Here is a 72,089-nt window from a genome sequence, read left to right on the forward strand (position 1 = left end):
GTGTCTGTCTCATACATTCGGCACAATATACCCCATGCTTCTTTCGGTGTATCTGCATCTTGGATGTGAATAAGCAAGGCATCTGTTACACATATTAAAAAATAATGCAACACTTTCGAAGACCGCTCTACCCATTGCTTGTGAGCCAGTAACTGAGCATTATTTGGTTGAGGAGGTAGGTATGGCTCCGGGTATTCCTCCAAGACAAGACTCCATAAACCTTTGCCTTTCAAAAAACTCTTCATTCGAAACTTCCACACTTGAAAGTTAGTGCGGTCAAGCTTCTCTCCAACAATCTGTATCGGACCATCTCCCATTGTTGCAAAAATATAGTAGATGTACCCCTTTGACAAGTTGTATACCGGACCTGTAAAGCTTCAAATCTCTCCACAATGCACATCAAATGCTTGAAAATTGTGTGCATTAACATCCCACAATGATTCACCAACAATGTACACTCGATCAAAGTTGAAACCAAATGATACTTCTTCACAAAAAAATTTCTGGTTTTTTTCCTCGCCAGTAATTTCTCACCAGTAAACCAGTCAAGATTATGCTCTAAATCCTTCAAATCTTGTCCAAATTCAATGATTCAACTTGCATTGGCTTCCTAACACATTGCTCCAACATATCCTAGAAGGGTTTGATCAAATTCTTCAAGGTGAATGAGAACCACCAATTTTTGTAGCTCCTTGGTTTGCTTTTTTCTGCATCTGTCAGGTACCACCTCTCACTAAAAGTGCTCTATCTCCTTCAAATCTTATCCAAATCCAAAACTTTTTGAATCAAAAGTTTAGCAACTCATAGGACTCTACTTGTACCAAAGGAATTAGGCCAATTTGATATAGACAAGGATTAATGCCTTGATTAAAAATGCTCTGTTTCTGGACAGACTTTCTGTAAACCTGCACACCCCTGATAAATTACTTCAATGAGCTCCAAATACATCAAATGAGCTGCAACCAAGCATATCACAAGACCTTAGCAATGTCTTTGCTAAACTCCCCAAGCTTTGAATGGCATCAAATGGATTAGAAATGAGTGAATGGCTTGATATCAAATGAGACTATCCAGAATTCTGCCAGAGAGATGCGCCGCCTGCTCCTGGAGCTCTAGGAGAGAGGGTTTTTCACAATTGAATTGATAGGATGCTTAGCAATGACCTAATCTACCTTGTGCTTGAAGGGTTTGGCTCAATTCTTCCTCTAGCTCCTGCAATCAATCCTCCACGGAGGGTATGTCCACTGTTTTTGTGAAAAACTAGAACCTTTTGCATAAATTCACTTCCACTTGATTTTGTTCAAATCTGTATGCATCAATCTGCTTCAAGATTCTGTATGTTGCTTGTGCCCACTTTGCTAATACATGTGCAAGCTCAAATACACGTGCCTTTGTGTATACATTTGCCAAGAGTATATTCACTTCAAGCTTTCCATGAAAGCTTAGAGAAAAACCAAAAATTTTCTGCTTGCTTTATGCACTTCAATCTTCACTGAACCTGCTCTTTGGCACCTGCAATCCGCTCAAGGGAGTTTTGCTACTCTTACCAGTTAGGCCAAGCTTCAGATCCGAGGTGAGCTCCACAGCTTCTCCTTTGCTCCAAGCTCCAATGGCTTCCTTCACAGCTTTTTCTTCTTCTTCCCTCTTATCTCACTCACTCTCACAACACAGCTAATGAGCTCTAGGCTCTGATACCATGATAAAAAACAGAAACAGGAGGGAACACACACAAGAGAAGCAAACCCTAATCCATATCCATCAATCATAAAGAAGGAGAGAAGCCATAGTCATCATCACTCTCTCACACACAAAGGAGAACACAACATAGTGTTATGTCCACACTACAAAGTAAACCTAATGTAATGTCCACACCACACATGACCAGCTGGACGCGGTCATAAACACACCACACGATATCTACCTACCATACTGTCACTCTGTCTCAGCACCCATGTGCTAGCTGTATACGAGATTGACATTTCAACACCAGCAACTCCATCTTAGCTGCTTGCAACCTCTGTCTCATGGCCGTGACAATAGGAGTGACCTTCGCATTTTTTGCATTCAAAGCCCTAGCAAGTTCCAGGCCCTCTTGCACTTTGTTTAGATTCTGTTTCTCATAATGTAGCCGTGTTTTCATTTGAAGGACAGCTGCCTTCATGCACTGCCATTCCTCCAACCCATAAAATGAAGAAGCTTCCATCTCCTGTCGACTATCTTGATGAGGCTAAAGTGTGGCCTTGGTAGATTTGGTAGTACTCTTTCCTACCAATGCCATGTTTTCCTCGCAGATGTCAGTAGACTCATCCTCAATTTCTGAAGCTGGAAGCTGAAGATTGCGTAGTCTCCACTTGTTAACATGGCCCTCATAATAGCCTTTCTCTCAAATATCCTGTAAGTACTACATTGTAAACTCGGCCCAATTGAACCTAATGGCTGTCCCGCTTGCAATCACGGCAGGATTGAATTCTTTCACGAAACCCTTTGCAAATGCAGAGGAAATTTCCATGTTGGTTGGGGCCTTCTGGTATACATTGTAGTGCAGTTTCATCATCGACTCATACATTTCGGTGTGGATGGTGCACATTTGATGCGGTACTAGAATCCTTTGTTTGTTTGAACACACTGAACCATTCAGCATCAGTGACCTGCTCCCACCTAACCATTTTGGGATCTAAACCCTCCATGGAAAGGCCATAAGCAGCATTGAACTCTACCAAAGTTGTACAGAATTTTTCCTGCATGGGGATCACGACCTTCAGAGTTTTCCATCGGCCTGCACACATCAAAGGGAAATGTGCTCAACTGTAAAGGGAAATGTGCTCAACTATATTGCATGGAAATGTGCTCAACTGTATTACATGGAGCTTCTTGTGGTACTGAAGCTGAAACTAGAAGAGAAAACACACAGAACCCGCACAAGAGAGAGAGAGAGAGAGAGAGAGAGAGAGAGAGAGAGAGAGAGAGAGAGATACCCGAGAGGGACATTGGGGAACCTTGAGATCGCTTTACGCTTTTGCAGGGAGATGGAGAAGCAGAAGGGGCTCTGCGTTTTTTGTGTATAGCAGAAGGCGACGTGGCTCTGCGTTTTTTGTGTATAGGAGAATGCAAATGCGCCGCCTTGCTTGCAGGCACCATGGTGCTCGGGCCTTTGCACTTCATCACCCCACCACTCCGCTGTAACGCCCGTGCTAACTAGCTTCAAAGACTAGCTCGTAATTCAATATACCACAACTTTCATTGATTACTCTCTTTTTTTTGAAGTGCTCATTTGAGCTTTTTGTAGTAGCAGCCAGAAGTTTTAAATATGATTACTAATATAGTGACTTACATGCCTAAACTTATGCTAACTTAGGAATGCTTGTTCACACATGTGAACTAGCATAAAAAGCGTAGCACGTTAACATGCTTCTACCCATAGGCAAAAAAACCTTGTTTACCTTAGCGCCAATAGAGTTTTGGATTGATACACTCAATGCAGTAAAGACCGAGCTATGCATGTGCAACTTACAATGGAGGCACGACATGCAGTCAGTCTCGCGTAGTGGCACATCCACATCAAGTAACAATCATACATTTTATTCTTGATTTTATGGTTTTTCCATGTTTCTTGTTGAATGCTTTTTAAAATGGTATGTGCTATTTTTGGGTGCTACATAGTGATAATAGTTGGACACCTTACTATGCTTACACCCGACAACCTCGGAGAGACGAATAAAGGATATAACTTTAGATGAGCCAAGTATTGTGCTTCTAGATAAAATAAAGCTAAAGGAGGTAAGGGATGTGGCCATTAACCAACATCTGTACCCTAGACAGGAGTTGGTATAGTGTTCAATATGCTAAAAAAATTGCATGATCACTGAGTGTCCTCAATTGTTAAGGTCTCACTCCTTGATGTACTACATGCATTGTATGCAACTTGGGAACCATGATACCAACCTGTGTAGGTACACACATTAGTAAATAACAACCACAAGTACCTTAGCTACCTCAGGTGTCTCCTACATGACAATCATTAGCTTTACTAGCACCACTTCGGCATGCACATGCTCTAGGGGAAAATTTGTTAAATGTGCGAAACCAAATGGGGGGAATGTATAGAGTACTTGAAGCGCCTATATCTCCACCAGACCTATCCTACCACCACAACCACTGGAACCTAGAATAATGCCAATGAATTAAATGATCATTGAAGAGGTGCCAAAAGAAGGAGAATATGTGTGGGAACCTCGATAAACCATGGAGGAGTTAGATGACACTTGGGAGGTAACACCGCATATTTTCCAATGCAAGGGAACGTGCTTGTACCATTGTTCTAGGCTACAGCACAATGGAAGGGCAAGGATATTAATGCCACAACAAGGAGAGCCCTCTTGCAATATTATCACTACCACTAAGGACCTCATTGTGTGGATGACTTGTTCTAGGCTACAGCACAATGGAAGGGCAAGGATATTAATGCCACAACAAGGAGAGCCCTCTTGCAATATTATCACTACCACTAAGGACCTCATTGTGTGGCTGACTTGTGAGTGTCCTCACAAGGTGAATACAACGAACCCGTAGACTACCGAAGTTAAGGATTGAGTTATGTGAAATGTAAAATTGACCACCGAATCAAGGACTATCTTTATAGAAATGCAAAATTGACCACCAAATCAAGGAATATCTTTATAGAAGCACATGAGAGACTTTCTAAAAAGGAAGTGGTGACATAAAAAAATTCAAACCAACCATTGAACCCAAAACACCTAGAGGGGTGGGTGAGTACCCAAATGCCCAAAAGGAAATAGAGAAACTGGAGGTCGCATAGGCCCTAGTCGAGGAAAGCCAAAAGAGGTTTAAGGCATGGTTGCAAGTCGGTCAGGCTACTGAAATGGTCTATCATAAACAAAATATGGGAATCAAAAGAGTTGAATGTGATACACCCTGTGCTAGAACATAGTGAGGGTGAGAAGGAGAGAAGAACGATTTGTTCTCAAGGATGTTTGCGGAATTACAAGACTATCCTCTGTATGACTCAATAAATCCCAACCTAGAATCATATAATAATGATGTTGGTTGAGTCTAAACTCCTAGAGATATAGTAGGGCCAACAACATTTCCCTCTGCAGAAAAAATGCCAATTGGAACCTAGTTGAAAGGAAACCCCCGACTTTGGAGTAATTTAAAAGACAGCAATGTCAGTATCAAATTAAAAATATTGGGCCTCTAATTTACTAGGTTCCCATGCATTAAAACAAAATAAGCCTAATGTGTGTAAAGTTTATTTATTTAGGAAAATCTACTTCCTTAGTTGGCTGATGTGGAAATTTGTTGCTTTTGGACACACATAGCTATATCTTATCTTTATTTAATAGTCAATCTTGCAAAAAATTATATTATCTTTATTTAATAGTTGATCTTGCAAAAAATCAAAATAGAGGTATTGAGACATTTCATCACTCCACTTGTTGATTTTAAATAAGCACCTATCCTCGAGATCATCATCGATTCCTATGGTAGCAGGCTAGCCATTAGGAATTCATGACAAATGATTACCTTACATCTTATGTTAGCCATTAGGAATTCATGACAAATGATTACCTAGTATATCTTATGTTCCTTTTCTTATAGTGACCATAAAGTCAAACATCGATTCCTATGGTGGCAGGCTAGCCATTAGGAATTCATGACAAATGATTACCTAGTACATCTTATGTTAGCCATTAGGAATTCATGACAAATGATTACCTAGTACATCTTATGTTCCTTTTCTTATAGTGACCATAAAGTCAAACTCTAAGGGTAGGAGTTACCATCTTGTAATACCTCCCATAGTGTACATGGCTTATTAACAAGATATAACTGCAAGGCTGAGTGATCCACAAAAATATAAATTTCTTGGCCAAAATATTGTGTCTCCACTTTTTCATGGTATAGATCATGGCCAACCCTTCTCTATCTCTGGTGGTGTAATTCATTTTTGCCTCATTTTGCCTTGGAAAAATAAATAGGGAGTCCAATTTGTACTCCCTTAGTTGCACCCAATGGCAAATTTTGAAAGACTATGTCCCAATTAGGGGATAAAATACTATGAACCTTCTATAGTACCCCTGACATGTCGCATAAACCTTTGTACTCTCTTGAAATTTGTGTGGGTGCTAAAAGTTCTAGAATCAACTTGACATTACTTTCATCTATGAAAATACCATGTTAACACATAATTTCTCCCAATATAACACCATGCTTGACCCAAAATAATCGACATCATTATTAGAATGGACACCTTTGAAATACTTTTATCAAGTGGGATAGGTGGTCTTTCCACTTGGAGTGAGCACAAAAATTGTCAATAAAAGTTATGCACTTTTGCAGATAGTTTTTTAAAGTTATGCACATTAGTTATTTGTTGGAATGTATAAGCAAGGGCATTGGATAGTCTTTAAAAGTTAGTTACTCATTGGAATATAAAAGGGGAATTGGTTAGTCCAAAGGGAATAATTGGATAGGCAAACATGTCTCCCATCATCTCATAAATGTGGTCTTCTGTTGATCCTCAGGTGTGCGATAGACACTCGGTTATAGCCAGGGAAGCCATCTAAGAATATATAAGGTTCTTTGCTATAGCTAATCCTTCTAACACATGTTCACTATACAACAATGGGTAGCGATCTTTTATTTCATGGCCGCTTTAACCTTTTTTAGGTCTACACACTTGCATAGCTTTTCATTATTTTTCAATACAATGACAATGGGTGATACCTAGTCAGTGTAGTTATTACACAATACCTAAATACTTAGGGTTCATTTTCTAAAACCTTTGCCAGGTTGGTCTTGATCCCTCAACGATAAGACCATGTGCTCTATCACTTCTGTGGTACTCCTTTCATATCTGTGTACTTCTATGCAAAGCAATCCTTAAATTATTTTAATAATTTATCAAATTTCCTTTTTCTTCAGGGGTTATGTCCTTAGGTCCTTAGCAATGAACATTGGTTTAGGATCCTCCCCAAGTTTAGCTAAGTAGACCTCTCCAACTTCAGTGGGTCCGTCTTAAGATAGTCTCTCTTTCCCCTCCTTAGATCGTTAAGATCTAAGGTAGACAATTGTCCATTCACCCCCACGATATATGTTTTATCATAATGGTCAAGGACTAGCCACATAAGTTCACTACATCATCTTCCTTGGCCTCTTTTTGGGCTAATATCTTCTTGGCTTTTTTTCTCTTACACTGTTCTGACTTAAAAAGTCATGCTTCAACTTTTTCTAGGACCTAGGGTTCCTCTTGTGCCTTACAAAGGGAGTAATCTTTCTCAGGGGCCTAGGGTTCCTCTAGTGCCTTACCAAAGATAGTAATCTTTTCTAGCTCTTCGCCCTAGTTCTTTGAGAATTCTTCAAACATTTTTGTAACCTTGACATATCTTAACCACTGCACATATGCCTACTAGCTCCATAACATGTTGTTACATCTAGCTTGGTAGCACTTTTGCCCTTAACCATCTTCTTACATACTTTTGGTGATTCTTTGCCTACAGTAGTGAGAGTTTGTTGTCAACTTTGTTTCTATGATTTGATAGTCCCAACTCTCATCATCATGATGAAAGTTGAGGGTCTATGCGTTAATGCATAGACCCTCAACATCGTGAGATGAAAGTTGAGGGTCTATGTGCTAATGCATCCCTCGGGGGTGCACTTCTAAAAAATCATATGTATCACGTGTGTTCAAGGGGCATTTAAAAAACCCCTTAACTAAAATTTTTCCCCAATAAAACCACCCCTCTTTACTTATGAACTAACAGATTTTTTTTTGAAGTTAAATTAAAATACCCCTCATGTTATTGTAATCCTGATAAAATTTTGCCAAAATTTGAATTAAAATAGCCCTCCTTTTGATCGCACATGGTACACTAACTTTTTTTGAGGTGAACCCCCAAGTCCATGAACTTGGTTCTTGGTTCCGTGAGAGTAGGGAATACATCAATTGTTGACAATACGTGCATCTAGTTTTCACTAAAACCTTGAGGTGGTAGTGATGCATACATCAATTCCTCCTCCTTAACCTTGTTTGGCATAATCCAAATCATTGGAGGATACATAATGCCTTCCATGTCAGCCTATTAAAATAGGATTACCCCCAAAGGAGCCTGTATATTAGAGGATCCACAAGAGGTGAAAGAACAAGAAAATTTTTGCAAACGGAACAGATTGTATTCCATTCCGTGAGAAAAAGAGGAAAGACAATGGTTAGAAAGTTCCTCTTGAAGTTTAAGAATTACTCGCCTTTGGATGCGAAATGGATGCTAGCAAAGTACTTTGAGCTTATGAGGAAGCGGTTGGTCTAAATATATTTGAAGTGCAGGCATAGACATCTTGTGAACTAGACAAATTTAAGAGGGAGGGATTGTACCTCTAGCCCTCTTCTTTGTATATGTAATGGTTAACTGCACATGCTCTAGTTTTGGGTGGCAAAACGATGCTCGATAGCCCAAGGAGCAAGATTTGTATATGGGAGGCAACGATTCTAGATGACCCAACAAACGGCAACAATGCCAGATATCCTAGACTGTTCGGCCACCTCCTTAGCCACGTCCACGACCTCCTCTACCTCGTCCTCTTCCTGAACTTGTGTAGAAGGCCTGTTGCTCTGAACTGTTTTTGTTTTGTGAAGACTGTTGGTCTTCACCCAAGATTTTCTTTTCCATAATCAACATAGACACCAAATCTGTGAAATTGGGAATGTTTTCCTGAGTCTGAATAGACGTCTGAAAACGCCTTGTATTGTGGCCCGAGACAACGTAGACAAACTTCCACCTTATCATCATCATCTACTGAAACACTAATAGATGCAAGGGATTCCACAATACCCTTGATCTTTAATGCATAGTCATTCATAGGCATACTCTTTCTCCACAGTATGAAGTTCATTCTTCAACTATATCTTTCATGCCTTGGTATTCGTTTCATAGAGTTTTACCAAGGTGTCCCATGCCTCCTTGGGGGACTTGGCATCCTGTATATGCCCAATCATGGTGTCTTGTATACTGATAGAGAGCCAATACATAACTTTTCTGGCTCCTTGGTTCCAATCCTTGAACTCTTTCACATCTACAGCAATTCGAATTGATCTCTGGTATCTCCAGTGCCTCTTCATGCTCACCTTCTATGTAGTCCCAGTAACCCTTTCCCATCAGGAAATTTGTCAACCTGAACCTCCAAGCATGGAAGTTGTTCTTGTCAAGCTTCTTAGCAACAATCTAGTTTATGTCATCATTTGACATCTTGCCAGACACACAAATTTACCAGAAACAACACTGGTTGTCCTGCACAAACTGCTGTATTTTTTGTAGCGGTACTGTACTACACTCAAATGTCACAACCAGTGATCTCAATGTGCATACATACACCCAATGGCAATTGTTTGGCCTCCTTTTGCAGCACACACAATGTCTGCACAACCAAGCTGTCTTCTTGTAGTTCTTAAAATAGAGTTTTGCATACAATTGATGACTTACCCACCGCAATGCTCGAAATCGCTTGCTTTTTGAAAAAACGGAGGTCCTAACGTGCCCGAAATATGATTCAGTCCGGAAATTTAGTCTAAAGGGACAGTATAGTTGTCCTATAGCTTTATTCCTGCGAATAAATCTCCTCGATCAAAGATCATTTGCCGGTGCCTCCCGTAGAGCTCCCGACAAGGGTGTAGTCGCCAACACAAATAGGGAAGAGTAGATGAAGCTCTTACCCTCGTACCGCTTCCTATGCTTCTCTTGCTTTCCCTTAGCATGAACCAGGCTCTGATACCATGAAAAGATGTAGGGGAGAAGAGAGCTTGAGCTCTTGCAAGCATACACACACACTCACAAAACCCTAAAAGAGAACACACACTCACAAAACCCTAAAAGAGAACACACACTCACAAAACCCTAAAAGAGAACACACACACTCACAAAACCCTAAAAGAGAACACACAAGGTGAGAGGCTAAAAATCTTATTCTTCTTCACACAACATTCAACACACCATATACAAAGATAAGAGTACACACAATATGAAAAGGTACTCAACCAAATACATACTAGGGTTTTCAATAGTGTGAAGCCAACTAAATGAGTTGGTGCTATAACTATGCCAGTCTCTAGAATGGCTGTCACACAGCCTGTCATTCCACTAGCCACATATCACCCATGATCTCACCAACCATGCCAGTGGTGTAGGTGTGGGGCCTATCCCCCAAACGGGTCATTAGTGTCCACCGCCTTACTAGATGAGCTGGATATCTCAACACTTCTTCCCCTCCCCTTCTTGGATGGAACTCTATGTGATACTCATCTTTACCTGAGTTTGTGGGAAGGATGGGATTTCAACATTTAGTGTTTCTTCCCTTAGGAAAATCTATATTGCCCTTGCAATGTCTATATGTGTAAGCGAGGAACTTAAGATTGGTTATCATCTTGTTAATATCTTCCTTAGTGTAGTCGTCATGGGGTGCTATAGTGTTATGATGTTAGATTGTAACAGTGTGGTAGTGTTATAGTGGTATAATGTTGAATGTTGCATCTAAGATGCTCTAAGTGGACAGTCAAGTAGATACTCTAAGTGGACAGTCAAGTAGATACTCTAAGATGCACCACTCCAAGGCATTTAAGGTACTACACCAAAGAAAGGAGATATGTGCCTCTACACCTACACGCATCTAGCACCTTCCAAAGATAAGAGATGCTCACAAACGATCACTAATGGCATCTTCATGACTCTCCAGAGTTAGAAGGAATTCTACCCCATTCTAAGGGGATATAGGCTATCCTTGACCATTGTAAGGCTACTCTATGCTATCCTCTAGTTCCACCTTGTCCGTTGCGAGGCTACTCTATGATATTCCACTATACTTGAGTTTTTTTCATCATTGTGTCATTCTATCCCCTAAGCAAAGTGTGTTATCCCTCACTATGACTAACTAAGTGTGCACAATGTAGTGAGTGGTGTTTGTAACTATTGGTTTATAGTAATAAAAGTGGAGTACATTATTCTTATGCACTATTCATTACCTATTCCTTGCTTGTCTAGTTTAATTAAGTATTGCTAAACTAAATGTATTATGCCATTGTTTCTTCCTACTGTTTTATCATGTGACTCTCCTGGACATCATACTATCGAAGAGTGAACCACCATATCCTCTTAGAAGATGTAGTTTCCCTTCACTTCCCTACAACTTTGGAATGTCTAGAGTGGTACCACATTGCTCTATTTGAGCTCTCTTCATTCTCCATGCACAGTCCATTGCACTCCTATGACTCCCTCATGAACATACCCGACACAAGTACGTGCATACTTCCTTTCTTGATCTACCCTTACTAGCTTTTCTATACGGACTTACTGTGTAGGACTAACTCTGTAGGACTAACATAGAACTAGCCTCTACCTTCCTACTCCCCTACACTCCCCAATAGGACCACCAAAAGTGTTAGTGTGTCCAATCAAGACCGGTCACTTACATGGTTCCGAACCACCTAGTCGGTTCCTGAAGAGTGATGACAAATGCAATTGTGGCAAATACAATAAACCAACACCGGAATTATGAGCTACCCATCTGCGTAATCTAGGGGAGTTAATCATGATTGCAAGTAGGTTAGTTCCTAGTCCCATCGTGATTCGGGACAAGAGTTCACGTCCAAACAAGAATTCACTTAACATGGAATGGAATAGATAGAACTATGCAGAGCAGAATAGAGACAAGTTAAAGACCAACCCCTATAACATTATTCAGTATTAGCTTGAACAATACAATGTACTACATTGAAAAAATCTGGGCTCATCAATTGTGTACTTAACTATCCCCTCAATTCTTTATCCTCTAATCCACACAATCCCCCTCAAGCTCAACTCGAGCTCATGGACTCCAAGCATATCTCAAAATATCTAGAGCTTCTCAGCTCCCAAGGCCTTCTTGAAGAGGTTAGCGACCTGATCATGTGTGCTGACATAGGCCAAGTCAATGTCACCTGCCAAGACTCTCTCCTCGATGAAGTAGTAATGTACCTTAATGTGTTTCGTCCGTGCATGGAAAACTGGGTTCTTGGCCAACTATATACTACTAGGATTGTTACAATATATGACAACCTTTCTCTCCACATATAACCCAACTCAGCCAAGTAGCTTGCGTAACCAAGCTACTTCATACGCTGCCACTACAACTACTATGTACTTTGCCTTTGTACTCAACAAGGCAACTATGGACTGCTTCTTGCTACTCCATGTCATAGCAGCACTCCCCAATGAAAACATAAATCCACTGGTAGATCTCATATCTGAGATGATACCTGCCCAATCTGCATCTGTGTACCCATATAGCTCTAATGTTACCTGCCCAATCTGCATCTGTGTACCCATATAGCTCTAATGGTACCTGCCCAATCTGCATCTGTGTACCCATATAGCTCTAATGGTACACCTTTTGCATAAAACAATGCATAATCAATAGTGGCCCTCAAATACCGAAGTGTGCATTGAACATTTTCAAGATGTGGTTTGCATGGACCTACATAAACTGGCTCTCTAAGCTAACAATGTAACTCAAATCTAGCCTGTTGATTGTGACATAGATCAAACTCCCCACAATATTAAACACATAACTTATATCTACAAAACAAGATTGCCATTTTGATCTACCGGCATTGAGATTGGCTTACAACCCAACCATCACATACTTGGACAACATGTCCAATACATACTGTCTTTGTGACAGCCAAATACCATTAGGTGTGCGACGCGAATGACCTCAATGCCCAAAAAGTAGCGCATATCTCCCAAATCCTTCATGTCTGACTTTCTTTTGAGAAGACTTTTCACATGCTCAATCTCTTCTAAGTTGTCACCCCTAATAATAAGATCATCTACATAGATGGTGATCACAATACCCTTATCACTCTTGCGCAAATACAAAGAGTGATTTGCATCTGCCATATGAGAGCCAATAGTGACAAGATAGTAAAAGCAATCTTGTCATGCCATGCCTGTGGAGCTTGCTTCAGTGCATACACGGCCTTACGAAGCTTACATACATACTCTGGGGGGTGACTTGTATCCTCAAAACCAAGTGGTTGATCCATGTACACTTCTTCTTGTAAGTCAAGTCCATTCAAGAACAAATTTTTTACATCCATCTGATGTAAAAACCATCCTTTAGCTATAGCCACCGTAATCACAGGTCTCACAGTTACCATCTTTGCAATCGGGGAAAACGTCTCCTCATAATCAATTCCATGTGTTTGTGCATATCCTTTGGCCACCAATCTAGCCTTGTACCTGCTTATGCTACCATCACTGTTATGTTTCACCTTATACACCCACTTACAGCAGCAGCTAATAGCTTTCTTGCCTTCAAGCAATGGCACCAAATTCCAAGTCTCATTTCTATACAATGCATCCATCTCTTGCACAACTTTTGCCATGTAAGCATAGTGATGTGCCACATAACCATCGTAAGTCAACCTCTGCATAGGGTTTTTGACTCTTCGAGATCTTTATAACTTTGTATTCATGGTTTCCAAAGCCTTCTTTACACCAGGTGTCTGAATCCCAAGCTCCTCATTAAGTCTCATCTCTGAGCCACTAGACTCTCCATCAACAAGAGAATGCCTTGCAGAAATATCAAGCATACCAAGGAGCTCAACCACTTTCTCTTTGGCTTTATGTGATGTACCAACTACATTTCCAAGACTGGTATTATGACGTAGCCTACCACTCCATGGTCTATCAATAGAACCACTACATGATGACTCTCGAGGTCCACTCAATAACTGTGAGTGATTGCTAACTTGGATTATGTGCAACCACATTTCCACTTACATTAGCCCCAATAGCATCCTTTTCAGTAGCATACCAGCTACTCATCTCATCAAATACAACATCCTTTCTTACCCTCAATTCATGTGTAGTAGGATTATAACATCTATATCCCTTTTGCTCAAGGGAATACCCTATAAACACACATTTTTCTACCTTGGGATCCAGCTTAGTACGCAACTCATCTGGCACATGCACATATGTAATACATCCAAAAACTTTCGAGTGAGACAAATGAGGTTTCTTGCCAGTAAACTTCTCCTCTGGCGTTACATCATGCATGTTTGCAATAGGAGTCCTATTCATGATATAAACTATTGTAGACATAGCCTCAGTCCAATAGCTATGCGGCATATTCTTCTTTGCCCATCAATGCTCGTGCTATCTCTATAACATGCCCGTTTTTCCACTCACAGCAACTCCATTTTACTGTGGAGTGTATCTACATGTAAACTATCTCTAAATGCCATTCTTCTACAAGAAATTAGAGAACTCATTGGAGAAGTATTCTCCCCCTCTATTTGACCTTAGGCACTTCACATGCTTTTGTCTCTACTTTTTAGCACCATCGCCTCAGAAATTCTGAAAATGAGTGAAAACTTCACTCTTCTCCTTCATGAAATACACCCACATTTTCCTCGTGTGGTCATCAATGAATGTTACATAGTACCTACAGCCACCCATATACATAGTCTTTGTAGAACTCCATACATCTAAAAGCACAGCATCTAGTACATTCTTGCTCACATTTCTCTCATATAGAAATATATGCTTTGTTTGCTTTCCAAATTGACATGATTCACATACTTTCTGCATACCTTCAACCTTAAACTTAGGCAGCCCTGTCAAAATTTCTTTAGTCTGCATAGACTTCATTCTTTGCACATTTACATGCCTAATTCTCTTATGCCAAATGTCTATATCTGTAACAACTCCTGAATCATTTGCAAACATTGCAACACTCACTTCATGCATATTTACATTCAGTGTAAATACTCTTCCCACTCTGTTCCCTTTTGCAACCAACCTACACTTATCTTTAAAGTCTTCTACATAACAACTATCACGTTAAACAGCACCTGCAAACCCTGCTCAATTATCTAGCCAATAGAAACTAGATTTCTTTGTAATGTTTAGAACATGAAGTAAATCCACACAAGAAGGTACTTTACCTTACCATCGTGGATATACAATGGCACATCTCCAAGATGGGCAATCAAATGAGCAGTGTCATCCCCTGTTTCAACAAAACTTGGTCTTTCAAGACTCTTCATTTCCTTGAACCACTCACCATGACTTGTCATGTGGTTTGAAGCACCTGAATCAACATACCATACATCCTTACATACAGCTACATCATTTCTAGACATAACATTGACTACATGTTTCATAATAAACAACCTCATCATCCTCATTATTTCTACTAGAGGATGCATAGTTATTTTGCTACACTTTTCTATTTCACATTTCATTATGCTTCTTATAGCAATTTGCCTGCACATGTCCAGGGTTACCATAGTAAAAACAACTTCGTGTATCATTATGTTGCCTTTGCCAATTACCACAACCTCTTTGACTCCCCCCTGCCTCTAAATTAGCCTCTTCCACGTGTGTGTTGTTGTTGTGATTCATGGGATTGTTGCTGCTAACCATAATTCTAATAACCTATTCAGCCACCACCTTGGCCATGTCCACAACCTCTACCTCATCCTCTACCTGAGAGCTTGTGTAGAAGGCCTTGCTGCTCTAAATTGTTTTTGTATTGTGAAGATTGTTGATCTTCACCCAAATTCTTCTCTTCAATGATCATCACATTGACACCAAATCTATAAAGTTGGGAATGTTTTCCCGAGTCTAAAGAATAGACATCTTGAATGCCTTGTATTGTGGCCCGAGACCATGTAGACATACTCCCACCTTATCATCATCTCATCAACAGAAACACCAATAGATCCAAGGGATTCTACAATATCCTTGATCTTCAAGGAATAATCATTCACAGATATGTTTCTTTTCTTCACAATATGAAGCTCATTCTTCAACTGAATCTTCTATGCCTTGGTGTTAGTTTCATACAGCTTCACCAAGGTGTCCCATGCCTCCTTGGGTGACTTGGCATCTTGTATATGCCCAATCATAGTGTCCTATATGCTAATATAAAGCCAATACATGACTTTCCTTGCTTCTTTATTCCATTCCTTGTATTGTTTTACATCTTCAGTAGTTGGATTAATCTCTCGTATCTCTGGTGCCTCCTCATGTTCATCTTCAATGCGGTCCCAATAGTCTTTTCCAATTAAGAAATTTGTTAATCTAAACCTCCAAGCATGGAAGTTGTTCTTGTCAAGATTTTCTTCAATAATCTAGTTAATTCCATCATTCAATATCTTGTTTACAGCACAAACTCACCAAAAACAACACTCTTGTTTGACCTGCACAAATTGTTGTATTCTACGGTACTATGCTACACCCAAACTGTCACAACTGGTGACCACAATTCGCATGCATACACCCAATAGCACCTGTAAGACCTCTTTGCAGTACACACAGTGTCTGCACAATCAATCACCCTTCCTTTAGTACCAAAAATAGAATTCTACAAAGAATCGAAACTTACCCCACAGTGCTCGTGAGACGCTTGTTGGTGGCGAACTGAAAAACGAAGGTCCAAACACGCTCGAAACATATTTTCAGCGCGAAAAGATTTGTCCAAAGGATCTTATAATTTCCCTTAAGCTCCACTCCTGTGAAAAAATCTCCTCAATTGGAGTTCATTTGCTAGTGCCTCCCGAAGAGCTCCCGACAAGGGTGTAGTAGCCAAGAAAAAGGGGAAAGAGTAGATGAAGCTCTTACCCTCGTACGTCTTCTTGTGCTTCTCTTTCTTGCCGCTTAGCTCTTAGCATAAACTTGGACTATGAGAAGAAGGCCCGAAGCACAATCAATAACATGTGTGCCCTGAATCATAAACAACACGGAATGCTAGTGAACACCACAGCTAAGCCAAAGATTTAGAGAGAAAATCACAGATGATGGCACAACAAAACGAGGAGATGCAAAAAGAGATTGCCATGGCAGAAAGGGCCCTAGTACAACAAAAGGAGCTGAGTGAGTGCTCACAATTCTTGTTCTCACAGACATCGCGGCGGAGGGAAGGAGGATGCTTCTTGAAAGATCCATGAGGGGCTGGGTTAGCTCACATTTCGATGTACTTAGTTGATGTTTTTATCATTATGAGTTTTTTCATTATTGAGGATGATTGCATTTTAGTTGATGTTCATGGATTTTAGTTGATGTTCATGGATTTTGGATTTTTTTAACACTTTGGCTATCATGTTGTTTGTTGAAAATCCCCATGCCATCATACCCAAACATGCTTCCCGATGTGGTGATCAAACTTTGAGAGCATGTGGGGGAGACCCGTTCCCACATGCTCGCAAAAGTTTGATTCCCATTGGAGCATGTTTGGGTTAGCAATTTATTTAGCGACCAGTGCGGATTTTTCAAGTCTCTTGGTGCTTGAGAGGCCATGGAAAATCCCGCTCTTTCCTATACCATCGTACCCAAACATTCTCCGATGGTGATGAAACTTTGCAAGCATGTGGGGGGGGGCCACCTCCACATGCTTGCTATAAGACTCCTACCCTGTAAAGGACTATCCGAGATTTACTTCATCTATCGTAACATTACAGAATTGAGTCTCATTTTAGGAATCCATTAGTCTAGCCTAAATCCATCCAGTCCCATGGGTTAGCCAACCGCCAAACCATTATAGTGATAGGATATCCATTTAGGAATTTGGTTATGTTTTGTCCCGGGTACTAGGGAAAAGAGTTCCCAAGCGCCCTAGCCGGCGCTTCAAAGCAAACTTCAAGATAGTCACACCACTTACACACCCAATATGAAATTGCATGTTTCACAAATTCAGCTGTCTTTGAAATAATCTTTTAATGAAACCATAGTATCATTGATCATAATCCTCCAAAATATCCAGGTTGAATTCTAATTTCTAATCATTCTTTCATCAATGTAACTCTATGGCATCATTGTTGGCAACCAGAACGCTCACCACGTATTCACTTAAGGACCTTTTCAATAGTTCCTAGCTCATAGTACCCGGAAATATACACTTATAAAAATCCAGATGGACTCTCCCTTGAAGATCAGCAAGATCAACCAACAAATCCATATAAAAGAGCCATGGACTCATCCGTTTTGAGGACCAGCAAGGACAATCAACGAGATCCATGCCCAAGTTCAAAAAACAACTCTAGCTCCTTATTCCATTTTCTTCCTCGACGCACGTGTAAGTACCTTCGACGACCCAGAGCTGACCCAGAGCCCGATCACCGTATGGTTAGCACCCTCTAGGCTCCTTCGTAGGTCACCTAATGCTTCAATCCAATTGGCCCATTAGAACCTTAATTGGACCATTGGAACCTTAATTGGCCAATTGGAACCTTAATTAAGGTTCCAATTGGCCCATTGAAAACTTAATTGGACCATAATCCAAAAATTTCTGAACATGTAGACTATTAGGCTAAGGTCCTTTATACACATTTTCAATTAATTCCAAATGCACATTGGAAAATTCTTTTTGAATTTTTGTTTCAAGGGAATCCATTTTAGACACTAGGAATATTTTTTATCCAAAGATATATTAATTTAGGATTATCTCTCTCTAGACTTTTTCTTCCTCTATTCCAAAACAGGGTAAAACAAAATCTTCTATTTCAAAGAGGGTAATAATTACAAGAACAGAAGGGAAGGTTCTTACAACTTTACACCTCAAAAGCTAGAGGGAGGAATCTTACACTTCTGCCTAGAATGTAACCACCTACAAGTATCAATGTCTGGAAGTGGGCAGTAGAGACCCGGACGTGAAAAAGGTATAAAGATCACCTTTAGATGATCCATCAGAATATGAAGAAGCTGTACATGTCAAGTGGAGGCCCATACCAATGGCGAAAAACAAAATCCTAGGGCAGAATCCACTCATATTGGTGGTAAAAGTTTTTGGTCAGAAGACACCATAGACCGACAAACAGGGGGTCTGGGTTGCTTAGAAGAACAGGTAGAAAAATTAAAGAGGATGCAAAAGCAACTCGGATGATGTATACATCCCAGACCATACTCCCCCAAAAATGTTTATTATATTCAAAGAGAAATTTGTTAGGGAAACTAGTTGAGGAGAAAAAGCTCAAGCACCGGGCGTGCCAGCAGCTTAGTGTGGCAGCAGAAGGTGTAGGCAACCCACTCCACACATGATGAGTACCATCATCGTATCGCATGTGTGGAGATAACTTGTCTCTAACTTGTCTCTATTCTACTCTGTATAGTTCTGTCTATTCCATTCCATGTTAAGTGAATTCTTGTTTGGACGTGAACTCTTGTCCCGAATCACGATGGGACTAGGAACTAACCTGCTTGCAATCATGATTAACTCCCCTAGATTACACAAATGGGTAGCTCAAAATTCTGGTGTTGGCTTATTACATTTGCCACAATTGCATTTGTCGTCGCTCTTCAGGAACCGACTAGGTGGTCCGGAACCATGTAAGTGACCGGTCTTGATTGGACACACTCACACTTTTGGTGGTCCTGTTGGGGAGTGTAGGGGAGTAGGAAGATAGAGGCTAGTTCTAGGTTAGTCCTACACAGGAAGTCCGTATAGAAAATCTAGTTAGGGTAGATCAAGAAAGGAAGTGCGCACGTACTTGTGTCAGGTCTGTTCATGAGGGAGTCATAGGAGTGCAATGGACTGTGCATGGAGAATGAAGAGAGCTCATATAGAGCAATTTGGTACTCCATACATTCCAAAGTTGTAGGGAAGTGAAGGGAAACTACATCTTCTAAGAAGACATCTAGAAGAGATTCCGTGCCAACAAGAATGACAAAATTAGGACCTACAAAGGAACCAAGAAGGAGAGCACCAAGAGCTTTAAAATAGGAGGTAGGAAGATCAAGAAGAAGAAGAAGAACCGATAGATGTGGAAAGGATGTCTCTCATGAAAAGATGTAGAGGAGAAGGGAGCTTGAGCTCTTTTGCAAGCACACACACACTCATACAAACCGTAAAAAAGAACACACAAGATGAGAGGCTCAAAATCATTCTTCTTCTTCTCCAACAAAAGAGGTCTACAAAGGAGATAAAGTGACTAACACCCGTACTAGAGTATATACAAGTGGTCCATAATGTGAACATGCTAAAGTAGAGTGGGTAGATATGGACTAGATAGTGTAGTCTAGCTATAGAATTTTTGGTGAAGATATGTCGGTGCCAACTACCAAGCCCGCCAGTCATGTAAATGTTGAACGGTCATGTAAGCGCCTTATGAGTGTCAGCTCATGTTGAGCTTGACATCTCAACACTCCCCCTCAAGCTCAACTCGAGCTCATAAACTCTAAGCATATCTCAAAATATCTGGAGCTTCTCAGCTCCCAAGGCCTTCGTTGAAGATGTCAGTGACCTGATCCTGTGTGCTGAGTCGATGTCGCCCTACCTCAATGTGTTTCGTCTGCACATGGAAAACTGGGTTCCTAGCCAATTGTATACTGCTAAGATTGTTACAATATATGACAACCTTTCTCTCCACATATAACCCCAAGTCAGCAAAGTAGCTTGCGAAACCAAGCTACTTCATACGCTGCCACTACAACTACTCTGTACTCTGCCTTTGTACTCAACAAGGCAGCTATGGGCTGCTTCTTGCTGCTCCATGTCATAGCAGCACTCCCCACCAATAAAAACATAAATCCACTTGTAGATCTCATATCTGAGATGATACCTGCCTAATCTACATCTATGTACCCATATAGCTCTAATGGTACACCATCTGCATAAAACAATGCATAATCAACAGTGGCCCTCAAATACCGGTGTGTGTTGAACACTTTCAAGATGTGGTTTGCGTGGAACCTACATAAAGTGGCTCTCTAAGCCAACAATGTAACTCAAATCTATCATGTTGATTGTGACATAGATCAAACTCCTCACAATATTAAACACATAACTTACATCTACAAAAGAGATTGCCATTTTGATCTACTGGCACCGAGATTGGCAACCATCACATACTTGGACAGCATGTCCAACACATACTGTCTTTGTGATAGCCAAATACCATCAGGTGTGCGACGAGTGACCTCAATGCCCAAAAAGTAGCGCATATCTCCCAAATCCTTCATGTCAGACTTTCTTTTGAGAAGACTTTTCACATGCTCAATCTCTTCCAAGTTGTTGTTGAAATATACAAGTGAATAGGGTGTGTGTGTGGGAACAAGCCCTTGGTGGTTAGAGGCTGTAAAAGAGAATGTGTAAATGTGAAAGAACCTGTGAAAAGGTGAAAAGAATCTATTGGGAGAGAATAAAGGGTAGCAAAGTGTGGAGATATTCTGGGAGATATTCTAGGAAAAGTGAAGAGGTGGAGAGAATCAAGCAAAAGAGGTGGAGTGAATCAAGGAGAAATTAGTGGGATTTGATGCTTGGATATAAACTCTATAAATTGAGGCATTCATCTAATGAGAATTTGCTGGTTTTTGATTATCCATGCCTACATTAAGCTATTTGTTAATTACTCACTAATCACATCTTAATTATTAACTAATCACTTTGTTAATGATGTTGATTCTAGTATTTGATCCACCATAGCTCATCACATTGCTGTAATTTCAACATGGTATCAGAGCCAAGCCTAGAATTCATCAAGTTTATGAGCCCATTATCTAATTAATTAGGATTAGTAGATAATTATAAATTAATCAAATTTTTAGTTATTTTTTTAACTCACCTCTGTACCCCAAGCTGGTGGAGGAGCTCTAGATTCTTATACACATCAAATTAGGCCCATTGCTTCTAGCCATAGATAGCCAACACCCTTGTACTCCAGCCAGTCAAAACAACGTAGCAAATCGTCGCCGGATGTAGGAGAAATTGCGATTTTAGTAGGCACCTTTTTTTGGAGGAAATCTGCATTTTCTACTTCATGAAATCAAATTGCTCTAATTCCTCATAGCTCTAGGGGTTTTCAAGCATGCTCTACAAGCTGGTGAAGTCAGAAATTTATTTGATCAAGTCTATAGTGAGATCCAAGCTCTTCATCAAATCTGCAGGTGACTTTGGTAAAACAGAGAGAGCATTCAATATTTGGTCAAATCTTGTGTTTATTGGCTTAATCCTCTACTAGACTCATTGCTACTGATGGCCTTGAAGGCATTTGAGCTCATTTGGAGTCTAAGGCACCAGATCTGGACTCCTCGCATACTTTGTTTTTTGCACATAAAACAGGAGATTAATTTACTAATCAATGATTAATCAATGCTAATCATTATATTTTGGTACAATTGAGGGTTCAAATTAACCATTAGTATCTGATATAGATCCCTATAACTTCATATTACAATTCGGAGTTGGTTTGATACTCCAACCATTCTGTACAAATTGGTTACCCTTGATTTAATGTAATTTCTGGGTAAAATTATACTGATAAAATTGTGGTAATCATCATTTTGCATTTAACCCTTGGTTAATGCCTATAAATCTCACTCAAATTCAAGATTATTCACAACCAAAGTTGCATTTGGGAATGTGCATAAGAATGAATGCTATATGCATTATGTATTGGGCACATTGCATCAGTGTAAAAATGGGATCAGACACTGTCCTTGTCCAGAATAAGGCAAGAGGTAAGACCTCCCGCATAGATTTGGGTTTGCATTACATAATGACATAAGATAAACATCAAAAGCCCAAAAGAACTATAAAAAAAACATTTAAACATGTTGCTCACATCATGGAGCAAGAAGACCTGAGACGGACAAGCTCATGGCCCCAGCCATGAAAGAAGAAGAACATCTCTTTCCAAGAAGAAGATCCACACCAAGAATATCTAGAGGAAGCATTGAAGGAAGACATGGACGCATGAAGAGAAGCTGCTACAAGAAGACTGAAAGAAGAGGAAGACATGGACGCGTGAAGAGAAGCTACCACACGACAAGAAGACTGAAGACAAGAGAAGATGTGACGCTCCAAAGAGAGAGAAGCCATGTGAAAATATCTGAGAGAGAGAGAGAGAGAGACCCCACAACCCAATGTAACCTACCCCAACAAAGTAAAACCACCTCTGAGCCACCGATGATGTAGGCCACGTGGTAGGTAGATGTATGTGTGAGCACTTTAGTCAAAGTCGCGGGGCGGACACTTGTAGTAAGCCTTGGGCACATAGAGAGAGAGAGTGTCAAGGACTATGAGTTTAGGGACTTGAGGCACTGGTCGCGGGCTATCAAGTGAGAGAGAAACTTGGTACAGGGTCCAGGTGTGCTAAGTTAACTTGAGGGGAGGTGTGCTAGACACTGGTCACACGGACTATCAAGCAAGAGGGAAACTTGGTATAGGTTCCAGGTGTTTTAGGAGTATTCACTTGAGGGGAGGTGCTGAAATATACAAGTGAATAGGGTGTGTGCGGGAACAAGCCCTTGGTTAGAGGCTGTAAAAGAGAATGTGTAAATGTGAAAGAACCTGTGAAAAGGTGAGAAGAATCTACTGGGAGAGAATAAAGGGTAGCATGAGAAGATTTAGGAAGTGTGGAGATATTCTGGGAAAAGTGAAGAGGTGGAGAGAATCAAGCAAAAGAGGTGGAGTGAATCAAGGAGAAATCAGTGGGATTTGATGCTTGGATGTAAACTCTATAAATTGAGGCATTGGCCTAATGAGAATTTGCTGGTTTTTTATTATCCATGCCTACATTAAGCTATTTGTTAATTACTCACTAATCACATCTTAATTATTTGCTAACTAATCACTTTGTTAATGATGTTGATTCTAGTATTTGATCCACCATAGCTCATCACATTGCTATAATTTCAACAGTTGCCACCCCTAATAATAAGATCATCTACATAGATGGTGATGATCACAATACCCTTATCACTCTTGCGCAAATACAAAGAGTGATCTGCATCTGCCATATGAGAACCAATAGTGACAAGATAGTAAGTAATCTTGTCATGCCATGCCTATGGAGCTTGCTTCAGTGCATACAAAGCCTTACAAAGCTTACATACATACTCTGGGTGACTTGTATCCTCAAAACCAAGTGGTGGTGGATCCATGTACACTTCTTCTTGTAAGTCAAGTCCATTCAAGAACGAATTTTTTACATCCATCTGATGTAAAAACCAAGTGGTGGTGGATCCATGTACACTTCTTCTTGTAAGTCAAGTCCATTCAAGAACGAATTTTTTACATCCATCTGATGTAAAAACCAGCCTTTAGCTATAGCCACCGTAATCACAGGTCTCAGCGTTACCATCTTTGCAATCGGGGAAAACGTCTCCTCATAATCAATTCCATGTGTTTGTGCATATCCTTTGGACACCAATCTAGCCTTGTACCTGCTTATGCTACCATCACTGTTATGTTTCACCTTATTCACCCACTTACAGCTAATAGCTTTCTTGCCTTCAAGCAATGGCACCAAATCCCAAGTCTCATTTCTATACAATGCATCCATCTCTTGCACAACTTTTACCATGTAAGCGCATAGTGATGTCCCACATAACCATCATAAGTCAACCTCTGCACAGGGCTTTTAACTCTTCGAGATCTTCGTAACTTTGCATTCATGGCTTCCAAAGCCTTCTTTACACCAGGTTTCTGAATCCCAAGCTCCATTAAGGTTCATCTCTGAGCCACTCTCCATCAACAAGAGAATGCCTCAATGCAGAAATATCAGGCATACCAACAAGGAGCTCAACCACTTTCTCTTTGCCTTTATGTGATGTACCAATTACATTTCCAAGACTGGTATTATGACACAACCTGCCACTCCATGGCCTATCAATAGAACCACTGCATGATGACTCTCGTGGTCCACTCAATAACTCTGAGTGATTGTTGCTAACTTGGATTATGTGCAACCACATTTCCACTTGCATCAGCCCCAATAGCATCTTTTTCAGCAGCATACCAGCTACTCATCACATCAAATACAATATTCCTGCTTACCCTTAATTCATGTGTAGTAGGATTATAGCATCTATATCCCTTTTTCTCAAGGGAATACCCAATAAATACACATTTTTCTACCTTTGGATCTATCTTAGTACACAACTCATCTGGCACATGCACATATGTAATACATCCAAAAACTTTCAAGTGAGACAAATGAGATTTCTTGCCAGGTAAACTTCTCCTTTGGTGTTACATCATGCATGGTTACAGTAGGAATCCTGTTCATGATATAAACTATTGTAGGCATAGCCTCAGCTTTACAGCATATTCTTCTTTGCCCACCATCAATGCATGTGCTATCTCTATAATGTGCCTGCTTTTCCACTCAGCAACTCCATTTTACTGTGGAGTATATCAGCAACTTCATTTTACTGTGGAGTGTATCTACATGTAAACTATCTCTGAATGCCATTCTTCTACCAGAAATTAGAGGTCATTAGAGAAGTATTCTCCCCCTCCATTTGACCTTAGGCACTTCACATGCTTTCCTATCTGCCGCTTCAGTACCATCGCTCAGAAATTCTGAAAATGAGTGAAAACTTCACTCTTCTCCTTCATGAAATACACCCACACTTTCCTCGCGTGGTCATCAATGAATATGTTACATAGTATCTACAACCACCCATAGACATAGTCTTCGTAGGACTCCATGCATCTGAATGCACAACATCCAGTACATTCCTACTCACATTTCTATCATGTGGAAATAAATGCTTTGTTTGCTTTCCAAATTGACATGATTCACATACTTTCTGCATACCTTCAACCTTAAACTTAGGCAGCCCTGTCAAAATTTCTTTAGTCTACATAGACTTCATTCTTTGCACATTTACATGCCTAATTCTCTTATGCCAAATGTCTGTATCTGTAACAACTCCTGAACCATTTGCAAACATTGCAACACTAAATTCAGGCATATTTACATTCAGTGTAATCATTCTTCCCACTCTGTTCCCTTTTGCAACCAACCTACACTTATCTTTAAAGTCTTCTACATAACAACCATCACGGTTAAACTGCACTTGCAAACCCTGCTCAATTATCTAGCTAACAGAAACTAGATTCTTTGTAATGTGTTCAGAACAACATGAAGTACATCCACAAGAAGGTACCTTACCTTACCATCGTGCAACATGAAGTACATCCACAAGAAGGTAACTTACCTTACCATCGTGCAAATACAATGGCACATCTCCAACATGGGAAATCGGATGAGCAGTTCATCCCCTATTTCAACAAAACTTGGTCTTTCAAGACTCTTCATTTTCTTGAACCACTCACCATGACTTGTCATGTGGTTAATAAACAACCTCTCATTATCCTCATTATTTCTACTAGAGGACGCATAGTTATTTTGCTACACTTTTCCATTTCACATGTCATTATGCTTCTTTTTCTACACATGTCCAGGGTTACCACAATAAAAACAACCTCGTGTATCATTATGCTGCCTTTGCTAATTACCACGACCTCTTTGACTCCCCTTGCCTCTAAATTAGCCTCTTCCACCTGTGTGTTGTCGTCGTGATTCATGGGATTGTTGTTGTCGCTATACTGACCATAATTTTGATTACCTATTCAGCCACCACGTTGGCCACATCCACAACCTCTACCTCATCCTCTACCTGAGCTTGTATAGTAGAAGGCCTTACTGCTCTAAATTGTTTTTGTTTTGTGAAGATTGTTGATCTTCACCCAAATTCTTCTCTTCAATGATCATTATTAACACCAAATCTATAAAGTTGGGAATGTTTTCCCGAGTTTGAATAGACATCTTGAATGCCTTGTATTGTGGCCCGAGACCTCGTCGGTAGACATACTTCCACCTTATCATCATTAACAAAAACATCAATAGATCCAAGGCATTCAAGATGTCTGAATAGACATCTTGAATGCCTTGTATTGTGGCCCAAGACCACGTCGTAGACATACTTCCACCTTATCATCATCAACAAAAACACCAATAGATCCAAGGGATTCTACAATGTCCTTGATCTTCAAGCCATAATCATTCACAGACATGTTTCTTTTCTACATAGTATGAAGTTCATTCTTTAACTGAATCTTCCGTGCCTGTGTTAGTTTCATACAGCTTCACCAAGTTGTCCCATGCCTCCTTGGGTGACTTGGCATCCTGTATATGCCCAATCATAGTGTCTTGTATGCTAATATAAAGCCAATACATGACTTTCCTTGCTCCTTTATTCCATTCCTTGTATTCTTTTACATCTGTAGTAGTTGGATTCATCTCTCTATCTCTAGTGCCTCCTCATGCTCATCTTCAATGTAGTCCCAATAGTCTTTTTCCATTAAGAAATTTGTTAATATGAACCTCTAAGCATGGAAGTTATTCTTATCAAGATTTTCTACAATAATCTGGTTAATTCCATCATTCAATATCATGCTTCTAGCACAAACTCACCAAAAAACATCACTCTTGTTTGACCTGCACAAACTGTTTGTATTCTGTGGTACTATACTACACCCAACTGTCACAACCACCAGTGACCACAATTTGCATACATACACCCAATAGCACCTGTAAGACCTCTTTGCAGTACACACAGTGTCTACACAATCAATCACCCTTCCATTAGAACCAAAAATAGAATTCTACAAAGAATCAAAACTTACCCTCCACAGTGCTTATGAACGCTTGTGCAAACTGAAAAACGAAGATCCACACATGCCTGAAACACATTTTCGGCCCGAAAAATTTTGTCCAAAGGATCTTATAGTTTCCCTTAAGCTCCACTCCCATGAAGAAATCTCCTCAATTGGAGTTCATTTGCCAGTGCTTCTCCCGAAGAGCTCCCAACAAGGATGTAGTAGCCAAGAAAAAGGGGGAAGAGTAGATGAAGCTCTTACCCTCGTACGTCTTCTTGTGCTTCTCTTACTTGCCACTTAGCTCTTAGCATGAACTTGGACTATGAGAAGAAGGCATAGAGCACAATCAATAACATGTGTGCCCTGAATCATAAACAGCACGGAATGCTAATGAACACCACAGCTAAAGCCAAAGATTTAGAGAGCAAATCACAGATGATGGCACAACAAAATGAGGAGATGCAAAAAAATATTGCCATGGCAGAAATGGCCGTAGTACAACAAAAGGAGCTAAATGAGTGAGGGGAAGATTAGAGCCCTCATCAGCAAAGCGAAAGACACATGCTCCAAGCTCAGGTGGAAGGGCTCCGTGCAGAATTAGCAGAAGCAAAAAAGTCAGCAAAGGTATGGGCCGACACCATCTAAGGAGACTGAAGGATGAAGTGCTGGACAACACAACGGCATTGGCAATCGCTTAGTCAGAAGCCCAAGCCATGAAAAACCAAGAAGAGGAAGAAGTTATGTGCCTACCACTAGATGCCAAAGTAGGAGTGATAAAAACAGTAAGGCTAGACTTAGCAAGGTCTGGGATTGGGCACTATGAGCCCTAATAAAAATTCATGAACAAATGACTTGCAAACCGCAACAGGTCAATCATGGCCTAGAGAAAGACGATAATGTAGACAACAAGCCTCAGCACAACAACAACAACAGTCACAACAGCAACATCAACAACAACAACAACAACAACAGCCACCCAATAGGCCAGGAGTCCCTCAGCAACCAACAACAACAACAACAGAACACTAGGAAAAGGAGGCAAAAAAGTTAGCTGAAAGAAATAAGGCATTGCAATAGGAATTGAGGGATGCCACACCCTCCAAAGAATATGCAGATATATTGAGAGGCGCTCTCCAAGATGGAGACAAGGCCAAAGAGCAGGCAAAGGACTACAAACAAAAGCTTGAGAGGAGCACTGAATTTGAAATGGATGCCATCAATGAGCTGTGACCGCACTTGAGTTGGAGATAAGCCAATAAAGTATTTACAGATTTAACATTAAATATAATTGCAACATTAATGAACATTGAAATGATCATCACATAGATTACATAACATTATAATACTCAAATAGAATTCCAAAACAAAGATACATAACTAACTCTATGTTTCCTTCTTCTGCATGATTATACATCAGTGCTTAGTGCATAAATAATCATCCGGATCGAGAAAAAAAGTTTTATCTCTGATCTGACTTGCTTGTTGAGATCTTCCGTACATGAACCATAGCCAAGAGCTCTAAATCATGGGTAGGATAATTCATCTCAAGTAGTTGAAGCTTTCAAGATTCATAGGATATATGATGTGCCCTACATCAAGATAACACCAATGGCAATACCACTAGCATCAGTTTTACCACCTCAAAAGGTTCATTAAAGTCAAGGAACTTTGATATAGGTTAACATGCAATTGCCACTTTAAGCTTCTCAAAGCTACTTTGACATTAGGTGAACATTAGGTGACCACTAGAAAGATAGCTCCTTTTTACATTTTAGGTAACCACTAGAAAGATAGCTCCTTCTTAACCTAAGAAGTAAGTGGTGTGGCTATCTTAGCATAATACTTTATAAAGATTCAACATAGGATTACGCTAATTAACCATAGCTTGGATCTTAGTAGGATCCGAAATCAACCCTTCCTTTAAAACTACATGACTAAGATATTCAATTTTATCTATAAAGAAGGTACATTTTATCTTTCTTGCATATACCTTGTGCTAACTCAAATTGTCAAGAACCTTCCTCACATGCCATTTCATGTTCTTGCTCATACATTAAATATACCAAGATATCATCAAAGAACATGATCACAAATTCATCCAACTACTCTTGAAAGATGTTAGACATCAATCTATTAAAAGTAGTTAGACCATTAGTTAACCCAAAAGGCATCACCTTGAATTTATAATGACCATAAAGTGGGAATTGAAAGTAGTTTTTGGAATATTGTGTGCACGAATCCTGATTTGATAGTACCCAAGTCTATTATTGTGAAGAACTCAGCCCCATGCAACCTATCAAAAAGCTCATCAATGCAAGGAATAGAGTGTTTCTCAAGGGTTGCATAATGAAGAAATCCTATGTATCACTTGCGTTCAAGGAGTATTTAAAAAACCCCTTACACTTATATACTTTTGTGAATGTAATTCTATAACTTTTTTGAATTATTATACCCCTCCTAATAATGAACTCACGTGCTACACTTACATATTTTTTAGGTGAAGCTCTTTTCTTTTGGAAGCCTGGGTTCTCCCCAAGGTAATACATTAGCTTGAAGAAACCCTTGATTAATTAACTAAGAAAGTTTCTCCTTTAATTCAATTTCCTGTGGGATTGACATTTTATAAGCCCTTCTAACCACCATAGGCCGAGAGCCAAGCTCTAGCTCTAAGACCTCATGATCAACTTCCACAAGGTAGTAACTCGGTAAGCTCCTCTAGGAATAGGCCTACATATTCACTAATCCATTACAATTCTCATTCTTGGGACTTTTCTTCAGCTTTATTTAATTTTATAGCATACATTGGCATATTCCTTTTTAAAGACCTTTGACTAAATGGGTAGCTTCAATAACTACATGTAATATGGCCTTACAATGAACCCCATTTTCTTATATTCTATTGGATGATGCATCAAGGAAAGACACATGTCCATATTTACAATGAATGTCAATATCATTTCTAGTAAGCCAATCCATACCCAAAATAGCATGAAAGATTGAAAGCTAGGATGGCTATCAAGAAGAAATGGAATCTCATATGTCTATGACTTAGAGAACTCTAGGTGACCAATTGGCCATTTCCACATTCAATGATTTCTTAGCCTCCTTAGCCTTAATACCAAGCATCTTCAGACATTAAGGAGAGAAAAATGAATGTGAATTGCCTAAATCAATCAAAAGGTGAAAATTTATACCCTCGAAATCTTGATGATAGAATATTGCCTATTTGGCCCTCGGGACTCCACATTGCATGAACACCGGTCTCTTCTTCTTCTTGATCTTCAAGAGTGACATCATGAGCTACACTCCCACTAGATCAATTATTCCAAGAGTTGGGGCAAGAGGTTCTAAACACCGATTTGTTGTAGAATGGGGAGGCGAAGTCAAGGGTCTCCCACATTCACAAGCTTGGTGGTTCTTATCAAAACACTTATAGCACCGATTCCCCTCCTTGGTCCTTCGAAGGAGTTAAGAGTTAGATTCGAAATGAGGGGCAGGTACTCTGCATCTCAAGTCGAGGGGCCTTGAAACCTTGGCCAGCATTGGATTGCCCACATCTAGGAGGAGGAGAAGGATGCTTTCTATTCAAAGGGTAAGGTTAGCATGAGGCTTAATTGGCCCCAACAAGACTACCTTGGCTCCGAAGGGCTTCTTCTTTGGCTTTGTCTTGGAGCACATCATAAGAGATTGGTTTAAGAGCTTCAACTTTAGAATTTATCGAATGACCCTAGCTAGTGATAAAAAGCCTTAGCCTGCTAAGCCTCAAGGAAGAGGTGTGTACTTCAAAATTCAGATAAATTTTGAGCGATACACATCCAGAGGTCCACTCTTCTTTGGCATTCCAAGAAGGTATTCATCTTCTTTAATTCAAAGTCGACAGGGTGGTACCTCTCGTTAAGAATAGTTTTGATTAGTTCCCAAACAACTAAGATTATTTTTATGTATACGCTAGTTTTGGCATGCAGACTTCTATCAAGTCTTGGCTTAGCCACAAAGCTTTAGATAGGCCATGATTGACTTATAGGTTTCATTCTAACTAGCCATGGCAAAATAAGCTAGGTTTGGCATGCGGACTTCTACCAAGTCTTGGCCACAAAGCTTTAGATGGGCCACGATTGACTTATAGGTTTCATTGTAACTAGCCATGGCAAAATAATCCTCCATAGAGTCTATCCATTCTCACAAAGTCTCTCCTACATTTGGGCCTTCGCATGAGAATGTCCTAGGTTGGACTCAATGTGAGAGATCTTAGAGATTATCGTGAATAATCCCTTTGAAAACTCCACTAACTTGATGAGGCATGATTATGAAAAAAAAAAAGAGTACAAAACTCTTTAGCTAAGTTGATAACCTTAAAAATAACTTCTCATAAGCAAAACCTTTATACATGATTGCACCACTAAAAATTCTTAGAAAGTTTATTTATATACAAGGGTTTCCCTTCCCTAGGCCTTCCCAAAAGTCTCTAGGACATCTTTTCTAGGATCACTATTTTATGAGCAGGAAGGAGTTGTCTAATTTCTCTACAAAAGTCATCATTCTTGGAGGCATTGACAACCCAATAATAGTCTATAAGCTTAGCCTCTTCTAACTCATGACATATGGTGATATTTTGGATTAATATATCCGCAACAAGGATATTCACAATACAATGTCGATATTGGTCCCCGTCCTCTAACCCCAAGTATTTCTACTTCATGTTCCAAAATTTGTTGAATGGTACAAATGTGCTCTCTCTCTCTCTCTCTCTCTCTCTCTCTCTCTCTCTCTCTCTCTCTCTCTCTCTCTCTCTCTCTCTCTCTCTCTCTCTCTCTCTCTCGCTCTCTCTCTCTCTCTCTCTCTCTCTCAAATCATTAACCCATTCATTGTAAAGACCCTCAAGAAAAACATTGGTTGGCCTTCTCTAGGCCATAATTTCTTGAAAGATAGCAATCATTATTCTTAGTTTTGTTTTTCTTTTTCCAATTTATTACTATTTCCATGGGTTTTGCTTTGATACTACCACAATGAGGCCCCTACCCCCGCCTGCCCTTGGGTCCATTACTCCACTTGGGTCTCGAAATTCCATTATCGCGTCCAACGTGTTATCACAAAGAAAAAGAGCTAGCATGGCACAAAATTCAAAATGTAAATAACCTTGATTTTCGTTTAATCTCGACATATAAGAGAATACAACAAGTAGGTAAAATCAACAACGATGCAAGTATGCTGTAAATTGTACAGTATGCTCGTAGGCTAGTATGTCAGCCACCAACTCCCCTTTTCTCCTTTTTTTAAAAGCTTCATGTCGCTTGTTTATGGGATCGACGGAACCAAGGAGCATTGTCACATCAAGGGTCGTTACGCGTGGTATATATTTTGGCTTGCCCCCACACCCAGGGCCGCTAATCTTGACCTCACCAATGCCATTCGAAGGACTCGAGCCAAAGTTGGTTAGGCCCTAAGCTTGCCACTCTCCACGACGAGTGTGAACTCTCTCGCTACCCTCGTCCACCTTTTTAGCCAGCTTTGAATTGCCTATCTCTCTTTATGAGCAATTATATCATTCCTTATCATGACCATTGTATAAAAACATTAGTGTAGCACTTTGGAAGCTACTTAGCCACTCCCTTTTGGAACGAGGTAAGGTGAAGGGGGATGGGCAAGCAAGCCCCTTGAGCAAGTTTCCCAAGTAGGCCCCTTCTAATTATGGTCCAATTAATTAAGGTTACATTCTCGACATCCCTAGGTGTTCGAACGATCACTTTTACAAGAGACTAAAATTTCACCTTTTACAATTTAATCACTAAAAACAATTTGTTTCTAATTTTCCAAAATTATTTGGTATTTTCTTTTGATTTATTCCTAATGCACCATGCCCAGGTCGAAATTAAGATTTATCACCATAACTCCCGATAATGAGCAGCTTAAGAAATTTTTAGCTTTTCACCCAGAAAAATTCTCTCATATGATATTTACCACGCTTAGTCCTATAAAATTTAAATAATATCTATTTTATCTATCTCTGAGTCTCGAAATTTGAAAGTGATTTTATATATTAATGTAGCCAGCTTAAGAAAATTTCTAGCTAGTTTCCGAGGTAAAATTCACAACGTCAATTTTTACAACATAGGGACATGGTTTATGTTTGAGGTCATTATAGCAGCAGAGGGACCTTATAGTAACTAACTCCACATGAGCATAAAACCCCTTATATTCAACTCGCGTGTTATCTTCTGCATTTATTTTTCAATTAAAAAATCCCTTCTACAATTATATAAATCTTGTGTAACTTTATATATGAGAATAAAACCCCTTATATTCAACTCAAGGTGCTATCTTACATATTTTACAACCAAACCCTCCCCAGACCCCCCCAAAAAAAAATTCCATGAAGCATGTATGATGACTTCGATTTAATAAGAATATTTAATTGAATAAATTTCATCCAAAATTACTTTATTGTCCACCATAAATAGTACTACAAATAGTCCTTTGAATTGTTGGATTAATATTTTAAAGTTGCTTCTCAATCAAACAATATAATACATGTTTCAACATCCATTTTAATAACAACGATTTAGCAACTAAGCACTTAAAACGTTCATGCTAACGCGATGCTAACCACAGATTTACACCAAATAACAATAAACCACACTAAAAGAGAACACCTTTGGACCAATTTCAATAACACAAACACAGTAGTGAAACTAACACATAATTTAAAGAATCACTAGAATAATAAAAAATGATACACGTCAAATCAATCAAAAATTGGAACCACAAATAAAATGTTCAACAATACACTTGACTTAAGCCTTACTCATTTGAATTTCTACTTAAAAGCAATATAATAAACTTAGCTGAAAATTCAAAATTTATAAAAAAGCCGCAAATGATGTGATTTGCACCTTGTTCTTCTTGCCGATCTTAGGAAGTGCCTTATGAGCTCCTTACACGTGTAACTTGAGATATTTTGCGAGTGCTTTCGCCTTCGGCACGTGCTTACGCTTCAGAAAAATGAAGAAATATGATTGGCGGGGGGGGCAGACTTGGCCATTAAACGAGCTGTTGACACGCGGCGCAAGCACGCAAATATCCAGAAAGGACACGTGTCGAAACTAGGAAGGTAGACGGCAAATAGGGCGGCACTTGGCAGCATGCTAGAAAGCAAGCCGTATACTTGGTTGCCTGCAAGAGACGCCGACACGCAAGCAGCTGTGCATGCGTGAGCATGACACGCTATGCGAGAGACCTACAAGTACCCAAACTTTGACAGGCGATTCGCTGTTCTTCGCTAAAAGTTTATTTTTTCTAGCTCTCAGAGCGCATCGGCATCTACCATTCCGGTTCATGTTCTTCATATGGGGAGTGGTGAGAGCGAGCTGTTCCGATGGCCAGTCGCGCAGCTTCACCTCATCGAAGGTGATGATAGAGCTTTGATGCAGAGCGGGGTTTTCACGCTTTTCCTAGCAACGCATTCGCGATCGCCCCAGCTCGTAGCGGTGGAGGCGACCGTGGGCGACGTGCAGTGGCCTGTGGGCAAGGACTCTGTAGTTACCTGCTTCGCAGCGGACAAATCACGGTTCACATTTGCCTTGCCGGGGCTAATCTACGAGCTTGTCTTGGACGTGAACGCAGAGGGCGGTGCGGAATTCGCCAGGCTTGAAACATTTCTCAGACTCTATACCACTTTCCACTTTGCTGCTGGTAGGATGCCACCTCTAATTTCTTCTAATCTTACTTAAGCTTGTTGATAATAATCTGCGTGTTAATGCGCAGGTTCCAAGAACAGCAACATGAGGGATCTTGAAGAAGTGGCAGGTAGGTACTGGACAAGCATGGCAGGAAGGGTGGAGGCCGATCAGAGTAGAAAAGGACTGCTGCAAGAGGAGGAGGAGGATGGTGAAGATAAGGCGAATTTACAGCTGAGCTTAGGGCATAGGAGTGTTAACAATGTTGGCCCGAAAGGGGTGAGCAGGAGGATGATGAACAGAATGCACCAGGCGAGGAGGATATCGGCGGTGGCGAAGCTGTTCTCGAAGGCGCTGGTGAGGGGGGCTATCAGCGCGGTTACTCATGTGGACGTGGCAGGGCTTGGCACTGGGACTGACGTGTCAGTAGCCGTCGCCAACGTGGACGCTGTGGCGAGGGTGGTGGAGGCGGTGGAGAGAAAATCGATGTCTCATGAGCTTGCCCAGGCGGAAAAACCACGTAGAGTCGACGTCTCGGCCTTAGCCAGCTGGACGCTCAACGAGCTGGGCTTGCATTTCCTCCTCAAAGCGGTCGTTGCAGCCAACATGGCTGCCGCTGCCGGCGCTGGTGCCGCCACCGCCGCCTCCGCCTCCTCCTCCTCCTCCTCGCAGCGCGTCGACGACTTCTCTGTCATATCGCCCATCCCGCGCAACGTAATTTTGTAATTTGCACAAATAGATGTTATTAAAAAGAATATCCTGAAATTTGCATTAGTAAAATAAAAGTTCTTAATCGCAACGCTAAATGTGTTTTACAGGGCTTCGATGAAGTTGCGTTTCTTATGCATGTTAATTAACGGAAAATGCTTTCGTTGTGCTAGGCATGCGAATTCTCCCCCTATGTGAGTATCACCAATTCTAAATATTTGCCACTTCAAAATGAACCCCCTTCAAAATTGGGCTGAATTGCCTACACAACCCAACAATAATGTTTACTTGAGAATTGTGCATCAATAAATCAAGGAGCATTCAACATAATGCAAGCCATGGCCAACCCTTAGATAGGGAGATTAGACATGCCCTTGAAGGAGTTGAATCTAACAACAGCTGAAATCTACCAACCCTTGAGATCCATACCTCAAGTACAACTCCCAATCGCATCTACCATACATTTGGTAGACCCGTCAAATGTCTCTGAATGTGCCACCAAGGGTTCACACCCTTGGAAATTCCTATTGCCCTGGTGACTAGTCCTTTGCCAACCACACGTGTCCCAATCTCTAGCAAATGCTAGGACTCAACACCACTCAACAAACCTTACAGCCCTTAGATGCCCAAACTTAGCAATATTGAACACTCTAAGGGATGGGGGTTGCACAAGGAGTGAGCTTTAAACTCAAGAGGAGCTGCACATGGCCCCCAAGTGACTTGTCTCAAAAACTATGGTGGTTGTAGAGAAGCTTATGGAAAATATGATGGATCTACAATTGTTTGAGTAGCAATGTGAAATTTTTGAAAATCCAAATTGCCCAACAAATCTACATGCATTGAATCTCTGCTTAGTGGGAAGAGTCATTTAATAAAATTTTGGATTATGACATCATAGTGTGGAACAACTATACACATGTCATCTCAAATGGAAGAAACCCCATGCACCCCAAATAGAAACAACCCAAGGAGAAGGACTGCTAAGAAAGTAATAAGATAAGCACTGCAGTGCTTCTATTAACATGGAGGACTACACAAGGTTGCAAACTGCCCTACTTGGAGTACTTTAACATATGTAGTTCTTGACAACTTAGAATCCCTATGTGAATGATGTGCCAAAGGAGAGCCACTTTCTTGCAAGCTACCTCACAATACTCCACACTCAATATCTCAAGCCTATAGAATATCCACACAAATTTCCATGGTTCCATTAAATTACTGCTCGCAAGCCAAGGTGTAAGCAAAGCAGCCAAAAAGCCTGCGCAGCAAATGAGTCTACACAATAATGGATGGAGGAGAATGTCTTAAAATAAATGAATCACATGCTTTTACACCTAAAGGGACTAAAGGTACACAAACTGACAATGTTAAGCACCTCAAGAGGACAAAGGAAAAAATGACAAAGACAACCCAACCCCACAAGAGGTGAATGTTACGATGATGAAGCATCCACCTCAAAAACTTCCTATAAAACCACAAAACCCACTTGTTTTTAACACTTGCTATACAAGTGTTTAAAAGAAAGTTTGTTCTCATCACATGAACAAGCACAATGTGAACTTGGTGATCCAAGGAGAATTAGAAGATGAAACAATGTCAAACCACCTCATTTAATACCCCTAATAGTCCATTCTATGCATTAAAATCACACCCATTTACCCAAGCTAAGAACCACATTCTTACAACACGTAACACAGCAAGCAAGCTCAAGAAACCATGCTTAGGATTGGCGAATGTTTGACTAGATCACTTGTTTGTGATTGGACTATGTATTATCAAATCCATAAAGACAACCCAAACACAACAAGATGAGGTGTATCGATTTCCCTTTCAAGAGGAAGAGGCGTGCTACTTATTGAAACCATTCCTTTGAAGCATGAGAACTGGGAGGGAGAATCTACAAAGAATAATGCAACTCAAGAAAATTTGAAACACCTCATTACAAATTTGTATTGGGTGATACTACACTCTTACCTTGCAAAGCTAAGGTAAGAGTGTAGTATCAAATTGTACCCATACCTAAAAGCCTACATAGAAGGGTATTCTCATACCACATGTGAACCTCCAAAGGATGCATAAGCCTCAATAAGGTTGGTGAGTGAACCTACAATGCCATTGTACCACATGTGAACCTCCAGAGGATGCATAAGCCTCAATAAGGATGGTGAGTGAACCTCTAGAGGATGCATAAGCCTCAATAAGGATGGTGAGTGAACCTACAATGCCATTGTACACACTAGGCACCACATTAAGCACTCTTGACAATGTTGAGAGAAGGAATGAGCGTAATTATGCTTTTGACCAAGTCTTTATAAGATTGTGATTATGTTTCAAAGAAAATAGGAAACTAAAACTAAAATTGAAGTTGAAACCAAGACATCATCAATGCTTTTAACTGAGGACTCTATCAAAGGTAGGCTAGATTTCCCAATAGGAAATGTTTTTGAGCAAAAAAGACCAGTGATTAGTCCCAAAGCTAGTCACAACATCATAGCCAAATAAACTTGGGTATCTTTGAGACAACCTGCAACCAACCCTAGACACATTGCTACCATAGATGCTAGTAGGGAATACATTGAAATTTGGGCTTATTTCACTATTCTCATTAAGGGGATAAACATGGAATGTGAGTTCCAGGTTAATTTAAGAAAATCATGTTGTCCTTTGGATTAGTAGTTCTCAATACCCTATTGACCAATCCATGCAAATTGTTATCTTAGAACACCCATTGATTACATTTCACACTACTCTTGTAAGGTAAGGAGCCGTTGACAGAAATGAGACCTTCACAGTATAAACCCATGGAGCTTGAATCTCCAGGGAATGAACTTGATCTTAATCTTGATCTTCCTAGAATAAATATCAGGATTGAAGTGTTTATCTCAATCAAAATGAGTACCACCGGGGTGTGAATATGATCTCATGACCTTGGAACTCTCGGATTTGAGAGGCCTTCTAGACCTACACTACAAGCTCATGACCTTGGAACTCTCGGATTTGAGAGGCCTTGTAGACCTACACTACAAGCTCATCTTGAGTGGATCGATACAAACATAACATGAAAATGCCATGTTTAGGATGCTTTGAACAATTATTTTTTAACTACCCCGTTGAATTGTAAGTTCTTTATGCTTGAGTATTGTGTTAGAAGATTTAATTATGGGATGTGAATGGTATTGTCACCCAAGCTAGAGTATGCTTCATCAGCAATACATTCACCTTAAAGGAGGTCAACAACATGGTTGTACCATATTGAGTAAAGACGTTGGTGGCAAAGGGTAGATGTATGTGTGGTATTAATAAGTAAATGTTGCATACCTTTTAACTTATAGAGGGATGAAGAAGCTATTTAGCAAATGAAAATGTTAATAGTAGATGGGATTCTAATTGGGGTAGACCATTGCGGGTGATTGCTTTTTTTTGCACAATCACATGCAAGGTTACTTGAGGTTAGTGTGGGGATTCTATGGTTGTTAGCAATGGAAGAAGAGGGGTAGAGGTCCAGAGGAGAATTACTAAAAGTAATGGAAGAAGAGGGATAGAGGTCTAGAGGAGCATTGACAAGCAAGCTATATGAGCACACCTTTTTAGTTTAATGTGTCCCTTTGCAGGCTATCAAAGGATTTTGTAGTGACTTGACATGCTTTACTTTCCATGTGCTTTTTTATGTATTAAGAACAATTAGGTGCTCTCTGACCATTGGTCATATACAATAAGTGCGAAAGGGTGAGTATAAAACATTTGGAGAGGATTGCGAGGTTGTGGAGCCATTTGTTGTAAAGGGTCAAAGGCTATATGGACAACATAATTCGCTATCATTGGCAAGGCTAAACTTTAAAGAATTCCAGGCATATCTTTGGCCTAAGGTCCAAAGACCTTTCATTTTTTGCAACTAAAGAAACTAAAAAGTATCCTCCAACCTCCAAAAGTTGAGAAAACTCACACACAAATATTATTTGACTATGGATTTTAAGATTTGTGCAGATCCGCTATATTTTGCCATCTCAATTTAGGATGGATTTTACATAAAACTCTCATTGAGGAAATGTTTTTAATAGCCAAAACGCTAAAAATTTGTCGATGATGAAGACCAATAAAATGTGCCAAATAATGCATAAAAATAGGGGTTATCATTCCAAAAATGACTTGCTTGATAATCTCCTAACTACCTGGGTACTAGCTAGCCAAGTATTAGGCCGTTACACTATGTAAGGGTAAATACTAACATTTATGCTACTAAATTGTACTTTTATATGTTCATTTTTCTCATAGTCCGATAATGCCTAAAACTCTTATACTTCTCACGTGATATTGGAACTTTATTAAGTCCTTCTAGAATACTGCTTAGATAAGCAAGGTGGATAACCACTCCTAACCTAACTTAACCAATATTCTAAATGGTCTACAATAATTCCCCATATTGAGTATCACTTCACTCAAACTATAAATAATATTTAAGCACTGAAAATGGTCTCATGCTACTCGAATATAATGTATAGTCTGTCTTCATACTATAAATTATGGTGTGTTTTATACTACACATACCATCATATGAAGTCAAATGAAAATTTGCTATTCCCCCTCCACTAAACCTACAAATTAGGTCATTTTACACTACATCCCCATGATAGATTCAATTTCCATAAAACTACTTTTATATATAGATTAAGAATGAGAAATAAACCTAAGTTTATGTTTAAACTTTTTCTAAATTCTTTTCCATTTATTAGATATTAGTTTTTGAAAAATATAAATTATTTTTTAGAAATTAATTTTCTGTCAAAAAAATCAAAGAACTAAAATTTAATAGTTCTTAAACACACTCCTAAATTTTCATATTTATTAACCATATTTTTTTAATTACTATAAATCATATTAGATTATTAAAATAGCACAAAAACCCTAAAAAGCCACATCATCTCGTCATAAAACATGGTTTAAAAACAATTATTTTGTAAATTATAATGTGTAATATCTCTGATATAAAATTCAACACTAAACTAAATGATTCGCCATGTTCCTTTAAATTATTATCATAAAACATAGAATCTTCATGATTAATTAATAATTAACAGAACTCATCCAATAATTACCAAAAATTCAGCATTATGTTTTTTAATCATTATGTTACTCTATTAGAAAGAAAATTTTAGAAATGATTCATAATTAAATTAGTTCCTTTGTTAACTGATCTATCTTGTTTAATTAATACCCTAAACATGATTATATTTTAACCAAATTTTATTATTCAATACATCTTAACATGTTGAATCACTGAAATTAATAATTTCATTAATCACGTGCTAAAACTACTAATACTTACTGATTACTATCATTTTCAATCAAAATAACAAGAATGCCTCCATAATTAGGCTTGATATTGATGAAACTTGGAAAGGAATGGTGTTTCCTTAGTCTTTAAAACACCAAAATATACTCTTATCTTCCTCTTCTAGCCAAGAACTCATCCTCACCACTAATCTCTCACTAATCCATGGTTAATTAGGTTTAGAAGCAAACTAGTGAAGAAAAGTAATAGCAAGGAGGGTTCCAATCACTCAAAGGACAACCAAACATGTGCACAAAATGTCAAGAATTGGCCCTCTCTAGCCCCTTCTTCTCCATTCCTCCTTCTCATGCATAGCTACCCATTTCTTGTGAAAACTAAGGACTTCTTCCCCTTACTCGTATTGTTTCACATCTCTAGTGCTCGGGCGTCCCAAAATCTGGTCCTAAGCACTAAAACTGGCCTACAATAACTTGTAATTGGCATTTTAATTCACTCATCCTCATTGTCCATACACTCCACATCTCATCAAGGCTTCGTAACACCAGTTCCACTTCCCGACACTTTATTAATTTTTCGGTGAAATTGGTTTAAAAAATATATATAAAAATAGCTTTAAAATGAGCTAGATGTCCTAAAAATAGGTAAAAAGAATCACAATGATAAAAAAGATAAATTTTCTAAAATTCTTCTAATTTTCTCACAAAAATTTGCTATTTTTGTTAATTTTTTTGTAACAAAGTGTCCTAGTGGTGCACATGCACATGGGGATGGGCCTAGGCACATGGGTTAGGGTGGTCCATTTACACATGTGGGACACATGGGGGCCTAGGGGTATGAATAGGAGATTACTATCATGTACTAGGATCTTTTACTCACTTTATGACATTTGGACATCTATTCTTCTTGGAACATGTGTTCCCATGGATATGGTGCAAAACCATGAGTGCTCTAGGTATTGCTTCCTATGATGAGCTTCCTCTAGATTAGAGGCTAACACACCACACTTCCATAGTTTCTTGCAATGGTATCAGAGCCTTGTCTTTGATCCAAGATTTCTAAAAATTTCAAATATTTTTTGATTTTCTTGGAATTTTTCTTGATTTTCTCGATCAAGAAATGGGCTATGGTGGTTTTGTTTGAATTGTTTTAATCCTTTTGATGCACATTTTCATGAGTTTTTGGGGTCATGGGTTGGCTGAGGACCAATTTCTGAGGTAGCCGCTCCAAAATTTGAAAGGAGGGACCTAAATTGGGGAAAGATTTGTAACTAATCTTGATTAAGCTTCTTAATCAAAACGTTTTTGGTTTTTCCTTCCTTCTTTACATGCTGGATTTTTGAGGGAAACAGGGTTGTTTATGTTGCCATTGATCCACATTATCGTAGCGATTTGGTGAAGCATTGCAAGATCTTTCAAATGGGCTATGAAATGGTGCTACTCTTGGCTGTCCCGTGGGTGAATCGCGCACAATTTGAAGGAGATTTGGTGGCCGATTTGCAGTGATATCACTTCCACTTAGCTTGGCTAAGACAAGGAGGCAAGAGATAACCACGGATTCAGCGCCGATTTACCATGAAGTAAGCCAAGTTTGCTTAAGGTTGGCTTAAGCAAAGAATGATTTCAACATGGCTGCGTTTTTCTTCCATTCTCATAATATTCAACAATTCTTTTTGTGAGATTTTCGCTATAGCTTAGATTAAGCAAGATCAGTTTGGTAAGCACTTCATCAAATGGAGCTTTCTTTTCATGAATTGAACTCTTTGATCAAGAGGCCAAGAGGAGCAGGGGTCTTCCAAGAAAGCAATATTCTCAGCAATCTCTGCAAAATATGAAGCTAATCAATCATTGGTTTTAGTACCTTCATTCAATCCCTCATTGAATTTGGTGATTCTTGGCATTGATGGGCAAGATTTAGGGTTTATCCCCCCAAGAAAACCCCAAGTTCTTGACCTAGGGTTGAAATTGGTGATTCATTCATGCTATTGGCATCTTCCATGAATGTAATATGCTTCATATTGATTGGAATGGCTACCACATAAGCCAAATGCAACCCCTAATGCACTAGATTGGGAATTTGAGAGCATTGAGGCTATAAGCTTGCCATTGAGTGATTCCATAGGCCATTCACATGCCATTGGGCCTTATGGATATTTGATTACATGCTATGTGATGTTGGGATGTCTATATTTCACATGAGATGCCAATGGGGATGCCATATAATGTGATATGATGGTTTTTCATGCTTCACATTGTCTTTTGGTGGTGTTGATGTGATTGGAGCTATTGGGAAATGAATGGGCATGAGTACATGCCAAGTTTGTGATAAATGAGCATGAGTTCATGCTAATGTGTATGTAAGTCACTCTACCCTACATTTTGGATTGTACAACACTCTCACACACATTGTATTCATTTTGATTTCAGAGAATCTAGTATGTGTGTGAGGGTACCCTTGGCATTGGTGGAGAGGCCAAGGGGGAGCATGTCATGAACTCTCCTTGTCTTATGAGTGCTTTTGGTAAAGCGGCAAGGAGAGAGATTAGGTACTTGGTGGGAAGACTTGGCCCCAACCTTTGCCCTGAGGCCTGAACTCGGTAAAGGGGTGGGAAGGCTTGGCTAGGAGATCGGCAAGCAAAAGCGCTTCATCGACACGACCTATATCAACACTTCTACATCGACATCATTGTGTATTGCATGTGGGCAATGGGACCCTTGACATGAGTAATGCATTGGCAAAGTAGTGTATGCAAATGATTGGGCAAATGATGCCTTTGTTTGGATTGCAAAGTGATGCAAACTTGTTGATGGGGTGTTGACAAGATTGATATGAATGGTGTATATGAGATCGTGGTCATGCTAAAAAAAAAAAGGCAACTGGTCACAAAAGTCACTAATCATTTCTTGGTGATTAAGGATCTCAATTGGAAAATTATACCTCTTGGAAGAGTCGATTGAATTCTACAAGAAGAGCTATGAACCTCTTGATTTGAACACCCGTGGTGGGGCACTCAAATTAGGGTTTAGCAATACACTAAAAACCCTAATTCAGTCATATACCCTTAGGGTTATCAAAAAAGTGTTTAGAGGTCTTCGTAGTACTCCCTTAGAGCTATCTAATGAGCCAAGAACCACTCTATTCCGACATTTTTTGATAGGTTAAAACTAGTAAGTTGACTTTTTTCCAAAAAGTTAATTCAATCTTGACAAAAATTTGACTTGGCCAAACCACTTGGACTATAGTTGGTATATCCCTAGCGCTATCCAACAAGCCAAGAAGTACTTGATTTGGACCCATATTTTGTGTTTTAGAACCATTTTTCCATTCTCTGGTAGTGCGATAAAAACCCTAAAACAAAAAATATTATGGCTATTAGAAAATCTTGTGTTCTTGCATATTTGCATTCTACATCACAAGATCTTTCAATAGAGCCCAAGATCATCAAATTCCAACACCATTTGAGCCTTCTACAAGCCATTTTCCATTTTTAGCCGTTATGTCAAGTGGGCGTCCATTCAAGCAAGTGATGGAACTTCAATTCAAGCAAGCGATGGAACTTCAAGAGATAAGGGAAGATAGGGAAATGGTGAATGAGGATTTTTGGGGACATGCAAGTAAGAAGAAATGATGATGATGCGCAAAGATTTCATGAGCATGGGGACAATGTTGATGCAAATGTGCATGAAAGGTGCATGAAAGGGTGCAAATGCAAATGTGCATGAAAGGGTGCATGAAAGGTGCATGAAAGGTGCATGAAAGGGTGCAAATGCAAATGCATGAAGGGAATGCTAGGCCAGCCGTCGGAACTAATGAAATGATGATATTCATGCAAAAAATGTTAGAAGAGCAACAAAGGTATAGAAACCGTATGGAATCAATGATGAAGGATCAACAACAAGCTTTCATTTGATGCATTTGCCATACTCCATAAAGATCTCATGGGGGGTGCCTTCAATGCAAGAATGTTTTTTCCAAGCAACCTTCTTCAAGCATATTTGGTGTACATGGACAGGACTTCTCTCAAGCAACCTTCTTCAAGCATATTTGGTGTACATGGACAGGACTTCTCTCAAGCAAGGCCAACTGGAGCTTCTTCATTTTCAAAGGCAATGGATGGAAATTCTTATCAAAGGTCTTTATCATTTGAGTGTCAAGAAAAAGGAAAATATGCTTTTGAAGACATAAAGATTATAGAGCATTATGGCGCAAAAGCAAGGCTTAAAATTTGCCATGATGCATGTACTTTTGCATACAAGGTTGTTGGAATCAATGAAGGTTCAAGCTTTTCTTGATTATACGGTATCTACTTAAGTGAGTAGTTTATGGATCAAAAGAGGTGATCCATTTGCACAAATATTGTTTGCATTTGATGGCGAATGAGTCACTTACATGGGACTCAAGGATTGGATTCGTAATTGGGATGTTTATTTTCATGCCTTTCCTTGTGGGTGACGAGCTTGCCAAAGTGAAGAAAGTGACTTCTCATTTCAAAAGGAAGAGCTAGAGCTTGGTGGTTAAAGGAAATGCACAACTATGATTGGGATTGGCAGAATTTGGCATATGATGTTGTGCAATACTTTGTGACCACCCATGAGAAAAATTGCTTTAGAGATCGATGCATGGTATTCTCACATGAGGACTCTCTATCTAGCTATATGGAGAAATATTGGTACCTTTCCTTCTTCATTCCCAATATCAAAGAGAAGGAAAGTATAGAGAGTTTTGTGCAAAGATTGGACAAAGATTTCATGCAAGTATCTCAAAGTATTTTGCAAATTGATGCGGATATTGGTCTAGATGAGATCATGGTGTTAATGGGACTCGTTCACATGCATGCCCGAAGGGTCAATCACAAGGGCAAGTTTGTTGAGCTAAGCAAGATAGAAATGATTCAATTGGTGGGTTTGACACAAGGGATGATGATTCATGTGATGATGCACATGCCTATGAGGATGCATTTGACATATGCCATGCACATGGGGATGAAGATTATACATATGGTGAAGACATATGCATTGATGATATGGATGACATCGATGATGAGGTTATTCATGCATCTAGGATACTTCATGGAGGTTCTATGGGAACCTAGTCTATGACCCTTTCTTTTTGAGAGATGAGTGGAGAGTCTATGATTGTGACCTCTACAAGGGTTATATAGACAGTGATGAGGATTATGCCTTGGTACATATGGACTATGCTCAGGTAGTCATTTGTGATGTGGATCATGCCTATGGACCTATGCATGGTGATGGATGCAGTGAGGACATGGATTCACATATGTTTTTGCATGATACCACCTATGAGGCATGCTCATTTGGCTCCTATGGATGTCTACACGACCCTATGTTCTATGGAGCCGAGGCATTTACCTTTGGATGTGACCTACGCCATATGAGATGTATGGTCCTTGGTGTGATGAGCCTGCGATGATCTAGCATGGGTGCACATGGATTTTCCTATGAGCTATGGGGATTTCACATGACCTACGCCGTATGGTCCTTGGGGTGATGAGCCTGCGATGATCTAGCATGGGTGCACATGGATTTTCCTATGAGCTATGGGGATTTCACATGACGGCTATGATGGATGGATGCATTCCGGATGTTCATTGGATGCATTATACTTCAGCTCGAGATGAGGAAATCATGTGAGACCCCTCTGCCCCCTTCGCGCACCGGATTCCCGGTTGTTAGCGGGGCGGGCGAAAGTATCTTCCTCTTGCGCGGGGCAGGGTTTCCCACTCGGGGCCTCGCCCTCGAATGTCCAGACACGAGACTAAACTCGTGGTCATTCCGAAACCGAAACCAGGAAAATTTCCCTTGCCCGAAAAACGAGGACGATTCCACCTTTTTTATTTTCTTAACGAATTTTCTAACGGGGTCAAGAGGCTAAACTATCCTTCACCTGATTAAACCAGATATAGAAGGAAAACTATTCCAAACTTAACTTGAAGAAATCAATGCTTTTTTCCTAACCGAAATATCAGGCACAGCTATTGATCTAATTATTTGAGAAAGTCTTCAGGTTTTTATTTAACTACTCAAGTTCTAAGCGTATTTCTATTATTTCGATTTCATTATTATTAACTCCACTGATTCCAGCCTAACCCCATCCGGCCCATGGGTTAGCCACCACCCAACAACTAGAATCGGTAGAACCAGACAATTACTCACCCACCCATAATTGAATGCCTTTCTTAACTTTTGCATTCGAATACAGATACACAAACACTCCTATTTAAAACTTTAACTTATAAAACAATCCATTGACAAACGGTTATTGGTTACAGATGTCATAACTCAAAATTTCCATCCAGTCCCTTGTTTCTTAAAAAAAACAGTGTCACTTTGGACTCTCCGCTGAGACCAGCTGGTCAGCAACAACAAGATCCAGTAATAGATTACAATAATCCTTTCGTCCATCATACATATCTTCCACGACATACGCATGGGTGTCCTAGGCACCGCGAGCCCGTGCATCGCCTGGTCAGAACCCTCCAGGATCCTCCTTAGGTGTCCTAACACTTCACTCAGGGACTGCTTCGTCGGCCCTCGTCCATCTTACCGAAAGCGCACCATTTTAACCGTACCGAGGTTGGTCATCAAGACCTGGGCAGGCTTTGCCACGTGAGCTGTCCTTTGAACACTCCATGCTAGCTGTTGCAACCGAACTTCCCTTAGAAAAACACATACCAAATGCTCCCTCCAGCATTCTGGCGTAAGACAGTTCTTTAAGAAAACAGGGTTTCTATGCAAGTTTTCAGTTTGATTTTCTTTTGAATACAATGAGTATATCTTAAATCAGTATCCCCAAAACTTCTTGATCATAATTCTGAATTCCATAACAGAATTCCTCGAATTTTGTAACCTTGATCCACACATCAATTCGAAGGGTCTGAAACTTAGATTCAGATTTGGCAAGAGATTCGAGTGTATTTTTTTGAACTGGTCACATCTTCTTTCCTCGAAACTGACGAAAGAGTTTGGTCTTAGTCATAGTCTGATTTAAGGTTCGAGTTTGGTCTTAGTCATAGTCTGATTTAAGGTTCGAGTTTGATAAGATTTTTTCTGAACTATCTTTCTCAAAAAAAGATTGAGAATTCAGTTACTAATTTACTGAATTTCATTCTTTGGATATTCACTTAACTAATTTCTAAATTAAGTAGGAATTTCGATGAGGAATAAGTTTATCATTTATCTGAATATTTTGATCTCGATAGATTTCTTGATTTTTTCTTTACAATCCGTGTGAGTATAAAACGATAGAAATTTCTCTCTTAGAGTATTTACTTATTCATTTATCAAATACTCATAGAAATTAAACATAGAATTAAAGAGAATTCTAATTTTGATATAAAAATTCCTTATGCATCTATCTATGCATAAAAATCAACTTCAATGGGAATAACACTTTTATATGAAAGAAAATCCTTTTATGCATCTATTTATGCATAAAATCAAATTTAATAGGAATAACACTTTTAAATTAAAAAAATCCTTTATGCATCTTTCTACAAAAATCAATTTTAATGAAAATAACACTTTTATAATAAAAAAATTTCCCATTTGCATCTTTTTATGCATAGAAATTAAATTCAATGAAAATAACACTTCAATAATAATAAAAATTCCATTATGCATCTTTTTATGCATAGAAATTAAATTCAATGAAAATAACACTTTTATAATAAAAAAATCCATTAGGTATCTTTCTATGCATAGAAATTAAATTCAATGAAAATAACACTTTTATAATAAAATTTTTTCCATTATGCATCTTTCTATGCATAGAAATTAAATTCAATGAAAATAACACTTTTATAATAAAAAATTTTCATTATGCATCTTTCTATGCATAGAAATTAAATTCAATGAAAATAACACTTTTATAATAAAAAAAATTCATTATGCATCTTTCTATGCATAGAAATTAAATTCAATGAAAATAACACTTTTATAATAAAAAAATCTCCATTATGCATCTTTCTATGCATAGAAATTAAATTCAATGAAAATAACACTTTTATAATAAAAAAATCTCCATTATGCATCTTTCTATGCATAGAAATTAAATTCAATAAAAATAACACTTTTATAATAAAAAAATCTCCATTATGTATCTTTCTATGCATAGAAATTAAAATTCAATAAAAATAACACTTTTATAATAAAAAAATTTTCATTATGCATCTTTTTATGCATAGAAATCAAATTCAATAATTAATATCAGTGAGATATCCATGCATATTCATAGGTGAATAAGTACATGGAGTAAATTAGAATATTTCTTTTAGAATGCACAAACGGTGGAAATTACTCTTTTGGAATAACATAAAAACAAACTTTCTTTTTCACAAAATTTTAGAAAATTTTACCATAACCTCCTTTATATGGTCGATCATTTCTCATTTTTATCATTCTAATTTCAACTTAAATAACCCAATCTAGATGTATAAGACTCTAATCTACTCAATTTTGTGAAATCAAGAGAGTAAATAATAAGAAAAGTTTAATTAATCATTTAACTAATCTTTCTAGGATTAAAAAAGGCTGAATTGTAAAGAAGAGAAGGGGGTGGCCTTTTCATCAAGGTATAGCATTAGAATTTACTTCATCAAGGTATAGCATTGGAATTGTAAAGAAGAGAAGGGGGTGGCCTTTTCATCAAGGTATAGCATTAGAATTTACTTCAATCGACTTAAAAAAAAACAAGAAAATCAAGGAAACCATAGATTTAAAAATTAAACAAGTTAGAAAAATAAACTTACATGGAGTTTGTAAGCTTTCCTTTGGCTTGAGGGATTGAGGATTCTACTCTTTTTTGGAGCAAGAGTGGCCACCAATTACTTTGGAGAGGATTAAGCCAAAAACAATTGAATTATCAAGAATATTCAATGTAAATGGCTCTGGGTAGGAGTAGAGTAACCGTGCATAAACACCATTAGCCTTTTACAAAGGGGGAGGCTTCTATTTATAGGAAAAAGTGAGCCTCAAACCAAGCAAATTGATTCTAGAACTTTCCAGATCAGTTTGGTCAATTTTTTACCATTTTTGGGTCAGTTCAGCTTACTTTTTGAAACTAGACTTGAAATAGGAGAGAGGAGAGGAGAGAGGAAATATCTCATTTAATTGATTTAAAATTGGGGGTAATGACGAGAAAAAAGGCGCCTCCTTCATGAGGGGGAATCCCCACTCTAAGGTGTCAAAATTCAGTTTTTAAATGTTTTCTTTGGTCTTTAGTCCACTCTTCATGTTTGTAAGCTTTCCTTTGGCTTGAGGGATTGAGGGTTCTACTCTTGTTTGGAGCAAGAATGGTCACCAATTACTTTGGAGAGGATTCAGCCAAAAACAATTGAATTATCAAGAAAATTCAATGTAAATGGCTCTGGATAGGAGTAGAGTAACAGTGCATAAACACCATTAAGCTTTTACAAAGGGGGAGGCTTCTATTTATAGGAAAAAGTGAGCCTCAAACCAAGCAAACTGATTCTAGAATTTTCCAGATCAGTTTGGTCAATTTTTTACCATTTTTGGATCAGTTCAGCTTACTTTTTGAAACTAGACTTGAAATAGGAGAAAGGAGAGAGGAAATATCTAACTGATTTAAAATTGGGGGTAATGATGAGAAAAAAGGCACCTCCTTCATGAGGGGGAATCCCCACTCTAAGGTGTCAAAATTCAGTTTTTTAAATGTTTTCTTTGGTCCTTAGTCCACTCTTCATCTTATGTGAGTATTTACTCATTTTTGGGGGGGTTTTCTTTTATTCTTCAATTTATCTCCTCTTCCCTACATTTGGATTAATCTTATTGGTCCACCAGAACCTTAATCCAAAATTTTCAAAAAATCTGGACCCTTAGGCGCTGAGGTCTTTTGAGCATATTATAATTTATTTCTAATGCACCTTAGGAATTTCTTTTTAAACTTCTGTTTTGGGAAAATTTATTTTAATAAGAAAGGATATTTTTTCATCCAAAGATATCTAAAAACTGAATTATCTCTCTCTAGAATATTTTCTCTCTCTAGGCCAAAACAGGTAGAAACAAGATATTTTATTATTTTGAAAAGGGGGATTGATTACAGGGCAAGATACTGGACATCTTGAGGGGTTGGGGAGGAATCTTACAAGTCATAAGGCTTCTGCAAGTTCTTGACCTTCTGCCACTTTGTAGGCGGTGTCAATGGTTGACTTCTGAACTGGGTTCTCTTATGAGAATGTTCATCATTCATTGGTTCCTTCCTCTCAGGTTGACCCTTTGGGTGAATCTTGGGTACCCATTTGTATGTACTCTTGTATGTTGGGCTTTGTGTAAGCAATTTGGACACGGTGGGGGTGTAGATTCTGGTTTCTAAAGTACCGCTTCCTCAGTAATTTGTTTGCCCTGATTTGCCGAGGTCCATAATGGTATGGACAATACTTTTGTACCGATGGTTAGCGATATTGTTCTCTCTTCCCATTGGATATTGCACTTGTTAGCATAGATCCAGGATTGTCCTAATATCATTTCCTCTTCCATTGTACCTGCAGGCATTACAAACACCTTTCCAACCCCAGGGGATTATTACTGATGGAAATGTTAATATTTAAATACCCAACGGCCTTTGTGGTTGTTAAGTGCACACTACGAACTTTTGCATCTGTGTGTTCCAGGCTTGGTTTGCCTAAGGCTACCCAAGTATCATATGAGATTAAGTTGTGGCTCGATCCCGTATCTATCAATGCAACACTTGTTGCAATGCCCTCATTTGTTGTGAGTCCCAAAACTTGAGTTTTGCTGGTTCAATGTTTAGATCCTCTTCGTCCACTAGGGTTATGGATGCCATATTGACGTGAATCAGATCCTTCTATATTTTAGTTTTTGCTTGCCTCGCTTGCCTAGTTTTAGCCTCGTCTTGCGCTTGCTGGATCTTTTCTTTTGCTAATTGTTTCTATTTTTTTAAGAGGTGTTCTTGGAAGAGCATCTCCTGGGTTAATGGTCCAAAGTATTTTTTTAGTTTACTCCCATTAACATAGCCCTTCATTTGGATGCCGTCAATTGTCTCTATTTGGGCAGACCCTTGAGGTGTGCGGAATGGTCCCAGACCGCGGTATTTCACTTTCTTTTTCCTAGTGCTTCCCACACCATACATGAGGACAAGGTCTCCTGTTTTTAACTCTTTTTGCTTGAGGTTTCTATCAAACCAATGTTTCTTGCGTAGCTTTTCAACCATGAGTCCATGTGATGCTATCAACCGGGTTTCATCCAATTTTTCCAAGTCAATTAGCCTTTCAGCTAATGCATTTTAAGTTAGACATTCTTGTATAGCAATTTTTAGACTAGGGACTAAATACTCCATGGGCATAACCGCTTCAACACCATAAGATAGACGGAAAGGAGTATATCCTATTTCCACCTTATAGCATGTGTGATAGGCCCAAAGAGTTGTTGTAAGCTTATGCTCCCAATCTGTTCCACAATTTTCGTCAGGATGGTACACAAAATCTTATGCTCCCAATCTGTTCGACTTGCTTCCACAGTTTTCGTCAGGATGGTACACAAAATCTTATTGTACTTTCTGCCTGACCATTTGCTTGGGTAGTATGGTGAGTGACGATTTACGATGCATTACCAAGAATCCTGCAAGCAATTGATTAATCACCTCATTAATGAAATGTGAGCCGTGGTCATTCACCAATTCTAATGGGCATCCCAATCGTGATATAATTTGCTCATATACAAATTTCACAGTTGTTCGTGCATCCGCTTTCTTTGAAGTTCTGGCCTCCGCCCACTTAGTGAAATAATCAGTGGCTATGATTATGTAGCGGGCTTGTGATGGATGAGCCGTCGGTATCGTTAGGGAAAATGTGGGCTCATTTTTGGGCCCTCTAAGGAATGCCACATCATAAAAAATGGGGCCATGGTAAATTTTTTTGTAAATTAATTCCAATTTTTTTGGAGGTTACATATATAGAATCTACTCTTCAGGATCTTTCCATTGATATATAACATGATGGGGTTTGGACATGACCCATGGAAGATGTACAAAAAGTAGGTTCAAAAGTGATGATGTGGACCATTTATGGTAGCCTTTAAACTTGATATTGAGGAAAATGGTCTATCTTGAGCTTAGCAACTCCAAATGTTTCGGAGTTTGAAATTATAAGATCTACTTTTCATGATCTTTCTAATGATATGTCATATGATGGGGTTTCAACATAAGGTAAGAAATGTTCACCATGGCCCCCATTTTCAAGACAAGGTTGGCAAAAAATCCCTTAGAGGGCCCAAAAATGAGCCCAAATTTCCCCTGATGAGGCCCCACAAAATCTATTCCCCATTTCTCAAATGGTTGCCTTACAATGATGGGGGTTAGTGGCATCTTGTCTCTTTTTTGCGGGATCGCGAAACGTTGGCATTCCTTGCATCTTTTGGCTTACTCTAAAAGATCCCTGCCCCTTCCGCGCAACGAAAATCGGGGGTGCTAGTAGCGGAAGTAGCACTTCTTGCACAAGGCAGAGCCCCTCACTCGAGGCCTCGCCCCATGGATATCCGGAAAAGAGACTAATCCCTCGATTCTTCCAAGACCGAACCCAAAAAAAACTTCCCTCGCCCAGAAAGCACAGGCAATTCCTCCAGGATATTTTTATTCTAACATAGTCAAGAGCCTTAACTAACCAAACTGTTCCGACCAAACCCGTAAGTCACATGATCAGATCAAGGAAAAGACTTGCACTTGGATCATAGAGACCAACGCTTTTTTCCTCATCGAGAGGCACAACCGTTGATTCTTTTCCCTAGAACAAAGACTATCCGGGATTTACTTCATCTATCGTACCATAACAGAATTGAGTCTCATTTTAGGGTCTAGCCTAACTCCCATGGGTTAGCCAACCACCCAACCACTGTAGTGATAGGATCCATGTAGGAATTTGGTTGTGTTTTGCCCTGGGTACCACCCAGGGAAAAGATTTCCCATGTCCCCTAGCCGGCGCTTCAAGCAAACTTTAAGATAGTCACACCACACCCAATATGAAATTGCCTGTTTCACAGATTCAAGCAAACTTCAAGATAGTCACACCACTTACACACCCAATATGAAATTGCATGTTTCACAGATTCAGCTGTCTTTAAAACAATCTTTCGATGAAACCATAATATCACTAATCATTATCCTCCAAAATATTTGGTTGAATTCTAATTTCCAATCATTCCTTCATCGATGTACCTATGGCATCATTGGCAACCAGAATGCTCACCACCTATCCACTTCTCAGGGGCCTTTTCAATAGTTCCTAGCTCATAGTACCCGGAAATATATTCACTTATAAAAATCCAAATGGACTCTCTGTTGAAGATCAGCAAGATCAACCAAAACAGATCCATATAAAAGAGCCATGGACTCATCCGACCGTTGAAGGACCAGCAAAAGGACAATCAACCAGATCCATGCCCGAGTTCAGAAACCAACTCTAACTCCCTGTTCCATTTTCTTCCTTGACGCACCTATGGGTATCTTCGGCGACCCAGAACCCAAGCACCGTATGGTCAGCACCCTCTAGGCTCCTTTGCAGGTCACCTAACGCTTCACTCATAGGCCGCTTCCTTGGTTCCTCATCCACCATACACCAGAAGCTCACCATTTTAATCAAACCGAGGCTGGTCAAGACCTCGGCCAACCTTGCTACTACGGGAGACGTCCTCCGTTGACTCTCCGTCAGCTATTACAACTTTATCACTTAGGTCTCCACGACCTCATTCACAAGATGGTCAAAATGCTTCCCCAGCATTCTTGACATAAAACAGTCATTTAAAAACAGATCATAAATATAGTTTCTAACGAACTCTCATCTTTCCACATTGTTCCACATCATTTCTCATTATTCCACATTCTTCTATATCAATTCACATTTCTTAATCCACATCCAATTATATTTATTCCCATTGTCCTTCATCCACTCTCATCTAGTCACATCATATTACATCTCATCACATCTTATCCATTCACATCTACCCATATCCATATCACATCACATCACATCCATTCACATTGCATCTCACTCGGGGCCTCACCCACGGATATCCGGACAAGAGTCTAATCCCTCGATTCTTCCAAAATCGGACCCGGAAAAACTTCCCTCGCCCAGAAAGCATGAGCGATTCCTCTAGGATATTTTTATTCTAACGTAGTCAAGAGCCTTAACTAACCAAACTGATCCGCGTGACCGAGCCCATAAGTCACATGATCAGATCAAGGAAAAGACTTGTACTTGGATCATAGAGACCAACGCTTTTTTTCTCATCGAGAGGCACAGCCGTTGATTCTTTTCCAATAGAACAAAGACTATCCGGGATTTACTTCATCTATCGTACCATAACAGAATTGAGTCTCATTTTAGGGATCCATTAGTCCAGCCTTCATCTAAAATTTCTCTTTAAATAAAAATATTCATTATTTTAATATACCAAAATTTCTCTTTTTCCATTTAATTACATGGATCTCCATTATCATGGGAATTCTTCTTTTTGCATAAAAATAAAATTACCATAAATTTCTCTTTTCTTTAATTATTTATTTATGCATAAACACTAAAAATTAGTTTTCCATGAATGCGATGAAAATCATTCTCTTAGCATAGGATGACCAATCCTAGAATATGGTAGGAAGTCCTCTTTTCACATTATGCATAAAAATGAGCTATGTATTAATTTCTAAAAATTTTGCCATAGCTGCTATTACTGATAATTTTTAATATTTCTAGAAAGAATAAGACTTTGTAATACAATTATGATAGAATACTATCCTTAGACTTAAATCCAATTCATGGAATTAAATCATAAATTTACCCCATAATTTTATTAGCATAAAAGCATAAAAGCATAAAAAGCCATTTTCTTAACCTCTAGCTTAACAAGCTTAGAGATTGATTTTGAATTAAAAGTTTATCAATGAGAAGCATTCATTTGCTTAAGAATTAGTCATAGGAATGACTATTCTTTTGGGAGAGAGAGATATACATAAAACGCATCCTAATTAAGCATAAAGATTAAACTTTTCTTAATTATTCATTACAACTCTTAGGGAAAGCTTGATTTGCATTATAAACAATTAATTAGAAACTTCTCAAGCTTGATTTGCATTATAAACAATTAATTAGAAACTTCTCAAGCTTGAGAGGGGTTGAGAAGTGAAATTATTGAGAATATAATCAAAAACCATGAAATTACTTCTTACCTCAAGGTTTGGCTTACTTCTTTATCTTAGAAGGAAGCCCCCAACCAATCAATTGGTTTAGTATGTTGAGAAGAAAGCTCCAAGGATTGTTGAAGAGCGAGAGAAGTCCAAGTCCTCCAAAAGTAGAGGATTTTTAAGGGATAATAGAAAATATCATTATTTTAATGTAATACTGGCATGGTATAGTTCACAGATTTTTTTACAAAAGACTAAGGATTTATTTATAGGTGATGGAGGCCACTAACCAAGTCCAACTAGGTTCTAGAATTTTCCAGGTTCAGTTTGACTCAATTTGGACAAGATTTAGATCACTTTGGCTCCCTTTTTGATTTGCTTTGATCCAGGAGAGAGGAGAGATAGAAATATCACAATTTTTTTAAATTAAAAACTCATCCACATGTGTGAATTAGGCACCTACCTCAAGAGTCCCCCTCTCCTTACCAAGGTGTCAAAAATGCATCATTATTCCAAAATATCTCATTGTTTTAGTAATATCTCATAGTTTTTAACTAATAAACCTTGTACTCAGTCAACTTTTCATCTTATGTGAGCATTTACTCATTTTTGGGTATTTTCTTTTATTCTTTGGATTTATCTCATCCCAACACTTGGATTAATCCAATTGGCCCATTGGAACCTTAATTGGACCATAATCTAAAAATTTCTGAAAATGTAGACCCTTAGGCTAAGGTCCTTTATACACATTTTCAATTAATTCCAAATGCACATTGGAAAGTTCTTTTTGAATTTCTGTTTTAGGGGAATCCATTTTAGACACACTAGGAGGATTTTTAAATCCAAAGATATGTGAATTTAGGATTATCTCTCTCTAGACTTTTTCTCTCTCTAGGCCAAAACAGGGTAAAACAAGATCTTTCTTCTATTTCAGAGAGGGGAATAATTACAAGAACAGAAGGGGAGGTTTTTACACCTTTACACCTCAAAAGCTGGAGGGAGGAATCTTACATCCCACCCCACTTAAAAAATGCGAGATGTCCTCATCTTGCAGGTGGAGTATAATCTCTTTCATCTTCTTCTTCTTCAATCACTTCCAGCATTACTGCCTTGGAAGTGGATGGCCGATTTGGGAACATCTCTCTTTGACTTTCCCTTTTCTGAGATAGAGGTCTGGCATTACTTTGGATTGAAACTGAGGGTTGGTTAGAGGGTCTACCTCTGGGATTTCCCTGATTTTGATGGAAAGGAACCTGATTACTCTAGAAGGAAGGAGCTGGAGTCTGGAATCTTGGTCCCTGATTTCCCCGCCCCGAAAAATCTTGATCCAAAAGGAGTTAGGCAATCCATACTGCGATGTCCAAATACTTGACAGTTATAGTTGACTCTTACATTAGGACCTCAATGGAAGGCTTCTTGGGCCCTTTTATTTGGTAGTTTAAGGGAGTCAAACCTTTTCTCTTAAGAAGAAACGTTTTCTAATTAGAAGCTTCAAAACGGCTACTTTATTCGAATTTGAATTTTGGGAGGAAAATAGAATTTAAAATCTAGCGGATAAAACCATATCATGTAACATATCTATGGAAAGCTCTTGATGCGTAGATCACGGATCTGTAATCTCCGCTCAAATCGAAGCTTGTATGTAGAAGTCATGGAGGTCTGAAAATTGTAAAATTGCCCCCCCCCCCCCCCCCCCCTTTTTGGGAGAAAAAGTGCACCCTTTGACCACTCTTACACCTCTCTTAAAAACCCAACATTTCAGTCCACATGGCAACCCCCCATTTGGCTATTCCTTAATCACCTTGATTAGGCTTGGGCAAATTAAAGGGCCCAAGAAGACCCCATTCACTTCCTAATAAAGGTAGGATCACATAAATTTAGAGGAGATAAGCATTCATGACCATAGAGTGCTTTAAATGGTGACATCCCTATGCTCTTGTGAGAAGATGTATTATAGGCAAATTCTACTAGAGAAAGGTATTGAATCTATCTTCTTGGCTCCCACCCGCAATATGCTCTAAGAATGTCTTCACTCTCGGTTTGGCCATCGGTCTTTTTTTGGTAAGTTGTACTAAAGCAAAGTTGAGTACCGAAGGCCTGAAATAAGGAATTTTGAAACTTTTAAGTGAAGTCAAAGTCCCAATCACTATCCTTTTTGGTAAACCATGAAGCTTGAAGATCTCCTTAATGAATAATCAGGCAATATCAAAAGCTTTGAAGGTTTTCTTTGTCGGTATACGATGAGCTACTTTGGTAATTTCTGTTGAGATATCGAGCTCGTCTAGTGAGGCAGTGGCCACCACACTGATGACCCGCCTGGGGGATAGGCCCCACACTTACACCACTGGCATGGTTGGTGAGATCATGGGAGATATGCGGCCAATGGGATGACAGGCTGTGTGACAGCCATTCTAGAGTCTGGCATAGTTATAGCACCAGCTCATTTACTCGGGTTCACACTATAGAGAACCCGTGTATGTATTGGTTGAGTACCTTTCATATTATGAGTACTCTTATCTTGTATATGGTGTGTTGAGTGTTGAGTAGAGAAGAAGAAGATTTTCAGCCTCTCACCTTGTGTGTTCTCTATTAGGGTTTTGTGAGTGTGTGTGTGTGCTTGCAAGAGCTCAAGCTCTCTTCCCCCCTGCATCTTTTCATGGTATCAGAGCCTGGTTCGTGCTAAGGGCTGAGCTGCAAGCAAGAGAACCACAGGAAGCGGTACTACGAGGGTAAGAGCTTCAACTACTCTTCCCTATTTGTGTTGGTGACTACACCCTTGTCGGGAGCTCTACGGGAGGCACCGGCAAACGATCTCTGATTGAGGAGCTTTCTTCGCGGGAGTAAAGCTATAGGGCAACTATACAATCCTATCGGACTCCAATTTTCGGGCCGAAAACGCGTTTCGGGCACGTCTGGACCTCCGTTTTTCAGAAAGCAGGCGATTTCGAGCACTGCGGGTAAGTCATCGATTCTCTGCAAAACTCTGTTTTGAGAATTGCAGGAAGACAGATTGACTGTGCAGACACTGTGGGTGCTGCAAAGAGGTCTACAGTTGCCATTGGGTGTATGTATGCACATTGAAGTCACTGGTTGTGACATTTGAGAGTACTACAGTACCGCTGTGCAGAAAATATAGCAGTTTGTGCAGAAAAACCAGAGTGCAGTTTCTGGTAAAATTGTGTGTTTGGCAAGATGTCTAATGATGGCATAACACAGATTGTGGCTGAGAAGCTGGATAAGAATAACTTCCATGCTTGGAGGTTCAGGTTGACAAATTTCCTGATGGGAAAAGGCTATTGGGACTACATAGAAGGTGAGCATGAAGAGGCACCGGAGATACCGGATATAAATCCGGCCGACTGCTGCAGATGTGAAAGAGTTTAAAGACTGGAATCAAGGAGCCAGGAAGGTTATGTATTGGCTATCCATTAGTATACAGGACACCATGATTGGGCACATTCAGGATGCCAAGTCCCCCAAGGAGGCGTGGGACACCTTGGTAAAGCTCTATGAAACAAATACCAAGGCACGGAAGATACAGTTGAAGAATGAACTTCATACTGTGGAGAAAAAGAGCATGTCTGTGAATGAAGATAAAGGGTATTGTGGAATCCCTTGCATCTATTGGTGTGTCAGTAGATGATGATGACAAGGTGGAAGTCTGTCTACGTGGTCTCGGGCCACAATACAAGGCGTTTAAGACGTCTATTCAGACTCGGGAAAACATTCCCAACTTTACAGATTTGGTGTCTATGCTGATTATCGAAGAGAAGAGCTTGGGTGAAGACCAACAGTCTTCACAAAGCAAAAACAGTTCAGAGCAACAGGCCTTCCACACGAGTTCAGGAAGGGGACGAGGTAGAGGAGGCCGTGGATGCGGTCAAGGAGGTGGCCGAACAGGTAATCAAAATTATGGCCAGCAGCAGCAACAACAACAACAGTCCCAGAATCAACAACAACAACAACAACACGCAGGTGGAAGAGGCAAATTTAGAGGCAGGGGGAGTCAAAGAGGCCGTGGAAATTGGCAAATGCAATATAATGATGCACGTGAATGCTATTACTGTGGTAAGCCTGGACATGTGCAGGCAGAATGCTATAAGAAGCATGCTGACATGCAAAATGGGAAAGTGCAGCAAAACAACTATGCATCCTCAAGCAGAAATAATGAGGATAATGAAAGGTTGTTTGTTATGCAGCATGTCGTGAATGCCATGTCTGAAAATGTTGATGCAGCACAAAAAGATAATGTATGGTATGTGGATTCAAGCGCTTCGAACCACATGACGAGTCATGGGGAGTGGTTCAAGGAGATGAAAAACCCGGAAAGACCAGGTTTTGTGGAAACAGGGGATGACACTGCTCATCCCAATTGCCCATGTTGGAGATGTGCCATTGTCTATGCAGGATGGCAAAGTGAAGTACCTTGCAGATGTACTTCATGTACCGAACATAACAAAGAATCTGGTTTCAGTTGGCCAGATGATTGAGCAGGGTTTGCAGGTTCGGTTTAACCCTGATGGGTGTTATGTTGAAGATTTTAAAGACAAGTGCAGGTTGGTTGCAAAAGGCAACAAAGTGGGCAGAATGTTTACATTGAATGTAGACATGCCTGAAATGAGTGCTGCGATGTTTGCAAATGGTTCAGGAGTTGTTGCAGACACAGACATATGGCATAAAAGAATTGGACATGTAAATATGCAGAGATTGAAGTCTATGCAGACAAAAGGAATTGTGACAGGGCTGCCAAAATTTAAAGTGGAAGGTATGCAGAAAATATGTGAAGCATGCCAATTTGGGAAGCAAACAAAGCATGTGTTTCCACGTAATAGATATGTGAGCAGAAATGTACTAGATCTTGTGCATTCAGATGTATGGGGTCCTACGAAGACCATATCTATGGGAGGCTGCAGGTATTATGTGACTTTCATTGATGACCACACAAGGAAAGTGTGGGTATATTTCATGAAAGAGAAGAGTGAGGTGTTCACTCACTTTCAGAGTTTCAGAGTTTCAGAGTTTTGGTTGAAAAGCAAACAGGGAAATATGTCAAGTGCCTAAGGTCAGATGGAGGGGGAGAGTACTTCTCCAATGAGTTCTCTGAATTTTTAAAGAAGAATGGTACTCGGAGACAGTTTACATGCAAATACACTCTGCAACAAAATGGAGTTGCTGAGCGGAAAAACAGGCACATTGCTGAGATTGCGCAAGCATTGATGGAAGAAAAGAATATGCCGCATTGCTATTGGGCTGAGGCTGTTTCTACAGCAGTATACATCATGAACAGGACTCCAACTGTAGCCATACATGATGTAACTCCCAGAGGAGAGGTTTACTGGCAGAAAACCAGATTTGTCTCATCTAAAAGTCTTTGGATGCATTGCATATGTGCATGTGCCAGATGAGCTGAGAACTAAGCTGGATCCAAAAGCTGAAAAATGTGTGTTTATTGGATACTCCCTTGAGCAAAAGGGATACAGGTGTTATAACCCTGCTACACGTGAGTTGAGGGTAAGCAGGGATGTTGTCTTTGATGAGATGAGCAGCTGGTATGCTGCTGAAAAAGAAGCTATTGGGGCTGATGTGAGTGGAAGTGTGGTTGCACAGAATGCAGGTCAGCAATCACAGTCTTTGAGTGGACTAGGAGAGTCCTCATCTATTGATAGACCATGGAGTGGCAGGCTGCGTCATAATACCAGCCCTGCAAATGTGATTAGTACATCACGTAAAGGAAAAGAGAAAGTGGTTGAGCCCCTTCGTATGCCTGACATTTCTGCAGGGCATTCTCATGTTGGAGAGTCTAGTGGCTCAGATATGAGCCTTGATGAGGAGCTTGGGATCCCAGCTATGAGAACACCTGGTGTAAAGAAGGCTATGGAAGCCATGAATGAAAAGCTGCGAAGATCAGGGAGGGTGAAGAACCCTGTGCAGAGACTTACATATGATGGTTATGTGGCACATCACTATGCATATATGGCAAAGGTTGTGCAGGTTGTAGAGCCCACATGCATTGATGAGGCTGTTGGAAATGTGTGTTGGGAGAAAGCTATGGATGAGGAGATGGATGCACTATATGGAAATGAAACTTGGGATTTAGGGCAATTGCCAGAAGGCAAGAAAGCCATTGAATGCAAGTGGGTGTACAAAGTTAAACATAACAGTGATGGAAGCATAAACAGGTACAAGGCTAGATTGGTAGCCAAAGGATATGCGCAGACATATGGGATTGATTATGAGGAAACTTTCAGCCCAGTTGCCAAGATGGTAACGGTGAGAGTTGTGATAGCAGTGGCTGCGTCAAAGCAATGGTCTTTACATCAAATGGATGTAAAGAATGCATTCTTGCATGGGGATTTGCAAGAAGAGGTGTATATGTTGCAGCCACCTGGATATGAGGATGTGGGTCACCCCGAGCATGTTTGCAGGTTGAAAAAAGCCTTGTATGGCTTAAAGCAAGCACCAAGAGCATGGTGCTTTAAGCCTTGTATGGCTTAAAGCAAGCACCAAGAGCATGGTCTGACAAGATTTCTGAATATCTTGTCACTATTGGCTTTCATGTAGCCAATGCAGATTTCTCGTTGTATGTGAGACATGGTGATAGAGGAGTTGTGCTTGTTGTCATCTATGTAGATGACCTGATCATTACGGGGGACCATGATGCAGAGATCTTTGATGTAAAGATCTTGCTAAGACAGAAGTTTGAGATGAAGGATCTGGGGGAGCTCGGATATTTCTTGGGCATTGAGGTGATTAGGTCACCACATGGTATTGGATTACTGCAGAGACAGTATGGCTTGGCCATGTTGTCCAAGTATGGTATGACAGGCTGTAAGCCTATTTCTGTGCCATTGGATCAGAATGGCAAGTTGAGTGCAGATTCAGGAGAGATCTTGGAGGATCCTACTATGTTCAGGAGCATAGTAGGAAGTTTGATCTACATGACGATCACCAGACCAGATTTGAGCTATGCTGTTGGGTTGGTGAGTCAGTTTATGCAGGTTCCACGGAAACCGCATTTGGATGCAGTGAGACACATACTGAGGTATGTGAGGTCTACTTTGCATTGTGGACTATTCTATGAGACTGGGACAGAGATATGTGTACATGGGTACACAGACGCTGATTGGGCTGGTAGTATCTCAGATAGAAGATCTACCAGTGGATTCATGTTTTCTTTGGGAAGTGCTGCTATGACTTGGAGCAGCAAAAAGTAGCCTACGGTTGCTCTATCCAGTACAGAGGCCGAGTATACAGTGGAGCTGCTATGGCAGCATGTGAGGTAGCTTGGTTGAGAAAGCTACTTGCAGATTTGGGTCTATCAGTGGATAGACAAGTTGTCATTTTTTGTGACAACATTAGCAGTATACAGTTGGCCAGGAACCCAGTCTTTCATGCTCGTACGAAGCACATAGAGGTCCACTACCACTTCTTCAGAGAGAAGGTCTTGGCAGGAGACCTTGACCTTGTTTATGTCAGCACAGAGGATCAGGTAGCTGACATCTTCACCAAAGCATTGGGTACAGAGAAGCTTCGCAGATTCAGGGCTTCGCTTGGTGTACATGAGATGGCGTTGAGCTCGAGGGGGAGTGTTGAGATATCGAGCTCGTCTACTAGTGAGGCGGTGGCCACTGATGACCCGCCTGGGGGATAGGCCCCACACTTACACCACTGGCATGGTTGGTGAGATCATGGGAGATATGCGGCCAGTGGGATGACAGGCTGTGTGACAGCCATTCTAGAGTCTGTGGCATAGTTATAGCGCCAGCTCATTTACTCGGGTTCACACTATAGAGAACCCGTATATGTATTGGTTGAGTACCTTTCATATTATGAGTACTCTTATCTTGTATATGGTGTGTTGAGTGTTGAGTAGAGAAGAAGAAGATTTTCAGCCTCTCACCTTGTGTGTTCTCTATTAGGGTTTTGTGAGTGTGTGTGTGTGCTTGCAAGAGCTCAAGCTCTCTTCCCCCCTGCATCTTTTCAATTTCACCATTACAAAAATGGAATTATATCCTACTTGTATAGTGGGGAGACTTGTGACAAAATCCATACTACTGCATTCTCACTTCATTTGAAGGATATCCAAGGGTTGAAGCCCGGCATCTTGACTCTTCTAGCTTTGATCCTTTGACATGAGAGACATTGCTTCAAGTATTGAAGAACATCATTTTTCAAACCTACCCAATGATAGCTCCTCCATAGATCATTCAAGGTCTTTACATAGCCTTAGTGCCCTACGGTAGTATTATCATGAGCTTCATGGAGGTTTAGCTTCTTTAGGGAAGGGTCCTTAATATATAGCCTATGTAGAGGCACCCATCATGGGTTAAGTAACCCTTGATTAGATTTTTCTCTTTCTCTGAAGTTCCCCCTTCTTTGGCTAGGTTCACCATCCTTTGGTAGTCCACGATCATGAAACGGGACTTCTTTCACCTTGACCAATATGGGAGCATTTGGCATAGAAATTGCACTCAAGAAAGATTTGCAGCTAAGTGCATCTACTACCACATTATCCTTTCCAGGTTGGAATTTGTAGAACTCTACGTACATGCTCCTCATGCTCTTCCACCGACTTGGAGTATATTAGAATTTCATCAAAAAAGACAAGAACAAATTCACCCAAGTAGGGACAAAATATATCTTGCATTAGGTGGTTGAAAGTTGCAGGAGCATTGATTAACCCGAATGATATTATAGTAAACTCATAGTGGACATATCAAAGTGTTGAAAGTTGTCTTGGATATATCTGCTTCCTTGACTCTGATCTCATAGTAGCTAAACCTTAAATCTATCTTAGAGAAAACCTTGGGCCCATGAAGCCTATTAAGAAGCTCTTCGATATGCGAGGAATGGGGTACTTGTTCTTAACACAGTGACTTGATATAGCCCCCAATAATCTATGCATAGACGAAGAGTGCCGTCCTTCTTCTTTTGGAAAAGAATGGGTGCTCCCCAAAAGCAGAGCTGCTGGGGTATACAAATCCTTAATCAATGAGTTGGTGAAGTTGCTCCTTGAGCTCAATGGCTTCAGGGAGAGATATCTTACAGGGTCTCTTAAGCACCACGAATTAACTCGATCTCATGATGAGGGGGTGGTAATCATGTAAGATCATCAAGAAAGATGTCAAAGAATTCTTGGAGTCAAGAGGGTTCTGATTCTTTACTGGGTTTAGCAGCTTTGTTGAGCTTGACAAGGAAAACTTGTTATCCCTTACGTGATCCCTTGAGAAGATGTTTTGCTTTGACTACCCTAGACTTGGGTTTAAATGTCTTCCCCTAACTAGTACTACTTGGATGTGCTCATTTTTAAAGTGATACTCGCTTGGTTACAGTGAATTCTAGCATTGTTTACGGACTAACCAATCCATCCCAAGGATCCCATCATAATTGCCTTAGAATTTGTTCACTACCCAATTCAAAATCAAGGTTTCCTACAAAGTGGTGAGATATTACTTCCTTCCCCTTATCTAGCTCTACAAAGTGGTGAGATATTACTTCCTTCCCCTTATCTAGCTCTACAACAATTTTCCTAGTTGGTTTTTTATCCAGGTTTAATTTTTGTAAAAAACACCTTGGAAAAAGAAATGAATGGGTACTTTCAAAAGCTAGAATGGCTTACCGTGATGAGCAATAACACCAAATTGCTCATTTAGGACCTTGATGCTCTACTGCCACATGGATGGTGGCATGTTGTTAAGGAAACCCTACCCTAACATGTTGTGGGAAATTGCCTTTCCGCTAAGCTTGAGCTAGGCTCAAGAGCTCTACCATAGCTAGTCATCACATAGTCGTCCTCCCGCACTCATTGTCACACCGAGGCAGTTTCTCTAATTCAACGGGTGATGCAAGCTCTCTAGCAAAAGATCATGTGGGATCTCCACGGAAGAGGGTTGAGTTGGTAGCCTAGTCACTCAAGCAAGAGAGAGAGAGAGAGATATATATAGAGAGAGAGAGAGAGAGAGAGGAAGCAAGAGAGGGAACAAGTGATTAGCACACTAATCACACCACACATGCTAGATTAACTCTTTCTTTTGTTTTTGGTGTTTTTTTTTTGTCGCCTTTACGGGGCATGACATCCTCATTAGAGGAGTTTGAGTACTTGAATAAGTAGACTAGCATGGAATACTTAATGATGACCAATATCCAAGTGGGAGGTGGTATTATTAAGGGGGGGTTAGTAAAACAATGATGTTAGTAAGAAAGTGGCGAGGGGGGAATTTTGGAGAGACAAGGAGGCAACACACATGAATGCTGCTTGCGCTTCGAGATGTTGTATGTTGATGGCAATGTACATGAAGCTTTAGCATCTTTGTCAAGACACCGTGATGGGTATCTTAGCTCCCATGGATGTTGAGTCATGAGGTTGCGGTGTTCTCTCTTTTTCTTTTGGTGTGTTACCTTCTTCTGTCATTGAAGCTCTGGGATCTTGTGTTGATTGGAATGGTAGTTGATAGACACATGGAGCCAAAGAAGAAGTTAAGAGTAGGGGTGATTAAGAAGATCCAGGCAATGGGTCATACCATTGACCATTGCACCCACCATGGTCTCCCCATCCAGAAATGTACCTAGATGGTTGTCGATGATGAAGCTTTGTGTGGTATGTGTGCATAGGATAGAGCCGAGTGATATTTGCAGGTTTTGTGCATGGGCAAGGAAAGGTGTGCCCGTGGTCCTAATCACCTAGGGACTTTTTTATTTTTATTTATTTTTTATATATGTGTTTATTGGTCAGCACCCCTAAAGAGGGTTTTGTACTGAGTGGACCATGTGGCCAAATTTGTGAGCTTATCTTTGAGTAACACTTCCCCTTGGTTTGGTGTGACGAAGTCGAGGGGCGGGGTGGACCTTTGGGTATGAGGATCTGTTAGGGAAAAAGGGTGGGCAAATTGAGCTTTTGAGTGCCCATGGGTTGGGTGTGGACAAGTCCATAGGATGTTTTCGAGGACAAGGGGATTTGCGGACCCATTGGTCACCAAACTATCTTTGTTGATTAGATAGGTACTAGCTTGGTTGGTGTGGTTTGGACAAACAGCCGAGGCATATGCCTTGGGAGCCAAATGATGGAATTTCCATCCTAGAAGCCTTAGGCTTCTAAGAGACATTTGGCCACCCAATGCTACCGAGTGATAAAGGTCCATGGTTGTCGAGGATTTTGGATTTTTTGTCACACGACGACGAGGCCTAGAGCTATGATGTGGTTGTCAACATGGAGGAGAGGATTTTGATTGTGGATTTAGGAGCCACAGGTGTGTGTTACCTTCATGGAAGCCTTGAGCTTTGAGCACATTGGTAGGCACCCAACATTGTTTGTGAGAGATTTTTTTGGGATTTGTTGCTCACTTTGTTTTTGGCAATCAGAAGCAAGGTTACATGTGAGTTGTGTTAGTGGGAACGCTAAGAGATGTTAATAATAAGCGAGAAGAGAGGGTAGGATCCAGAGGAATGTATACATAATCATCAGAATGAGATGGTGATTCTCAGTTCCTCATTTGATTCATGGAAGCGACATTCATCATATGAAGAAATTGGCCTTCGATGATATCCCTTTTTGTGTGGCAGGATACTTGTCAAATGTTATTAAGCAGGACCTATTCCCGCATGCTTCTTCCTATGTGCTTTTCATGTTTTTATATATATTTAAGTTCTCTTATGAAGTAGATATACATGAAGTACAAGAAGTCAGTCATATAGACGCTTATTTGTGTTGAAGTAGCCACTTGTTGTGGCGAGGATTGAAAGAATTACGTCAACTTGCGAGGCTAATATAGATATCTTCACTAAGGATTGAAGATCATTGATTTGTGAAGATGGTAGCATCATTGGGAGAGGTTTGTAATTTGAAGGAAAATTCTAAGCAATAGGTTGTACCATATTAACTAGGCTTTCGCCCACCATGGTCCCCCCATCTAGAGATGTACCTAGAAGTTGTCGATGCTAAGGCTTTGGTACAAATATCCTCCAATGTATGAGTATGGATATGTACTCATGAAGCAGCTGCTACATTAATATAGCCAAAAGAATAGTAAGGATAAGCTTAACAAAATATAATGGCTACTAAAGATCCATTACTCCCTTGTTTTTGTGTGTGTGTGTGTGTGTGTGTTTTTTTTTTTTACTACTACCACCTTATGAGCAACTCGTTCAGAGGTAGTATGTAAGAATGTTGGTTGGTTACCATTGGGGTTGCTTAAACACACAAGCTCTTGTGTGGGTGCTGAATCCATGAGAGTGGTTGAGTGACTTGCTTGGTATTGCTTGGGCCTCCATTCTTGTCAAACTTTAGGTGAAGCTGTTGGGGTTGAAATTGGTGGTTGAGGCTTTCTTCCCGTTGTTCAATTTTGGTAACCATATGATATGATTATCATCATAGTATCCTTGTTGTTGAAGCAGATGCACAAGCACCCATCTTTGATGAACATTATAAATTGGTAGCTGATGTGTTTGGTGTTGAGGTTTCCTTCTTTGTGCAGCCTTAGTAGGGGACTTTGTGATGCACTTGGAAATCCAAGCGTTGGTATTTCCTTGGTAGTATCCTTGTGCTTGTAGTAATCTTTTTTGGTACCTACACTCATTGACTGGATGGAGTTCTTTGAGGAACTTGCATAGGTATTTGTGGACAGTGTTGTGGAGTACTTTTCTTTTTCCTTGGCCTCTAAGTGTTGTGTTGAGGAAGAGGCTTTAACTGTCGAAGCACCCAAATTTGATTGGCACCTTTGTAGTAGCCTTAAGCAACAAGTAGCTGCTTCTCCACCCACATTTTGATACCATTAAGTTACCTTGATTTTTTTTGTCTTGGTGGATTTTTCATTTTGTTAAAAGTGGAAGGTTGTGAGCCCTCCTCCTTCACATTGGTTGGCACTGAGGCTGCATGTTTGAGACTCATATCTATTTTTGACGATGATGAGGCTAGAGTCTCTTGTGGAGAAGCTATTGATGATGAGGCATTTGAGCATGCAGTTGTCTCCTTTGCTGAGGTTTGCCGATGAAGAGGCATAGGCTCCATGGGCTTTTCCTTGTTCCTTGTTAAAGGTAGATGGTTGCACTTTTCCTTTGAGTTCCTTGTTAGATAGATGGTTGCACTTGGGGAATTTCTTCAATAATAGTTGTTGATTGCGAGGTTTTGGCCGCGAATTTGATTGGTGAGGATGGGGTTGAAAGAGTAGATACTTTATCGAAGTCAGTTTGTTGACACAGATGGTAGGTTATTGCGTAGAGGGGCTTTCATGGAAGAGGCTTGTAACCTTTTGTGTTCTACATCATAGAAATCCATTAAAGTTGGATTCTCTTCCTTGTAGTATGGTATTGTCAACTTTTTGGCATTGACCATCATGATGAATCTATCGCTACTAGCAAAGCACAGTGGTGCTTGGACAACAAATAGTCCATTTATACCCCAAGATCAAATATGCTTCCAACCACAAAAAACTTACAAGTAAGGGGGTTAGTTTCAATATACATTGTATGTTCAAAGTACCCCAAACATGGCATATTCAAGTCTTATGTAAAGGGAATTCTTTCAAGATGAACCGTGATTGTTGGTTAACCTAACAAATCCCATAACTTGAGGGTCATGAGATTGTGTTCTCATGTTGGATAAAGCTTTGCTTAAGCTGTGGTCATTTTATTAGAAAATTCCAATCCAACCAGAATCCTAGGGATCTTTTTAGTAAGATATGTTAGAAGTTCCAGCTCCTTCAAGGTCTCATTCTCCTGTAATAGCAATTGTACAATGCCTGCAAGAGTGTTCAAGGTGGCTGTTTGCATGGATTCATCAATTGAATACGAGTCATGTGTCCAAGTTCCACCAAGGAGGACCACATCATACTCAAGGGAATCTAGAGTAACATGGAATATAAATTCTACATCTTCACCGATTGTTTGAGTAGCATAGCTAAAGTAACCAGAAACTTCAATGTTTTCCCATTGGCCCCTCTTGCAAGACCATTGTCTGTAGGGATGAGTTTAAGTTTTCCCAATGACACCCAAGTGTCTATTGTCATGATGTTATGACTAGCTTGACTAATCAATGCGCATTTGCACTTAACATCATTGCCTGTAGGGAAATCTAACCATACCATGATAGAATCTTCAAGAGGAACCATGGATGTTTCAATTTTTGTGCCAGCCTTCAAATCCCGTTTCTATTTTATATTCCCATTCACTTTGGTCCTCTTTTTGTCTCTCAGCTTTTTCAAGAGTACCCAATGTGTACACTCCAATGTGTACACTGCACACTTGGTCCTCGGACAATTCTAAATGAGGCATGTTTGGAAACTTGTGAATTCTCACAGTCCTGTTCTATGGAGCTCTTTATGTCTTGGTATAACTCATGTCGAGCCCTTAAAGGTGCAAGTGCTGATGTTATGCTGGTTTCACCACCACAAGAGAGAAGAGCATTCCTCCAAATGAGGTTTTGAGGGACTGCTTTAATTTCCTAAGAGATTCATTGAATTCCTCACGTGCTTTCTCAATCGCATAATTCATGCAATCTGTCTCTAATGACTCTTCTGTAGAGAGTATGTCTTCCTCTTGAAAGGGAAAGCGGTACTCCTCTAGGTTTTGTATTTTGGTTATTTTTTTAAGATTGGCATTATGAGGCTCAATCACAACCGGTGTTCTTGTAAGACACTCAACCATGCTCAGCATGCTCTCCTGAGCTTACTTTTTACGTTCCATATATATCATGTGATCATGATTTTTAATTCGGGGTGCTTGGGCTGGTTCTAGTTTCTTGATTAGTCTGTGAGGTGCACTAAGTGAAGAATCAAAACTTGTTTCATCCTCACTTAGTAATGTACTAGAACTTGTTTTATCTTCTATGACTTTCTTTGGATCGTCAGCCTTTTCTTTATATTTGCCCATGCGATGAGATGGAATTATCTTTTGGGCTTTTGGATCCTTTGTTGTATGTATGGGAGTTGGGGAATGTGTGGTAGCCTTTGAGGTGGATGCTTATGCATCATGTGTAGGTTTTGGCTCTTTTAGGTTTATGTCCACCCACAGGCTCCTTTTCCATATCCTTTAATTCAACCTTGTGTGGCTGACAATCTGTTCTCCCTTGTTTTTCTTGGGTTTAGAAAGTTTTTCTTTTTCTTTTGGGTTTTGCTTTAAAGAATGTTTTCCGACCTATGTTGAGGTATTGTCTTTTGCGTTCTTTTTTATTGTTTCTCGTGCCTTGGCTTGTAAGCGTGTAAGCACATTCAAGGGTACCGTGGACAATTTTCCATTTTGTACCCTTAAGATGTTAAGAGTTGTATTTTGTGAGACAAGTTGCATTGAAGCAACTCGTCTTGGGAAATCTTGAAACATGTGATCAATGCCACATCGTTCACACATGGGTTACAAAGTGTCAGTGACTATGGGCATGGAAGTATTCCAAACTGTGTAGTCTGCCACTTTGTGAGGTCCACAACAATAGAAACACTGAAGTGTTTGATTAACTACTTCTTGAGTGGTTTCTACCCTTTCGACTATTTGTGTTTGGTGAACGGGAGATGGGGGTTTTGAGTCAATTATTGATGAATTGGGACACTCATTGTCTAAGGAACGAAAGTTTTTTTCCCATAATTTTTTCCTTGTTTTGCAGCCCGTTTTTTAGAGTGTTCCAAAAGGAATTTGGAAAAACACATTGTATGAGAGAGTTGTAGTATTTTTGGAGTGCTACAACTTTGTCTCTTTGAGTCATTCGTGATTTTGTTGTTTAGACTCTCAAAAAGTATCTCATATATGGTTCGACGTCGTTTTCACACTGTTTTTTGTGATTTGTCGTTTTCGCACTGTTTTTTGTGATTTGTCGTTTAGGCCAAAAC

At 39.8% G+C, this 72,089-nt stretch overlaps 1 protein-coding gene across 1 annotated transcript; it reads left to right on the forward strand.

Moving 5' to 3' along the window:
• Nucleotides 1-34,697: 34,697 nt before the first annotated feature.
• On the forward strand, nt 34,698-35,910 carry LOC147611755 (uncharacterized). The gene is made up of 2 exons (XM_086784802.1): nt 34,698-35,130; nt 35,203-35,910. The coding sequence occupies exons 1-2, from the start codon at nt 34,785-34,787 to the stop codon at nt 35,838-35,840; spliced, it is 984 nt and encodes a 327-aa protein (XP_086640928.1). The 5' UTR covers nt 34,698-34,784; the 3' UTR covers nt 35,841-35,910.
• The last annotated feature ends 36,179 nt before the right edge of the window (nt 35,911-72,089 follow it).

The sequence above is a fragment of the Cibotium barometz genome, chromosome 47 (genome assembly GCF_041138505.1).
Source record: "Cibotium barometz isolate CiBa-2024 chromosome 47, ASM4113850v1, whole genome shotgun sequence".
In the NCBI taxonomy this organism is placed as follows: domain Eukaryota; kingdom Viridiplantae; phylum Streptophyta; class Polypodiopsida; order Cyatheales; family Cibotiaceae; genus Cibotium; species Cibotium barometz.

Coding starts and splice junctions, on each gene's coding strand:
- LOC147611755 (XM_086784802.1), top strand. CDS start 34,785: ATGGGGAGTGGTGAGAGCGAGCTGTTCCGATGGCCAGTCGCGCAGCTT. Junction 35,131..35,202: donor CACTTTCCACTTTGCTGCTG/GTAGGATGCCAC, acceptor GTTAATGCGCAG/GTTCCAAGAACAGCAACATG.